This window comes from Nyctereutes procyonoides, unplaced genomic scaffold (genome assembly GCF_905146905.1).
Source record: "Nyctereutes procyonoides isolate TBG_1078 unplaced genomic scaffold, NYPRO_anot_genome, whole genome shotgun sequence".
NCBI lineage: Eukaryota > Metazoa > Chordata > Mammalia > Carnivora > Canidae > Nyctereutes > Nyctereutes procyonoides.
The window spans coordinates 4,011,543-4,082,054 of NW_026575024.1; the positions used below are offsets into that span (position 1 = coordinate 4,011,543).

At 48.3% G+C, this 70,512-nt stretch overlaps 2 protein-coding genes across 3 annotated transcripts; one reads left to right on the forward strand and one right to left on the reverse strand.

Annotated features, from left to right (window-relative positions):
* Window positions 1-5,565: 5,565 nt before the first annotated feature.
* CTSZ (cathepsin Z) lies at window positions 5,566-12,968 on the forward strand. Its single transcript, XM_055301862.1, has 6 exons — window positions 5,566-5,722; window positions 6,114-6,277; window positions 9,140-9,319; window positions 10,940-11,090; window positions 11,384-11,546; window positions 12,363-12,968. Exons 1-6 carry the CDS (start codon window positions 5,586-5,588, stop codon window positions 12,471-12,473), a joined length of 906 nt encoding a protein of 301 aa, XP_055157837.1. The 5' UTR covers window positions 5,566-5,585; the 3' UTR covers window positions 12,474-12,968.
* A 63-nt stretch (window positions 12,969-13,031) lies between these two features.
* NELFCD (negative elongation factor complex member C/D) lies at window positions 13,032-25,752 on the reverse strand. 2 transcript variants are annotated; one of them, XM_055301849.1, is made up of 15 exons: window positions 25,653-25,752; window positions 21,631-21,743; window positions 21,278-21,387; window positions 20,344-20,453; window positions 19,160-19,267; window positions 18,066-18,218; window positions 17,711-17,841; window positions 16,863-17,028; window positions 16,435-16,569; window positions 15,881-16,020; window positions 14,658-14,772; window positions 14,236-14,331; window positions 14,015-14,155; window positions 13,554-13,683; window positions 13,032-13,459 (listed from the first exon to the last, which is right to left on the reverse strand). In XM_055301849.1, the coding sequence occupies exons 1-15, from the start codon at window positions 25,737-25,739 to the stop codon at window positions 13,425-13,427; spliced, it is 1,770 nt and encodes a 589-aa protein (XP_055157824.1). In that variant the 5' UTR covers window positions 25,740-25,752; the 3' UTR covers window positions 13,032-13,424. The 2 variants fall into 2 exon arrangements, with proteins under 2 accessions (XP_055157824.1, XP_055157816.1); XM_055301841.1 differs by having other exon boundaries at window positions 21,631-21,746.
* Window positions 25,753-70,512: the final 44,760 nt, after the last annotated feature.

The following is a 70,512-nucleotide window of genomic DNA, read 5'->3' on the forward strand; positions in this document are numbered from 1 at the left end:
CCTCCTGGGCCCATAACCCCACGCATCCACTGTCACCGCTTCTCCGGGAGCATCCCTGCCCGGTCATCAGCAACTCTCCCATCCGGGACCACGGCAGCCCCTACCTGCCCCCTGCTCTTGCCTCCTTCCATTTCACCCTCCCAGTGGTCACAAGAGGGATCTTATGAAGCGAAAATCAGACGTCGTCCCCTACCTTCCGGGAAACAAGCTGCAAGCAGGGTACAGTCAACCCCTCGGCCCTCTTGCCACTGCTGATGTGTTGGGTTCAGATCTCTGATGGGAAGACACCTGTCAGGGCACAGAGGGGGTGAGGTGTAGGCCTCCCCTGGGGAGGGAGGGACGGGGAGGTGGGCAGAAAGGTCAGGCCGTGTGGGAGGTGTGGGCTGGACTGCAGTGCTCCAGGCCGTGGGCCCTGCAGCTGGGAGGTCAGGAAGGGGCGTTGAGGGTCCTGTTTGCTCCCGGGCGACTTCACCCCTGCCTACCTCCTGGCCAGCCATCCCTGCTGCCATGCTCCCCACCGGCTTCTTCCGGCTGGTCAGGCCTACCAATGTGTATGTATTCCTTTTTTTTTTTTAAGATTTTATTTAGTTATTCCTGAGAGACACAGAGAGACGCAGAGGGAGGAGCTCCCTAAGGGGAGCCCGATGCGGGACTCGATCCCTCAACTGGGATCACGCCCTGAGCCAAAGGCAGACGCTCTACCACTGAGCCACCCAGGCGTCCCCCCAAGGCCTTTGCACCCATTCTTCCTTCTGTTTTAAAAGTTCAGCACTTTCCATGGCTATGTCCTCATCATTCAATCCCAACCCCTTGGAAAGCTGTGAGGACCATCCTAGGCCTGGAGCTCTAGGCCCTGGAGGGCGCCCTGTCTCTCGCAGGCCCCGTGGGACTCATCACTGAGGTGTCCCCAGGGCCGGGACAGTGGTCTGGCACAAACCAGGTGCCCAACAAATACTTGCCGACCACCTGACTATAGAGACAGAGCAGATTCGATCAGGTGAGTGAGCAAGACCCCTCCGGTCACGGGCCAGCTCCTGAGCGGGCTCCATGTCACATGCCCAGCGGTGACCCACGTGTCCTGAAGGTGATGCTGGCGGGTCAGCCCCACAAATGTGACCCCAGGAAGCCATGTTTCCCCCCAGGCATTCACGCGCAGCCGAGAGAGGGGAGGATGGCGCTGGGGACAGCGGTGGGACAGCCTGTGTGCCCCCCTCTGTAGTCCGCCGGGCGTTCGCTGCAGAGGCGTCTGCGAAGTGACAGGCGCGTGGCCGGCAAGGCAGCCACTGCACCCTGCAAAGCCGGGCTTGCCCACGGAGTGCTGGTGGAGTCCCCCAAAACAAACGCCGTATCCAGGATGTGGCCAAACTCAGGAAGGCGGAACAAGAGGCAGAGTGTCCGCAGCTCGCGCGTGGGAGCCAGACACATGGCACGAGGAGAGAAAGGGTCTTGAGCAACCGCACAGTAAACCAAAGCTCGCCCCGTGTGCTCTTCGGGTAGCGAGCGGGCCGCGGCCCCACTGCAAAGCACGCGTGTCCGTGTCCCCACGAGGGGAGAAATCGCTCTTACCTTCAGGAATGAGTAGGCTTCTGTGTTGGGGCTGGGGCATGGGGGGGGCCCGTGAGCGCGCCCGGACACTTCACGGGCTGAACTGTGAGGGAGGGTGACACCTGCGCCCCCGGGCCTCCCGCCTGTTGACCCAAGGTCTCTCCACCTCCCTGCAGCCGGTCTCCCCACCTGTAAAGGGGGTGAGAGCACCTGACTCGGCCGCTCAGGCTTGTGCCCAGAACCAGATGAGAGAGCAGGCGCCTCCCGGAGTGGAGAGCCTTCTAGAACGCCATCACCTCTGCCTTGAAGCACCAGGGTGCAGGTATGACTCCGTTACATCCAGGAAGGGGGCCTCGGGCGCAAGGTCGGTCCCGGGGTCAGAACCCCGTGGTGGACTCTGGAGAGCCCCGAGCCCCCCGTTAGATGCGGCTCCAGACTCTGCCAGAGGCCGAGGAGCTGGGGGGCAGGGGCGGGCCCAGGCTGCGGTCTGGGGGCCCCAGAGTGGAGCCGCCCGAGCCCAGGCCACGCACAGAAACCAGTGCTTTTCCTCCAAACGTGGGGGCCAGGGATGGGGGGGGGAAAGGGATGGGAGGGTGGCCCCGCCCTGAGGGCGGCAGGTGCTGGGTGGGCTCCACGGGCACCGGGCTGGGCAGTTCCCTGGCGTGTCCTCCCACTGGGCCCTGGGGAACCTTCCAGGGCCGCTGGCGCTGGGCCCTCGGCGGAGCCCAGAGCCCCGAGGCCGACCTGCTCCACTCCAAGACCACGGCCCCGGCCCCGGCCGCAGGGAGGGAGAGCCCGGGCCCATGGGCGGGGGAACCTCACTTCCTCCTCGGTGCCTTGAAATGTATGGTGTTAAATGGGCGCCTGGGTGGCATGGCCGTTGAGCATCTGCCTTCGGCCCAGGGCGTGACCCCGGGGTCCCGGGATCGAGTCCCGCGTCAGGCTCCCAGTAGGGAGCCTGCTTCTCCCTCTGCCTGTGTCTCTGCCCCTCTCTCTGGGTCTCGCATGGATAAATAAATAAAAACCTTAAAAAAAAATAAATGTCCAACTCCCTCCCCTCCCCTGGCTGCGCTTTCCATCCTTGTCTGAGTGCGAGTTGCTTCCCAGTCAGGAGGATCCCGGTGAGCGCAGGGTCAGCTCTGTCACAGCCCGGGGGCCTGAACATCCCCGGCCCTCCCGGCACCTGCTTCTGACCTCTTGCGCGCAGTGCTGGGATTTATGGGAGAGACGCACTTGGTGGGGCCGATGAACGCAGTATCTGGTCTTCGTCTGCAGTTTCTGGCTCACAAGTCCCTAAACCTTTGGAATTTTGAAAGCGGTAAAGGGCGATAAAGGTGGGTATTTATTTATTTATTTATTTATTTATTTATTTATTTATATTTTTTAATGTTTTTATTTTTATTTTTTTTAAAAGAAGGCTCCAGGCCCAGGCTCTTCGCCAGTTCAAGGCGAAGCTTGAACTCGAGACCTCGAGATGGAGACCTGAGCTGAGATCAGACACTCAGCCGGCTGACACCCCCAGGCGCCCCTAGGTGTCTTGTTATGTTAATAGAGGCCACCGTGGACCCCACCCCAAGACAGGGGCTGGTAGCCCCCAGGTCCATCTTGTGACTAGTCGGTTGCAATTTCTAGTCCCTTCTCCCGACCTCCCCTTGGAGGGGGGGGAGGCGCCTGGAGAGAGAGCCTCAAACTCCACACCCTTCCACATTCCTTGCTCTATCTCTTCATCTGGCTGTTGATTCTTATCCTGTAATACGCTGGTAAATGTGTTTCCTGAGTTCTGTGCGACGCTCTGCAAACTAATTGAGGGTAAGGAAGGGGCCTTCAGAACCTCCCGTCTGGAGTCGATGGGTCAGAAGCACGAGTTACAGCCTGGAGCTCACGACTGGCCTCTGATGCGGGGGCAGCCTCGTAGGGCCGAGCCCTTACCTTGTGCCAGCTGCTGCCAGGCGATGTCAGGACTGAGTGCAATTCTCAGACCCCCGCTGGGTGCTTGGGGCGAGGGGATGGGACCCAAATCTCATGCTGGGAGTGGGTCAGGGGACCTTTAGAGACAACCCCTCTGTCTGACCCTGGCCCAGAGAGGCCTCATGATCAGTCAAGCCCCGCAAAGAATTTGCAGGGCTTGGAGTAAAATGAAAATGAAGGCCTCGTGCAGGTCCCCGTCCACACTGGCTTGGGGATCTGAGCACAGGGTCTACACCCAGGGTGTCTTCAGAGCAGCCCATTCTCCCAGTGGCTGTATGAGTGGTGTTGGGGAGCAAGGACTCCTGTCCCCCCTCAAAGACTGTCCCAGCTGGAGTGAGAATAGAATGACCTGACGCAGAGTAACAGCAGAGGAGCAAACTTAATTGCCTACAGACGGGGAATCCACACAGACAGAAATTCCCAAGACGGTCGGTGAAAATGAGGCGACTGGGACATCCCAAATGATGGGGACAGCGTCGGGGACGGGGTCTGGGCGCTGAGAGCGGAGGAACGCAGTTCACGGGGCGCCACGGAGAGCGGGCTCCGTAACTAGACGTCTGTCCCCCACGGAGGGGCCGCTCGGATCAAGTCTGTCTCTGCGAGTAACCCCCGTCCTGGGAAAGGCTCCCAGTTTAGGTGCTTGTGCGGAGGTGCGGGAGGGGCCGGAGTTTCTCTCGAGCCTGCAGCTCCGAATCACCTTCATGCCAAGTGGCCATCTCGGGGTGACCTGCCCTCGGCCCCTACAGTAGAAAAGCTTGTAAGTCAGCACATTTTCACCCAATATTAGGGATGAGGCCCCGGACCTCACAGCCCAGCCATTGAGGGGAAGCCTGAGTGAGCCCTCCTCGTCCCTTGTTGGGAAACCCGTGGTTGGCCTTTGCACCTTCTGGGCCCTGACAGTCTGTGGGTGCAGGAGGCCCCCCAACAGTATGTGTCACTCACAATGTTGTGACCTCTCTGGCTGTTCCCAAGCGATGATGAGCTCTTAGCTTTTTCCTTAGCGGGTACCAGAAGTCCACCTTTTAGGAAGACACCCCCCCACACACACACCCGGCGACGTGAGAGGGACAGTGCACCGGCTTTCTTCCCCATGTAGGTGACCTGAGTCACGTAGCTGACCTGAGGTGGAATGGGAAGTCTGGCCCAGGGGCCTCACACCCAGAGCGGGGCAGAGGGCTCTGAGGCAGGCCCCGGGCACCCGGTGGGGCAAAGCTGAAGGGCCCCCACCCCCGCTCCAGCGGGAGTGCTGCCCTGCAGGATCGGGCGGCGCCCAGCCCACCCCCACGATGAGCTGTCTGGGACTGAGGGTTACAGGAGCCGGCTGTTCGGGAAGACGAAAGACACATCGTGGGTAAAGCCCGGGTCTGCTCGTGGCCCTGGCCATGCTTCACGGGGCTCAGCTTCTGGACTGGTGAACAGGGCCCGGGCCCCGACGGCACCCCCGGGCAGGCCTCCTGGTGCGGCTGGGACCGCAGGGCCCCCCAGGGGGCTCGCGGGAATTGCAGGAAGCCCACGGGCGTCTTCCTTGGGGACTGCCAGCTGGGCGCGGGCCCGGGGGAGGCCCCGTTCCTCGGCAGGAGAGCGCGAGCGCGCGAGCTCCGGAGGCCCCTGGAGCACAGCCGGGCCTGGGCCTCCGAGGGCAGGAGGGCAGGAGGGCAGGAGGCCGCGGTGGCCTCTCAGGTGGCTGCCACTCACCAGGGGCAGGAGGGGGGACACACTTAAGTCAGTCCTAAACCCAGGCCGGGGGACCCACATCTGCTTGGGCTTCCCCTTTCTGCCCGAGCCGTCGGGGGGCCGCGGGAGCGCCTTCCCAGCGTCTGGGCGAGTCGCGCTGTAGTCAGGATCCGGAGCCCAGTGAAGTCCTCCCGGGCGGATGCTAGCCCGGCCCCTCCCGCTCGGCCGGCAGCCCCGGGCTGGGGGCGGCGGCAGGTGCTCGCCCGGGGCGGGCCGGGGCGGGCGGGGCGGGGCGGGGCGGGGCGGGGGTGCGGCCCGCCCCGGGGTGGGTCAGGGCGCGGCCACCTTAAGGCCCGGCGGGGCGGGGCGGGGCGGGGCGGGCGGGCGAGGCCGGAGCCATGGCGCCGTCCGGGCCGCTGCTGCGGCTGCTGCTGCTCGGGCTGCTGGCGGGGGCGCCGGCCGCGGCCTCCCTCCTGCGGGCCCAGGGCTGCCGGCGGCCCCTGCGGGCGGACCAGCTGGCGGGGCTGGGGCGCAGGTGGGCGCTCTCGGGGCTCGGCCACGGCGGGCCCAGGGCCGGGGCGGCCTCCCTGACCTCCCGGGGCAAAGCCCGCAATGCGCTTGGCCGGTTCCCGCGACCTGCCGCGGCCGGGCCTCGCCTGGGGCCTCGGGGGCGCTGCGGGGCGGCCTGGGGCCTGCTGCTTCCTGCGTCCCCTCATCCTGGGGGGTGGGCTCCCCTGCTGGCAGAGGGGTCCCTTGGTGACAGAGGGGCTCCCCTGGTGATGGACGGGTCCCCTGCTGACGGAGGGTCCCTGCTGACGGGGGCTCCCCTGGTGACCGAGGGGTCCCCTGCTGACGGAGGGGCTCACCACCCGCTCTCACCTGGGGGAGGGCAGTGGGCACTGACCCTGTCGGCCGGTCTCTTCCAGGACGTACCCCCGGCCTCATGAGTACCTGTCCCCGTCGGACCTGCCCAAGAGCTGGGACTGGCGCAACGTGAACGGAGTCAACTACGCCAGCGCCACCAGGAACCAGCACATCCCCCAGTACTGCGGCTCCTGCTGGGCCCACGGCAGCACCAGCGCCATGGCGGGTAGGCCACCTCCCACCGCCCACGGCCCCCCTGACGCGGCCCCCGAGGCCTGACCGACGGCCCCCAGGCGGTCCGTGACCCTGTGCCCGTGACCCTGTGCTCGGGCCCGGCGCACAGCGGGAGGCGTCTGGGCCTCGCCGGCGGGGGGCGACGGACGCGTGCCCCCTGCCGCTCCTCACCGCCCCGGGAGGGCCTGCCCAGGGCTGAAGCCTGTGGCCCCAGGCACTTGGGGTCAAACCAGAAGGGCCAACTCGCCCAACCGCCTGCCAGCGCTGGGGACAGGGAAGTGAAACTGCTTTTCAGCCGCAGTTAATATTTGAGCTGCAGGCCGGTCCTGGGCCTGGGATACCGAGACTGGCTGGTTTTCCCCTCTGGCCACAGCGAGGGGAGGGCTGAGGGGCGGGGGTGGGGAGATGTCGCCCTGCCTTGGCCTCCTGGCAGGGCGTGGGAGGGGCTCGGCCAGCCCCAGTGGCCGCCCAGGGGTCCAGCCGCCTGCAGGGCACCCGAATTCCACTGCAGACGGGACTCTCCGGGTGGGAGTCTGGCCCCGGGAGGGCAGAGGACCACCGCCCCCTCCCTGGTGGGTAGCTCCCGGGGCAGGCCTGGTATGGTGTGTGGCCTCACAGTAAGTGGATTAAGAGCAGGGTGGCTCCATTCAGGCCTCCGAGCTGCCCTGTGACTGTTCCCATTTTGCAGATGTGGGAACTGAGGTCCAGGGCAAGGAGGTCAGGAGACTCAGCCGCGGGGAGGGCCACCCAGGGGCTGGACCTGGGGCCGGGACCTCTGCTGGGCTGTCTCTAGGATGAGGGGTGAAGGGTGGGGCCTGGACGCCAGGGCTGGCAGCTGTAGCTGGGGCGTCTGCTGGGGCCTCCCTGGTGGCCCTGCCCTGGCTCGCTTTTGGGGATGGGCGAGGAGACCCTTAGGGGAAGAGGAGGGAAGGGGCAGATAGGCCGAGGCCCCGTGTTGAGGTGTGAGAGGAGAGCCCTTGGGGAGGCCCCGGCCGAGTGGGCCTCAAGGCCCAGGGTCAGGGCGGAGGCGAGGGCCCCTCGGAGCCCAAAGAGGGCCTCTGCGGGCCATGGGGTGGGGGAGGGACGCGTCCGTCCTTGGGCCCCGGCCGGGGTTCCATGGGCAGGTGGTCACCCCTGCACGCGTCCGGGGTGGCCCCTCTCCTGGGCAGACGACTGCGGCTCCTCTTCTCCTCCAACTGCTAACGTTCTCCCCGGCGGCAGAGCCAGGCTTCCTCTTTCACGGAGAAAGTAGAAGCGCCCAGGGGACTTCCGTGGCCCGGCGGCCACCAACCCGCGCTCCTGGCCCCCCTTCCTGTCCCTGGGCCCCGCCCCCGGGCAGGTGTGCGCTGGGCGAGCAGGGGCCCCGAACTGTGCCACCTCCAGCCGCCGCGAGAGCCCGTGCTCGCTGGGCCATCTGCCCTCAGGGGGCTGTCCCACCCCGACCCCCATGCTCCAGGCTGCCTGTGCCCGGGCCCCCCGCCATCTGCTTTCCAGCCCCTTGTCCCCCCAGCGCAGCCTCTGAGCATCGGGTCCCGGCTTCGCCTTCATCTGCCCCCCCGCCCCCCGCCGGCCCCGGGCCTCTGCCTGGAGGCTGCTCACGCCCGTGCGCGGGCTTCAGGCCTGGGGGGCAGCACCGGGTGGTGGCTGCCGGGGGGGGGGGCGCCCCGGGCCCAGGGCAGGAGGCGCCTCCACCGTGGAGCAGCCAGGCCGCCCGCTGACTCCACGGAGGGGCCGAGGCTGGGGAAGCAGGCGGCCGCGTTGGCAGCTTCGCCACGGGGGGCGGGAGGGCACGCGAGCGAGGCTGCGCTAGGCCGAAGGCATAAAGGGGCCACGGGGCTGGGAGCAGAACCGGGGGGCGTGGGGAGCCGCACTGCGCAGCCCACGCCGCCCTTCCGTGGGGGCCCGCGGCCCCGGCGCTCCTTGCTGCTGTTTCACGAAAGGCAGGTCCACGGGGCCTTGGGGAGGGGGCGGGGTCACGCCCCTATTGTCCCAGGAGGTGGGTTGGGGCTCAGAGAGATGAAGGAGCTGCCTTTGAGTTTTCCAGTGAAGTTTGGGAGTGGCAGGTGGGGCTGGGGCCCTGGTGACGGGGTCCCTGTGGGCCGGGAGCGAGCGGGCAGTGGGGCCTCGGGTCCCCGCGTCAGCAGGCATCTCCCTGGAGTGGGGATCCCCCTGCGCAGCGGCGGCACCTAAGGAAACCCGGACCCATGGAGGCGAAGCGTTGTAGGAAGCGTGAGGATGGAGAACCTGCGTCGGGGAGGTGACCTCCCGGGGCTCAGTGGCCAGGGCCAGGCTGCAGTTAGGGACGGCGGCCCATGCGCTCAGGCGGCTGATTGTGAGCACCTCCTGTGTGTCCCCCACGGTGTTTGGGCGCAGGGGCTACGGCCCGGGGAGCCCCGGGGAGTGGTGAGCAGGTGCCCTGGATTGTGTGGACAGGCCAGGGGCCCGAGGACAGGGCAGGGCAGGGCAGCCACCTGCAGCCAAGGGGCAGGAAGTGGCCAGGCTCCAGGGGACAATGAGGAAGGGGTGGCGGGCTGGGGGGGCCATTGCCCGTGATTGGCGGTGAGCTTCAGAAGGCCCAGGCTGGTCAGAGGAGCGCAAGTGGAGCAGCACGGAGCACACGGGCCTGGGTGATGACACCGGGGACAAGGGGGGGGCGCCCCGGGGGGCACGACTGTCCTGTTCCAGGCTTGGTCCTCGGGGCCGGCCCCAGTTCTTGTCCTGCCAGCCCTCCAGCAGGTGCTTCCGGAGCCCCCGCAGCCGGGCAGTGTGGACAGACGGTCCATGTCTGGAGGCGCCGGGCAGTGGGGGTGGGTGGGGGGTGCGTGCTGACCAGGTGTGGGTGCTGCCCTTGCAGACAGGATCAACATCAAGAGGAAGGGGGCCTGGCCCTCCACCCTGCTGTCCGTGCAGCACGTCCTCGACTGCGCCAACGCGGGCTCCTGCGAGGGCGGCAACGACCTGCCGGTGTGGAGCTACGCCCACGAGCACGGCATCCCGGACGAGACCTGCAACAACTACCAGGCTAAGGACCAGGGTAGGCCCCTGCCCACCCCCAGCGCCCTCCTCCCGGGGACGGAGCCACCCGGAGCCCGGGTGACCCCCTGCTTCTCCCGCTCTGAGGCAGGGGTGTACAGGGGGCATGGAGGTGGGAGCCCCCCACCCCTGAAGCTGGTGGGGCTCGGGGAGCAGGCAGGTGGTCGTGGGGAAGACCTACAGAAATGATGGGAGGCCGTCTCCAGCCTCGTGCCCCGGAGCCAGGACTGGCCTGGTTTGGGTTCTGGCCTGTTGGCCTTTGGGTGGTTTCCCGGGGCCTCTGGAAGGTGGGGCCTTGTCGAGGCAGGCCTAGATGTTCCCGAGTGGTGAGGGGAGCAGGCCGGCAGGTGGGTCACGGCCCTCAACGGACGCATGCGGGCCCGGCTGGAGCACGGCCTGCTCCCCCCGCCTGGACCTGTGCGTGTGGGCGCAGCCGGAGCGGAGGGGCCTGCGGCCACCAGCAGAGCCAGCCTGCCATCCGACCCGGGGGTTGGCACCGTCCCTCTGGGCTGCTCCCCTGAGGAACCAAAGGCATGGAAGTGCAAACCCCAAACCCGTAATTGGCAGCGTTAGGTCACCTGTTCGCGTCTGAGTCCCTCGTGGCCAGAGCGGAGAGCCGGGGCACCCCTGGGGCCATCGGAGACAGGCCGCAGGAGTGGGGAGCCACTGTGGCTGCTCTTCCGCCCACACCCTCTCCCTCATAAAGGGTGAGCTGCAGCAGCCCCTGTGCCCTCGGTGCCCGAGCATGCTCTGGGCGCCGTCGCACACCCACGGGGTGCCCCCGCCTGGCCTCCCGAGCCACGCTGCACAGCCAGAAAATTCCCCCAGACTGGTTGGGTGAGTCCTGTTGGGTAAACAAACACAGCGGGGGGCAGAGAACCAGGGAGAGGGCTGGCGAGGCTGAGAAGGCTCTGGAGATTGGGGTCGGTGGTCCCTGGGGCTGCGCCTCGCCCTGCACTGGTCGCCCTGGCCTCGGCCAGGTCCCCGAACCCCCCAAGGGCAGCAGGGCCCGGCACAGCTGAGCCAACCCGACTGTTTGCCCTACAGTCTTGTCTCCGAGGTAGCCAGTGTGGCCGAAGACCGTCCCTGTCCAGCTGTATTGGGCACGGGGCATTTGGCGTGTTGGGGACAAATGAAACCAGCCACTCGGTCCTCAAGGAATCTGATGTCCTGGGGGGGAATCTGGACAGATGGGAAGTTAGAACAAGTGGGTAACACGAGAGTGGTCAAGAGGCAGGACGGGAGATGGCCAGGGCCTGGGAAGGATGCAGGGGCCCGTGTGGTCTTACAGAGCTAAGAGCCTCCTCTTTTGTAGCCTAATTCTCGATACCTCCCTAAGCCAAAAAAGGAAAAAAAAAGAAAATGCTTATTTTTTTCCTAACCTGCCGACCTGTTCACTAGCAATACAATTATCTTACTGAAAGCTAGTAATTCAATGACACTCTTCCGCTACGGAGTTCTGTGAAAAGACCCTGTCCTCGGCCTCCGGAGGAAGAGAGGAGGCTAACCTCCGAGTGCCTGCGCATCGCCGCGCTGGCGGAGCGGACAGCGGGTGTGGACGGGCTGCTGTGTCCGCGGGTTAGGGAGGCGGCCTCACGCTGACCTTGCCCGCCGCCCCCAGAGTGCAACAAGTTCAACCAGTGCGGAACGTGTACCGAGTTCAAGGAGTGCCACGCCATCCAGAACTACACGCTCTGGAGAGTCGGCGACTACGGCTCCCTCTCCGGCAGGGAGAAGATGATGGCCGAGATCTACGCCAACGGCCCCATCAGGTGAGCAGGCCGGGGCCGCTGCCAGCCCGGGCCCTGTGGCCCCCGTCCCGGGCCGGCTTCACCGTCAGGGCTGCGCGAGCGTTGTCCTCCGTGGAGCTGGCACTCAGGACGCTAGCGAGGGCGAAGGGCGTGCGCATGCACACCACACGCACACGTGCACACACGCGCAGTGAAGGACGACAGAGGCTCCCGCAGAGCCCTCCCCGCACGGTCTGAGTCGGCTCCTCGGGCCCGTCGGGCCCGTGGTGAGTCCTTCCCGCCGAGGTGCTAATCCTTCCACGGCTTGCGCGCAGCTGCGGAATCATGGCGACGGAGAAGATGGTCAACTACACGGGAGGCATCCACGCGGAGTACCAGGAGCAGGCCTACATAAACCACGTCATCTCTGTGGTGGGCTGGGGTGTCAGCGACGGCACCGAGTACTGGATCGTCCGGAATTCATGGGGAGAACCGTGGGTAAGATGTTTGCACGTAGCCCCCTCGCCCCCAGGTCTGTCCTGGCTCCTGGCTGCCAACTGTGGCCCCGAGCAGGGGGGCTTCCGGCAGGGGTCGGGCCCTCCCAGCGGGGATGGCGGCTGTCACTGTCCCATACATTGTAGGGGGTTTAGTGGCATCGCCGGCCCCTCCCTGACCCCCCGTGCGGCCCTACCAGTGTCTCCAGACATTGCCAAGTGCCTCCTGGGGACCCCGGCCAGGTTGTGAAGCACTGTTCTGGAGCTTTCAGTACAGCTCCTCTGTTGCTTTACAACCATCTTGTCCTTTCTGCTGCCGTAGTTTCCACTCTTCTAAGTGATATTACGAGTTTTTTCAAAAATACTTTTGGGTCAAAAATCCAAGGGAGATAAATTAACTGCCAAAATTTCCATTTCTAAGACTCAGTATTAACCATTAACAGTGTAAGACACAGAAATTCATTACTCTGAAGTGCAGGAGAGTGATTAATGTTGAAGTGATGAAATGTCAATATTTTTGATGAAAGGACTAGAAACCTGGGATATTAATAAGTAGTTAAGTCATCGAGCCCGAAGAGTCAACATTCTAGTTGCATTCATTTGCTTTTGGCTCACAGGGCCACGCACCCCACTCGTTAAACATTAATCAAGTAGAAATATTTCACGGCAGGTATTTCTGAGGAGGGGTCCCACGCAAGGGCAGGGGCGGTGGAGCAGGCGTGGCGCCTGGACCGTGGCGAGGGGGCAGAGGGTGGCGTGCTCGCGGAGCTGTGGGTCTATGGGACCCACGGAGGCTAACGTGTGGTCCCCCTGCCCACAGGGTGAGCGCGGCTGGATGAGGATAGTGACCAGCACCTATAAAGACGGGAAGGGTGCCAGTTACAACCTTGCCGTCGAGGAGTACTGTACGTTTGGGGACCCCATCGTCTAAGGCCCAGGCCCCCAGAAGAACATTTTAGGAAATGATATCGTGAACCACAGTCAGAGGGGGTCCCATCGCTACGGGCACTGATTTGGTCCCACCACGGTCTGAAGGGACGAGGGGTTGGCATCCAGCTGGTCACGGCACCGCGCACCTGTCACCACGCAGACCGCTGTGGCGCCGGCTGGAAGGGCGCTCCTGAGGGAGAGTCTGAAATGGGATGGCTGAGACCCGGGTGCCAGCGGCTCCCCTGCCACCATGACTGCGGCAAACAATTTGCCTGGTGGAGGTGCGATCTGCAAGGCATTAATGATGTGACCTCCGGTCTCTTCGGTGCATGATTTGGTGTTTTCTATTTGGCAGGTGTGGTGTCTAATGTGGTAAAAAAGGGCAGACTTATCACCAGTTCCTCTGTCACCTTGGAATCAGTGGTGGGGGCGGAGGGAGAGGATGGCCATTTGAGATTTCCCAAGTGATGAATAAAACACGTGACTCCCCACAGGAGTAGAGCCTGGGTGTGCCTCATTTACACACGAGAAAACCACCACCAGCATCAACACCTGCCAATCCAGCAGAAAGGTTTTCAAATTTATTCTTGGAAAATTAAAACAATGACAATAAAGTATCACCAACCGGGCTCTTGTAAGAAAAGTCACCTTGGAAGGTGGTTCACCTACAAGTCTCAGGTTCTGAGCTCCCCGCCTCTGTGGGGCAGGGGGTGCCCAGATCCTGTGCTGGGGGATGGAGGTGGGGGGAGGACATGGCCACAGGGTGCAGGGCAGCCCTGACTCCGAGGAGATGGACACATGGTGGCTGCACTAGCGGCGCTACCCACAGCCCCTCCTCCCACCAGAGCCCAAGTCCCAGGACGCTGACGGGGCCTCTTCAAGCAGGAGCTTCTGGGAGGGCTTTCCCACAGCTGGTCTCTGGAATGTTCTGTGTCAGCTCTGACGGATGCTCTCAGTTCACCAGGATGAAGCTGGACTTGCAGTGAGCTTTTACAACAAGGAAAATCGGCCGCGGCTTAGAAACAGGAGGTGACTGATGACGCTTAAGGTTGTAGCAGAGGGGCATGTGCATCAATCCTACCTATAAATTCCGTCACAGGGTCATGTTCTCCTTCTGTTTTAATGGTGCCAGCGATGCTGTCATTTTCCAAGATGGGGAGGAAAAGCTGCACAAAATCAGACGTGTACGGAGGAGCAATGACATCTAGTACCTGGGGGAGAGAAGACCAGGTCACTCCCCGCACAGCCTGCGGGCGGCATCCCGCCAACATGTGACGAGATGGCAATCAGTTTGGAGAACCCTCCCTCCCCCTCCCCGTGACCACACGCGTCTCCAACACTACGACACCCAGGTGGTTATGTAGGTAAAACACAGAATATGGCTCCTGCAGCAGGGAGGTGCTTGGGAACTAATCACTGCCGTCACCGCAATTATCAGAAAGCACAGTTCTCAGGGTTAGGTACAAACTGAACTAAACTTAAGCCAAAAGGCACCACTAGTGTTAAGAGTATGAAACATGAAACAAATGGTGTATTGCTGACCTCGGTTACAAAATAGCGAATGAGTGAAATGTCAGTGTCCAGCTTCTCCAGACACTTTCGGATGTAACTGACAACAGGAAGTACATAACCTCGACTCAGCAGGTGAACCATCCTGTCCAACAGGGTCTTCTTCAACTCGAGCTGTGGGGGGGGAGGGGGGCAGACCTGTTACAGCGGGTCCTCCCCACCAGCCTCCACAACCCCATGGGCCACCTGCTCACCTGCTCCATCACGTCCAGCTGGGAGTGCTCAGTCTCAAAAAGCTTAACTAGCAGCTGCAGGACCTGGGGGTGCAGGAGCTGGTGGCAGGTGCTGATCTACAAACATGCCAGAGGGAGCCGCACTGAGCACGGCTGGATCTCTGGGCTCACCGCGGTGCGGAGGACCGTCATCACGGTCACAGGTCGCCGACGATGGCAGTCCTCAGCACTCAGCCCTTCAGCTTCTGTGCCATTCCTCAGCCTTTGAAAAACACTTGCTAAAAGTTGGAAGTCTATGGAGCCAACAAAACTAGTTCTTAAAAGGAACATCCTCACTGAGGATAGAAAGTAACCAGCCCTGTACTGAGCAGCTCCTGCCGCGGGTGACGGCTGTCCTGGCAGGACAGATGAGCAGCACCATCCGTGCCCCGAGGCCCTCCTACCTCATCCAGCAAGGCCAGGTGCATGGGGGTGTGGTCGGTCTGCAGCTGGAAGTACCTCGGCTCTGACACAGTCCAGTCCACCCACTTCAGCACACCCATTGCCACCACCGGAAACCTGCACATAAGAGCAAGGCGCGGTGCTTCCTTTACATGAAGCTAACAAAACACCGCACTAAACAGTTCGGAAGGTTTAAAAAGCCACCGCTGCTCCACCTATCCCAGCAAGTCACTCCCAACATGCTCTGCCAGGGAGATGCTTGCCTGTGAGACAGTCTGAGGAGGCCAGCATCCACTCCACGTGTCGTACAAGAACCCAGACTCCGTGGCTGGCCTACCTTAAACTACTTCGTTGGTTTAGAAGGACAAGATCAAGATGCAGAACACTCAGGAAGCCTAGACTGGCTGACGTCCTATTTAGCAAGCCCCTTCCTTGTCCTGAGTGCAAATTAACAGGGGAGAGACTGGAACGCCCAAGATCGCCTGCCTGTAAGCTTTCTTAACGGACGTGTGTGTTCATACCACAGCTATGGTCACAAGTCATTTCCATCTAAGCAATACCTTGTCGGCCTGACGTGTACTGGAAAGAGACCCTTTCCTTCAAAGCAGCTTTTGAAATTCTGGTTGCTCTTCCTTTTTCTTGGGCTTATTTATGAACAGATTTCTGGCAGGTAAGTGCCTGAAAATTACTCACGCTGCTGAAAGTTTAAAGTTCTCTACATACATTTTGGATGTGGGTGTTTTGTTTTGTTTACTCATGAGAGACACAGACAGAGAGAGGCAGAGACATGGGCAGAGGGAGAAGCAGGCTCCCTGCGGGGAGCCTGATGTGGGACTCGATCCCGGGATTGCAGGATATGCCCTGAACCCAGGGCAGACGCTCAACCACCCAGGCATCCCTCTATATACATTTTAGAAAGAAAACATAAACTCAGTATCTCTGAAGCTTTTGTTATGTATTTTTTTTACCTTTTTTTCCCTTAAACATTCTATTTATTTGAGAGCGAGCGAGAGCATAAGCATGGGCAAGGGGCAGAGGGAGAGGGAAAAGCAGACTCCCTGCTGAGCAGAGAGCCTCATGTGGGGCTGGTCCCAGACTCTGGGATCATGAGCTGAGCCGAAGGCAGACATCTAACCAACTGAGCCACCTAAGTGACCCTATTTTTTTTTTTTTTTGGTTTTTAATAAAATAACTCAGAAAGATTAAGTAGCTTTCTTTGGCTCACCTGATACACTGATAAAGTGTGCTCAGCTCTGCCACTAGTTCAGAGGCCCCTTTGTTCTCGTTACAGCACAAGTTGTGCACGGTCTCCACGGCTTTTGACGTTGACTTCAGTTCGTCCTTGTTGATGCCCACACGCTTGTTCTGAGCACATACATATACACACACGTCTGTGAATCCCGACAGCGTGTGCGGCCTTGCAGGGTGGGGGTGATCTGCTACCGGCCACCCCTCCCTGCAAACCCTCCCCATCCCTGGGACTCAGCTAGCACCACCCCCAGTCAGCCAGCTTGCAGAAACCAGCCAGTGAGACTGGGTCTGGTACTGAGCGAGACCTGTTTGGTTTCTCTAGCTGCACTTTCAATTCCAGTTTGAAGAAGTATACACAGACCCCCATGCACATTTCCTTGAGAGATTTAGCATGCATGGACACTAGAAAAGGTATTTTTGACACTAGTTGGGCTCATGACTTCTTGCAGCCAAAATTCCCAAATACTACCAGAAAGAGGAGGTTCCCTGTCTGCCTAAAAGCCCACAAATTCTCAGAACGGGGAGTACCTTCTTCCAGGTTTCAACCACGCTTGCTGCGTAGGCCAAAATATGAATGTATTTGTGCTTGTGGTCCTGGTTGATTCTGGCCCCCGGTTTAAAGAGTGACTGCATGAACAGGTCCAGGAAGGCGGGCACCCGGATCTGAGGAGACGCACAGCATCATGGGAAAGGAATGCACAGAAGGGATGTCAGGAAGGCCCACATACTCTTAGGGCAGGAGTGAGGGCATGCCCACTCATCCGCCCTCCAGCGCTCAGCCCAGCAGATGACCCAGTGTGTGTGAGGGCTGAGGACGGGATGAGAAAGAGAAGGCCAGAAACATTGCAACACAGATCTGTACTCAGTGACTTCAGAGAAACACAGTCTTTTGAAAATAACCCTTCTCATCAGCATGGAGGGTGTCTTGCCTTATTAGCAAAATGAAAGCAACTTACGAGTTCAACAGGAGGTGGGTCCATGCTTGTGAACATCTTGAACAGGACTGTGATGTCAGCCGGATTCAGGGCTCCTTTGGACAGCATAGCCCCAAGGGCCTGACTAGCCCTGGGGTAGGAGGCAGCGGTGCCCAGGGCTAATGTGATCTGACTGGCATCATGACCCCTTGATGAAAAAAAGCATATTTCCCATTGTTAAGAAGGTGGCACCCTGCCCTGTCCTCTCCTTCCTCCTCTGTCTCTCTCCTTCCTTTTTCAAACCTAACATTTGGGACTATCTGGGTCCCTTTGTTTTTCATATTACTGTCATTTGCTGGGACCCTGACAGATCCATGAAAACAGCATGTATAGCTAACTGGGAAAGAGTGACTGGATGTGGCTTGCAGACTTTCCAAAAGGAGCCACACACTTTTAATGTATTATTAAGATTCCATTAGTGGAGAAGAATGCTCACAAGCGCTCATTTTGTTCTGTATGATATGGACGATGACACAACAACTAGACTATGGGGTACTGTTTCAGAACTACTATTATTTGCTATTGACGAGTCCTAATACATGAAAATATAGGTTCACAAATACTTGAACAATAATCAATTATTTTACAAAACACTCATCAAAGCCAAACTTCAGAAAGCAAGCTCTCTAATTTAAAATTGCCCTGACTTTTTTCCCAGCTCTACTAGGTAAAAGGAAGTTATCTGTCAAAACGGGAGGACCTAGAGTCTCTGGTTGTGAAGAAAGGGCCAAGGAAGTGGGGAGAGAATTTCACAGAAAGAACCTCATTAGGACTAGGGCAAGTAAAAAAAAACAAAACAAAACAACAACAACAAAAAAACCGCCTCTCACTTCTCCTGGGCAAAGCGCTGCACTTCCTGAGCAATCCTGCACACGGCAGAGCCGCCTTGCTCTTCTTGGGCCAGCACAGACATCATGGCCTGGGCAAACAGGTACGTGTGCTCCCCGTGGCACACCATCTTCTGAAAAATTGCATGGGGAGAGAGTTTGGGGTTTCAAGATGGCAGCAATGACAAGCGTTGACAAAAAGAGCCAGACCCTTACTCTTTTTTGCATGCAAGTTATTATGCTGGAACAGGCCTTCTGACCTGGATATTATCTACATGGAAGAAACATTTCAAGTTTGAATATGCACAACCTAAAGCAGCTTCCTTCTAATCTGAGACATTCAAAATAAAGAACTTACAGCAAACTCAGGGAGATTTTTTTCCAGGTTTTCCTCTCCTCCATCCAAAATTGTAGCTAAAGAGGTACGGAGTACTCTAGAAAACACTTCCAACTGCTGGCAGGCTGTGGACACGCTGGTAATCTCCCCTTGGTACCCTGCATCAGAAATAAGCTACAATACAAACACAAGAAACCAGACAAAGTGTCAACAGGTGGTAACCACACATTTCATAGAAAGTTGGCTTGTCATCAGTGTTTGTGGTAAGGTGGGACAAGCAATCACTGGTCTCAGGTCTCAAACCTTTATTCTGACCCCTGCCTTGCCACTAACTAGGTCTGTGGCCCAGGCTAACCATCCCATCTTGGTTTCTTCATGTGTCACATGAAAGAGACAAACCAGACATTCTTTTTTTTTTTTAAGTAACCCTCTGTGCCCAATGTGGGGCTTGAACTCATGACCCCGAGATCAAGAGTCGCATGCTCCAACTGAGTCAGCCAGGCGCCCCAAACCAAGAATCTTAAAGATTCCTCTCAGCACACAACAAATTCTATAAATATGTTCTTGCCAAATTCTAAAACATAGTTCATGTTGATCCAAAAACACAGATATGGGGGCGCCTGACTGGCTCAATCAGTGGAGCATGTGACTCTTGATCTTAGGGTTTTAAGTTCGAGCCCCACACTGGGTGTGGAGATTACTTAAAAATAAAATCTTTTGAACTTTAAAAAAATGTTTTGACGATTTTGTTTATTTGACAGAGAAAGAGCATGAGCAAGGAGAACAGTAGGGAGAAAGAGAAGCAGGCTCCCCACTGAGCGGGGCGCCTGACATGGGGCTTGATCCGAGGACCCTGGGATCATGACCTGAGCCAAAGGCAGATGCTTCAGTGAATGGGCCACCCAGGCGCCCCTAAAATAAAATCATAAAAAAAAACCCCACAGATACATATTCTATGCTTTTCTTTCCTATTGTTCAGACTTAGTGAAGTGATGGAGACCTTTACCAAAAAGCAGATATGACCTTGCAGAAGAAAGACCACCTCTCAACCAACCCAAAATACCTCTTGCTCATCAATACTTTTATCTTTTCTGTGACTCTAGTACTCTTCCTACCTTAATAGTGAAGTTAAGCATCAAACAGTCTGGATGGGCTTCAGCCAGTTTATAAAAAAGATCTCTCCACGTGGTGTGTGCAATCATTTGTTCAAGCCAAGCTGGGGTCTGCCAATAAACAAACAGATGGCAAGATAAAAGGCCTAGCTCGAGCTTAAGTGAAGATGATATCGTATAAACAATCACTGGATATTCCAGCTGGAAGAGTCCCTGAGAGCATCTAACTCCAGCCCTGAGTCCCAGCAGAGGAAGCTGATCCGGAGTTGGTGGTGCCACACGGGTGGCTGAGTGGCAGTGCCGAAGCCCTGAAGGCCCACTCAGAGCTTCTGGAAGACTCAACCACACACAAGAGCATATTGGAAGGCGCTTCTGGGAGACACGCGAGAATCTAGGCAAGCACGTGGAGTGGGGCTGTGGCACACACACAAGTAATGCCCATTCCATCAGCTGCGTGCCCTCAGCAGGAGAAAAAGGCCATTGGACAGCACAGTGGTTTAGTCCATCACCATGGGGGGTGGCTCCCCTCCTGTTGACTGATAGACCCAAGGGCCGACTCTGAGTCTACCTCCCATTTGTGCCAAGGCCAGGCTTCCCACTGGATACTCCCAGCCACCAAATGAGGGCGGCAGGGCTCCTCAGGCAGGCCTGCCCCAGGAGACATGGGGCTCAGTGACAGGCAACTGTGGCTTGAAGATGCCCTGACTCTGCAGAAACTTTCTGAAAACTGCACTGTCACCTAGGGCTCTTCATCTCCAACCTTCCTTGCCTCCGTCCTGCCTTAGGGGCCACATGTGCATCACGACTCTGGGCCCTGCCGGTCTTCTCACAGGCATGTCCGCCATTCTCTCCCGCACAGAGAATCCCATCTTGGCATCTGCTTCCTAGGGCACCCAGACGACTAGAGCACTCCACTCACAGAGCCTGCGCTCCAGAGTCAGCAGGAAACGGGAGGTGTGAGTCTGCTATTCCTCTTCCCAGCTGTGCACCTCTCGGCACGCAAGAGCTGACTACACCACACGGAGCATTTAAAGGGCAGTTCTGACTTGATGCAACTCGTCCCACATCCTGATTTTAGGACCCAACTCTTTACATCACTCGCACAACACCCCACATTCCCACTATTCATGTGGAGGGAACAAAAGATCCTAGGACCCATTATTAGAGACAGAAGACAGACATCTCACCTCTCCTTCTTCAGTAAAAATAGAATCTGCTTTGCGAGGATCGAAATGTTTGATCAGTAAACTCTTCAAATGATTTTCCACAGTTTCCTGAACCTGTACTGGCTCAACACCTGAAAGAAAATGAAAACAGGCAGATGGGAACAAGCGAACCCTCAAGTTGTAGGAAATGCAGACAGGGCCAGAGTCCACATGTGAACCAGAGACCACAGAACTGCTTCTGACCGCTTGGAATTTGGGACTTCTCATAAAATACATTATTACCATTTATTACCATTTATATTCAGGGGTAAGACTCTAAATGGAGCTCAGGGCAAAACGCACAAGGATGTCTGCCTACTTGCAAAGGACAGTGGCATCTCAGAAGGCCCAGTTAGGACAAGGAGAAACTGCCACCATGAACAGGCAGGAAGATGGAAAAACATACTGACTGGGTGGAAGAGAGCAGATGCCAGTCACGAGAGGCACACTGTCTCTAAGTGCTGTGGTAGCAATGAACCTGCTGCCTTCTGGGCAGCGCCCGCTCCATCATGTCATCCATACCCAGCTCAGTGGACTTACAGGCTCTACTTTGATCATGTTAGCTAAAAGCCATAATCATGCCCAGTCCTAAATTATCCATCAATTACTTCTTGCTATAAGAGATCTCTTAAAAATGTCACATTGAACATATACTATATAATCCTATAATTCTACAACAGGGTAGGGCAAACAGCTCAATAAGAATCACGTTTGCAGGCTATCTGTAAACCTCAATTATTGAATCAAAGGTAAGAATCAAGCAGACGAAGATGGGTAAGAAGTTCAGTTCCTACTTACAGAAGTCCTAAAAACCAGGAAAACAAACAAGACCTTTCCAATTTATCAGAATTATAATGATCCAAAGGTCTATTAAAAAGTTGGGAGGAGGGGGAGTGACAAGCCACCCACACAGCACCTGTCTGAATGAGCCACTCAGCCAGCAGGTTGACAGTCTGGGCCACGGCAGTGTAGTTTTCAGATAAGAGCTGGATAACATTCTCCGGAGAACCACCTGCCTGAAAATACCTAGAAAAAGTAACAGAAAAGCTATGGCACGCAAATGAATATAGACAGGCATCCATCAATGGCTATCCATCAATGACAGGATAGCTAGGCTATTAAGGTTTTTAAAGGGAAGCGGGGCACTAGAAGCCTCCCATTCCAAAACCACATTATTCTCACTTTTGCAGACCATCCTCTGGATCCATTACAAACTATCTCTAAGTTACCCCCAGCCTCCTCCCAATACAAATGACTTTTCTCACACACCTCTTCAGAGTGTTAAAGATGGAGGGCTCCATTATATAATCCCGGGTAGAAAACTTATGTAGGCATTCTTGCTGGACCTCTGCGTCATCTTCTCCCTCTCCATAATCATCCTCCTGCTGGGGATAAAAAGAGCCGCGCTATTTTTTTCATTAATAGAAGTATCCTGTAATCTTACCTTAAATCTGTATGACCCTGTCCTTTCCCAAAGTGTACCCCACACATTGTTTCCTTGACTTTCGTAAGTCTCATGAAGTGGGCTGGGCAAGTGGCTAAGAAAATGGAATCCAGCACCATAGCAAGTGGGCTTGTATCGTGCCTCCACTGTGGCACACTAGGCTCTCGGCGTGGCCATTGCCTCCTCTAGTAAAGATAACAATAGCGACTGCTCCATCTGTCTGTTGTAAGGACTCTGTAATCTAATTTCTGGAAGAACCAAGCAGAGTACCTGTCAGTTAATACGAGTTCAATAGATACTAGTTATTATTGTTTTCATAACTACTATTTCATATGTGCCATTTAACGCTTTCCTCCAACATAGACTGATGCAGTGACTCCTGAAAGCATAAGCTATCAATATGCTGTTAACAAGTGACGATCACGGACTTGTCTTAAATCAGCACGCCTGGCTAGATACTAGTCCCTGTGCCGGGTGGAAACGACCTTGGGCAAGTCACTGAATCCAAGAACATAGCAAGATGATGATGTGATGACATTAACGTCTGTCCAGCGTGAATGCTGTCATCCCAGCTAACAAGCAGATGCTTTAGGTGCTTACTCTAACTGAGCCCTGTACTTGTCACCAGGAAACCTAGGGCATATGACAAGATAATGGCTTTTTCTGCCGAAGGACTTCACAAACTAGGAGACCAACCTCCACGCGACTAACATGATGGGGTAAGACCTGGACCAGGAACCCGCAAACCATGGCTCAGGGCCAAATACAGTCCTTCTGGTTTTGTAAATAAAGTTTTATTGGAGCCCAGCCATACCCATTAATTTTTATTTATTTATTTATTTATTTATTTATTTATTTATTTATTTAATTTTTTATTTATTTATGATAGTCACACACACACACACACACACAGAGAGAGAGAGAGAGAGAGAGAGAGGAGAGGGGGCAGAGGGAGAAGCAGGCTCCATGCACCGGGAGCCCGACGTGGGATTCGATCCCAGGTCTCCAGGATCGCGCCCTGGGCCAAAGGCAGGCGCTAAACCGCTGCGCCACCCAGGGATCCCCAATTTTTTTTTTTAATTGTACGTATGGTCTCTGGCTGCCTTCCCCCTGTAATGGGAGAGTGAAGCAGTTGTGACAGGGACCTGCAGGGCCTACCATGTTTACTATCTGGCCCTTTCCAGAAAAGCCTGCCCATTCCTGGTCTAGACTAACATTCTGCAGGCAGTGCTCTGGACACTGATTCCTTCTCTGGAGCCTGGGGCGTCCTTCTCTCAGACCTTACTTGTGTGGCGAGCCTTAAGCAAGGCTGTGAGGGAAGGCTGGCCTTTACCCTGAGACTCATCCTTGTGTCTGTATTCTCGGGCTTCTGCCCTGGGCCCTGTTCTCTTCTACATCTTCTCTTGGGTAATGCCACCTCCCTGTTCATAAATCTAGAATTTAGCCTGGATCTTTCTCTTGCGCTCCAGGCTCGGAGTGTCAGCAGTCTACTCTCATTTCCATCCGGATGTCCACTAGTTCTCCAAACTCATTAGGTCCAAAACTGACCTCTAAACAGATCTTCCTGCAACCTATATTTTAGTAAAGAATTCCATCATCTGGGACCCCTGGGTGGCGCAGCAGTTTGGCGCCTGCCTTTGGCCCGGGGCACGATCCTGGAGACGCGGGATCAAATCCCACGTCGGGCTCCCTGCATGGAGCCTGCTTCTCCCTCTGCCTGTGTCTCTGCCTCTTTGTCTCTCTCTGTGTGGCTATCATGAATAAATAAATAAAATCTTAAAAAAAAAAAAGAATTCCATCATCTACCTGTTACCCCAAACCCACAAAGCCAGGAGTCATCCTCAGGTGCTGCTCCCTCACCCCACCCCCACACCCCATCAGAAAGACCCACCAATTCTGTCTCCCACATAGACATCCAATCTGGCCCTTCTTTCCATCTTCACCATTCCTTATTTTGTGAATTGCCTGCAGTAGCAATACGTCCCTAACGACTCAGTTTCATTCCTTCCTTCAAGTGTCTTCCACAACGGATGCCACAATGGTCTTCGTAAACCACAAACCTGGTATCTCTCTCTTGCTTAAAGTTTCCAGTCTCCCTCAGAGATCTCCCACCTCCAGCACGACTCAACCTTTCACTCGTTCACCTGGCCAGTCTCCCCTCTTGCCAGTCCCCATTGACAAGCTGAAGCCAGACTAAACTACTTGCCTTTCAATGTGGCTCTTAGCTTCTACCATCTGGATTTAATATCACTGTAGCCTCTTTACACAACTTCCTGCCTCTCAAATCCAGTAACATGGCATCAAGTGAACAGAATGCGTCTCCCAAATTGCCCTGCCGCTGTCTTTCAAAATCCAGCTCACGTCGCCCCTTCAGTCACCTATCTTGACTTCCTCCTCTAAGAAGTGAACATCTGGTCCACCCTTCTCATCGCTGAGAACCTATCAGGGTCAGTGGGGGGTGAATTTCGATCATGATTAAAGTCGAGACTTTCATCTCCAGTCTCAACTCCGTAGCCCCCTGCCATTCCTCGCTGCATAAGACAGGGCCTTAAGCCGGACTGTCAGGTTATGAAACGAGGGCACTGCTCTCGATGGCCCTGCCATGTGCCTCAGTTGTAACACTCTGTGACTTGAAGGCTCAATGTGACCAGCACTAGGGCGTTGGGAGCAGGATGCTCGAAGCCGTCACAAGAAGCCGTCACAAAGCTCGTGTGGGGAACACGTCGGGCGTCCAGCATCTTGAGTGGAGACAAAACGACCTGGGCTGGAACACCTCATTCTTTCCTTGGCCAGTTCTGCAACCTTGAGCAGGTCACTGGCTCTTTTTGCCGCACTTTCCTCATTTACAAAATGAGCAGATTAACACCCAAAAGTCTCACGAGTGGAAGGAATTAATGGGGGGGGGGCACCAAGGCAGCACAGGCTCTCGGAGGCTCCAAACACCCAAGTCCCTGCCCCAAACTCTTCAACAAGTCAGGCTCGTCAGCAGCCATCACGGGCCCTTCGGAGCTTGTTCCCTCCAAGGCCTCACGGCGCTGCGCCCACCCAGCGGCCCGCCACACGGGGCTCCTTAGGGCGCCAGGAACACAGCCCCCATCGGAACGTGGGTTCTGCATTTCCTCCACCCGACAGGGGTGCTCGTTATCGGGCAAGCCCCCCTCCAGGCCAGCCGCTGGGGTCTGGGGGTGGGTGGGGGGGACCTGGGAAGCCGCATCCCGAACACCCGCTTCAGGTTGAGCTTCCAGGCCACAGCGGCGGGGCGGGGGTCCCCAGGTCTGCTCTTCCCGCCAGGGACGACCCTCCCCAGCCTCCACACCCGGCCCCTCAAGGCCACCGAGGGGAGCCCCAGGTTGGCCCGGGTCGGCCCCAAGCGCTGAAAAGTACGGTGTGCAAACATGCAGGAAAGCCCGAGTTCCGCTTTCCCCCTCAATGATGCTGCTGGCTTGGGACTTCTTAAGGACTTGGGTGGTTCAAAGTTGGGGCTCTGAGCTCGGTCCTCCTCCGCGTCTGCACCGTCCCCGCGTCAGGGCCCCGGAAGGGCCGGTGCGGGGCGCGGGGCGACCCCCGGGGAGTGGTCGGCGGGGCCGCTCGGGTCCCCAGGGCGGCCGGCACCTGCGCGGCCCAGACCCCAGGGAGGAGCCGCCCGGCCCGGCCCCCGCCCGGCTGGGGTGTGCAGGGGGGCCCCGGGGGCGCGGGGGGCGCGCTCCGGGGCGGGAGGGGGCGGGGCACGCTGTGCTTGGACACACGGCGACCGCGGGGCCGGGCGCGGCGGGGGCGGGGGCGGGGCCGGCCCGCCGGCGACGGAGACCAACAGTCCTCGTCGGGGGCGCCCGGCGCCCCCCCTCACCTGGCCACCGTCCGCCTCGTCGCCCCATTCGGCCGCGCTCCCGAAGTAGTCCTCGTCCATGATGGCGCCCGGCGCGGCCCCCGCCATCCTTTCCCGTGAGCGCGCGCGAGCAGGGCGCATGCGCACGGCGGGGGGGCGGGCGAGCGCACGCGCGGTCCCGCGGCCCCGCCCCCTCCGCGGCCGCGCGCCTGGAGCCGGGGAAGGGGCGGGGCACAGGTCAGTCGTGGCTCCAGGCGCCCGGGGCCCGGCGGGAACCGGCGGGGGCGGGGCCTGGGCGAGGGGCGGGGCCTGGGCGAGGGGCGGGGCCCCGCGGGGGCGGGGCTCAGAGGTAGCGGCGCGCTCCTGGCTCCCCGCCCCGGGGAGGACCCAACCCCCGCCTGGGCGGGGTCCCAGGGGTCTCAGCTTGGGATAAGTTTAAATTTGGGGGGATCCCTGGGTGGCTCAGCGGTTTAACCTTTAGCCCAGGGCGCAGTCCTGGAGTCCTGGGATCGAGTCCCACATTGGGCTCCCTGCATGGAGCCTGCTTCTCCCTCCTCCTGTGTCTCTGCCTCTCTCTCTCTGTCAATCATGAATAAATAAATAAAAATCTTAAAAAAAAAAGAGTTTAAACTCAGACTCCCTCTTTACCCGGGTTCGGGTCTCCGCCCCGCTCTTTCTTCCCCGTCGGAGCATCAGTTTTCTCAACTGACAACTAAGGGCTGACTTAGGGGAAAAGTGTCTAGGGCCGATGAAAATGTTTTCATTTCTTTATCAATCAGAATATCAATGAGTAGTATAATAATGACACCAGCCTGGGGTATATTTGTACAAATCTAATTGGTATAAACAACTGATGCTGTGTAATATATGATTTTAAATATCTCTTTATGGAAGAAGGGCCCACAAAGGCAAACGTGCTCTCCAGGGTCATCATGCAGCCCTGGAGAAGAGGGCCTACCTCGTGGGGGTAGCTGTTAAGGGTACCTGAGATGATGCTTTTTAAGCCTGCTGCATGGCTCCCTGCACGTAGTAGGAGATAGAAAAGTGATGGATTGATGATCCTCGGGGAAAATTTGAGCAGATCAGACCTGATTTAACACCATCAGACCTGGATGCTTGGAGAGAGCCGGTCACCGGGAAGGATAAACATTAGAGACACGAGCTCTAGGATATTGGTGATAGCAACCATTTCCAGAGTGTTGACCAGGAACTGTGATTTCATTCATTCCTTCTCTCAACCATGCATCTCCTGTTTATGGAGTGCCCCCCATCATGTGGCCCTGTGCTACTCCTGCAGCTCACTGGTGAGCAAATGGAACATGATCTTTGTCCTGGAGGAGCCTACATTCTACCGAGGGAGCTGACCAGGAAACAAAGAAAAGTCATGACAGAGGGGTGACAAGTGCTAGTGTTCTGTGATACTAGGAGGGATGCCAGCATTGGACCATCACACAAGGCTTCTTTGTGAAACTTATATTTGAGCTGAGAATCATATGACCAAAAGGAGTCAAGCAAACTTGGGCCAAGGAGAAAGCATTTTAACAGCCAGTGCTTGCCATGTGTCCTGGGAACACAAAGACCGTTGACACGGCACCTGGCAAAGCCAGGGAGAAGCCTGGATGAAGTGGGCAAGGCAGGGAGGGCCAGATGTTGGTGAGCTGTTTGGTTTGGGACTCAGTGGAAGGATTTTGTGCAGTAACGTGTGCAGAGCACGGAGCATGGAGCTCACACACAATTAGTCCTCAGTATTAGTTACTATGATGAGGATGAAATGTTTGGGGGTCTTTTGGTTTGCTTGCTTTGAGGCGGGATGACTGTATCTCGGTTTTCGAAGCTGAGTCCCATACCTAGGACTGGAGACTTCATGGAGAGGAGCATGGAGGTGGCAAAGCAAGTTAAGAGACCTCAGTGGGAGTTATCCCAGAGACTGAGAAGGGATCAGGGTGGCTGCTATGAAACTGTCCCCAGGATGTGGCAGCTTGACACTTTTGGGGGGCCGAGGAGCGGGCCCGGGGTGATGGTGCTGAGGCTACTAGCCTGTGCATATGGGGTGGCACACCGTGGAGATAGGGAGCCCAGGACGAGGACCATACTCATTGCACAATAAGTTCAAATTGGGATGTGCGGAACTGGAGGTGCCACCAGAACACCCATGAGGAGGTGTCTGTCAGGTGGCTGGAGGTGGAAGTGTGCAGCTCTGGATTCCATGAATCAAGCTGTAGCTTCTATTCACAAGATTAAAGTGTATTAAGTTAATGAGTGCCCCTGCTGTTGTCTTGTTTCAGGTTCATTTTCATTTGCTTTCTGAAAATGTTGCAAAGAATGGACGGCTGTTAAACTCCTGCTACCTCCCCTCTTGGATTTTTTTTTTTAAATAGTGCCTGACTTGAAAGCAGGCAAATTAATATATGTATAACTAATTACTCCTACAGAATCAGGGATTATTTAACTCACTTCTCGTTCAACCTCAATAGGTTACTCATTATTAAGTGGATTAACAAACAACCGTTAATGAAAGTATCATGTTCAGTCTATAAGTCGCAATGATTTAGAATAATTGAGTCTGTAGGTCCTGCCTCCCGAGATATTGTTGGCCTGTTGTTTTTTGAAAAGCCTTATCTAAAACGTCCAAATTAGCTTGCATTACTTAAAGTAAATAAAGTCATTGAAGATATTTTCCGGTGTAGGGATGCCTGGGTGGCTCAGCGGTTGAGCGTCTGCCTTTGGCTCAGGGTGTGATCCCAGAGTCTGGGGATCGAATCCCACATCGTGTTCCTTCGAGGAGCCTGCTTCTCCCTCTGCCTATGACTTTGCCTCTCAGTCCGTGTCTCTCATGAATAAATAAGTAAAATCTTAAAAAAAAAAGAGATATTTTATGATTTAAGAGAAATTCTGGTGGAGAATTTCCTTGGAAAGGAGAAGTTGGTTTTGCTTAATGCATTCAAGAAGTATTTAGTGAGGGCCTACTTGGTGTTCTGTGCTGCCACGTGGTTGTAAACCACAGACACAGCCTCTCCAGTGCTAATGGCAGGAAAAGAAGAGAAGAAAGAAAAGAAAAAAAGAAAAGAAAAGAAAAGAGAGGAAAAGAAAAGAAAAGAAGAGAAAAGAAGAGAAAAGAGAAGCCTCTTGGGATGATAGTGTGGAGGGGAGAGGGTTCAAGGAGAGGTCAAGGAAGGCCTTTCTGGGGAGGTTATGTTTAGGCCAAGACTTCAGGCTGGAACCCGAGGACAGAGACAGTGGGGGACAGTAGGAAACAGGACCGGAGGTCAGACATGCAAAGTGGGGGTCAGGGAGGCAGGGGCCAGCTGGCCTGGAAACTCACAAGCGGTGTGGACTGTATCCCCACGTGACGGGTGACCAGGGAGAGCTTTGAAACACGAGTGATGGGATCCGATGGAGGGTTTCCCGGGGGTCATTCTGGCTGCTGGGGAGGAAAGAAGGGAAGGAGCAAAGGAGAGGTCTGGACCGGAGCTGGGATGCTGGTGGCAGGGGCCGGACGGGACGGTGGCTGAGGACCCGGGAGGCAGGCCTGCGGACGAAGTGACACATGTGCCAGAGCTGGCGGCCGGCCAGTGGTTGCTGGTGCAAGAGTAACTGGTAAATAGCTCCAACCTTCTGGAAATACTAGCCTTTCCCTGCATCCAAGGCAGCACACCCGGTTGTCCCCCTGCCTCCTCAGCTCTTCCTTCTCAGACTTCTCCCCCGTCTCGTTCCTCTGCTTGCTCGCTAGATCCTGCAGGTCCTCAGGGCTGGGCTTGCATCCTCCTCTGCTTCTACCCTCGTCCTGGGGGAATCTCACTCATCCCGCATCTTTGAACCATCTATATGCTGAGGACTCTCAAATTTGCATCTCCAGCCCCGTGTCTTCTGTGACCGAACTGACCTTACTGTTCCTTGACCTTACCACTAGGTTTCCCTATGGGCATCTCCACATCTGCATGACCCCCCAAATGTGCTGTTTCTATAGTCTTCTCGCTGGAAGTGGGACCATCAGCTCCACAGTTAGCAGTAGCAAACACCTGGAAGTCATCCTTAATTCTGTGGTGCCCCCTCCCCGCCCACCACAATGCTAAGGCAAATTCTCTGTCAAGTCCACCCTAAAAGCATACATCAAATCTATACACTTCCGTCTACGCCAGCCCTCACTCAGACATCTGCAATAGCCTTGAACAAACCTGACTGCACCTGTCCTTACTCCATTACAGTTCATTCTCCAAACACCCATAAAGCTTTTTCTTTTTAAGTTTTGCTAAATCACTTTATGATAAAGAAAAAAAAATCCAAAGATTGCAAAGCTCGCTCTATTTTTTTTGCTATAGTTTGTGTCCTTATGATGCTAATAAAATGGACAAATACGCACCAAACTTCTGGATGCCAGGTTAAATGCCAAAGGTGGCCCAGGGGGAGTATGCCATAAAGATGCTTTAATGTGAGGGTGAAGGTGGCGTGCTGGGAGACAAGTGTTGATGAACTCTCAGAATTCAGAAGAGGAAGCTCTTATTATCTCTGGCTGGGATGGGACTGTTTCATGGTCCCATGGTACTTGAAGGATTTGGACATGCTGAGATCGGAGGCAAGAGCATTTTAGGGAGAAGGAATGAGAAGGAAAGGCATGGGGAAGAAGAATGGCTCCTGGTTGATCCATGGGAAAGCAAAAGGGGAATTTGGGAGGCACAGCTGGAAAGTAGCATGAGATCCTGGAATGCCTTGAATTATACACTACAGATTCTAGCCCTCCACCTAGAGGGTACAGGCAGTGGAAAACTATGAAGGTTTTTGAGCAGGAAAATCCCATGGACAAAACTTAATATGATGAGACTAATCTGGCAGCTGTGCCTGTAATGACTTAGAAGGTACAGTTTCCTCTCCTTAATTTCCTTCTGCTTCTCCCAAGTGACTCATTTGCCATCACAAAGTTTTCTAGTACTCCTCTCTTCAAGAAGTGGCACTTTTGTGTCCCCCTGAGTGTGGGCTGAACTTAGCTGTTCCCTTCTAATGAATTCAGTGGAGCAGGGGCACTGGGAGGCTTGGAGGGCCAGGTCATAGACACTGTGACTTCCATCTTGGTCACACTGTCTCTTGCATTATTTGCTTTGGAGGAAGACAGATGCCAGCTCAGGGGCAACCCTCCAGAGAGATCCAGATGGTGAGGAATGTAGACCTCCTACAACAGTCAAGGATGTGAACTTGGAAGTGGATCTTGACCCGCAGTCCCAGGTGACAACTTGACTGCAACCTCACAAGAGAACTTGAATCAGAAGCACGAAGCTATATCGCTTCTAAATTTCTGCCCTACAGAAACTATGAGATAATAAATATGTGCTGGGGGCACCTGGGTGGCTCAGTGGTTGAGCATCTGCCTTTGGTTCAGGTCGTGATCCCGGGCTCCTGGGATCGAGTCCTGCATCAGGCTCCCCACAGGAAGCCTACTTTTCCCTCTGCCTGAGTCTCTGCCTCTCTCTCTGTGCCTCATGAATAAATAAATACAATATTTAATAAATAAATAAATAAATAAATAAATAAATAAATAAATAAATAAGTGTTAAGCCAATAAATTTGGTGTAGTTTCTTATGAGCAATACTTAACTAATATAAGTACCCAGAGTGTTTTTTAAATATAAACTAGATTATATCCCTCCTCTGTGTGATACCTCTCAGTGGCTTCCTGTTTCACTTGAAAAAACAACAGCAATAACAACAAAAACATTCTCTCATACCTGGTGTGATGACAGAGTGAGGTCAACCAATTCTACTCTTAAAAAGCTAAGCAAAACTGTCAAAAATGCCATCATAATTAGAAATTGGTTTAGGCATACAACAAACTGAGAAGGCTTATTAATGAAAATCACTAAGCTTCAGTTAAGAACAGTGTGAAATCAGTGACATTTTTGCCTGTGGATGCCCTTCTTTTTTTTTTAAGGTTTTTATTTTTAAGTAATCTCTACATCCAATGTGAGGCTCAAATTCACAAGCCTGAGATCAAGAGTCGCATGCCCCACCGGCTGAGCCAGCCACGTGCCCCAGGATGCTCTTACTCTGGAAAGCAACGAGGGAAAGACCAAAAGTGACAACGACAAGAAAGGAACAGAGAAAATCTCCAGAAACGATGACAAAAGAAGTGATAAAAGAATACTAAATACATATCTATCAATAATTACTCTGAATGTAAATGGACTAAATGTTCCCATCAAAAGACTTAGGGTGTCAGAATGGATTAAAAAAAAAAAAGACAAGGGACGCCTGGGTGGCTCAGTGTTTGAGCATCTGTCTTTGGCTCAGGTGTGGTCCTGGGGTCCCGGGATCGAGTCCCACATCGGGCTCCCCACAGAAAGCCTGCTTCTCCCTCTGCCTATGTCTTTGCCTGTCTCTCTGTGTCTCTCATGAATAAATAAATAAAATCTTAAAAAAACACAAATCTATGTGCTGCCTACAAGAGATTAATTTTATTTTATTATTTTTTAAAAAAGATTTTACTTATTTATTCATGAGAGACAGAGAGAGAGGCAGAGGGAGAATCGGCTCCATGCAGGGAACCCGGTGCAGGACTCGATCCTGGGTCTCCAGGATCACACCCTGAGCTGAAGGCGGCGCTAAACCCCTGAGCCACCCGGGCTGCCCAAAAGACTCATTTTAAACCTAAAGACACCTGCAGATGGAAAGCAAGGGGATAGAGAAGCATTTACCATGCAATGGACATCAGAAGAAAGCAATGAGAGAAATACAATTGACGACTGACGTCTCATCAGAAATAATGGAGACCAAAAGCAGTAGAATAACATACCCCAAATGTTGAAATAAAACAGTCAAGCAATAATTCTATAGCAGCAAATACAAAAAAATAAAGGTGAAATAAATATATTTGCAGGTAAACAAAAACAGAGAATTTGTTGCTAGCGGACCTGCCTTCCAAGAAATACTAAAGGGAGTTCTTTTTTTTTTCTTTTTTTTTTCATTGAGTTCCTCATTTATTTATTTTTTTAATAAATTAATTTTTATTGGTGTTCAATTTACCAACATACAGAATAACACCCAGTGCTCATCCCGTCAAGTGTCCCCCTCAGTGCCCGTCACCCATTCACCCCCACCCCCCGCCCTCCTCCCCCTCCACCACCCCTAGTTCATTTCCCAGAGTTAGAAGTCTTTATGTTCTGTCTCCCTTTCTGATATTTCCCACACATTTCTTCTCCCTTCTCTTATATTAAAGGGAGTTCTTCAAGTCGAAATTAACACTAGACAATAACTTGAACTCATGAGAAGATATGAAGAATAACAGAAATGGTAAACAAAACATTCTATAAATAGATTTCATCTCTTCTCTTGCCTTTTAAAAAATATAAGATTGAGGGGATCCCTGGGTGGCACAGCGGTTTGGCGCCTGCCTTTGGCCCGGGGCGCGATCCTGGAGACCCAGGATCGAGTCCCACGTCGGGCTCCCGGTGCATGGAGCCTGCTTCTCCATCTGCCTATGTCTCTGCCTCTCTCTCTTTCTCTCTCTGTGACTATCATAAATAAATAAAAATTTAAAAAATTTAAAAAAAAAATATAAGATTGGGCAAAGCAATCATTCTAACACTGTGTCGTTGGGTTTATAATGGCACAAAGGATGAGAAGGAAAATGAGACATGCTTGGAGAAAGTTCCTGTATGTTACTGAAATTTAGTATTCTGAAGCAGATTGTGCTAAATTAAAATGCATGTTGTAATCCTTAGAGGAACCACTAATAGAATAACTCAAAAAATAGTAGAAAAAATTAACCGACATATCAAAATGATTCATGAAAATATCTTTAACATAAATAAGACAGCAAAGGAGAACAAAAGAGAGACATATGACAAATAGAAAACAAAGAGTAAAACGACAGGCATAAATCTAATCATATCAGCAATGTCCTTAAATGTGAATAGACTAAATAGTTTAAAAGACAGAGATTGCTGGAATGGTGGGGATGCTCGAGTGGCTCAGCGGGTTAGCTCCTGCCTTCCGCCCAGGGAGTCATCCTGGAGTCCTGGGATCGAGTCCCACATCAGGCTCCCTGCATGGAGCCTACCTCTCCCTCTGCCTCTGTCTCTGCCTCTCTCTCTGTATGTCTCTCATGAATGAATAAAAAAAAATCTTTTTAGGAAAATAGAATGGGTGAAAAAGCAAGACCTAACTGTAAGCTGTCTATACACCATAGATTCAAAGACACAAATGAATTGAAAGCAGAGGGATAGAAGAAAAAAAGATATACCAAGCAAACAGTAACCATAAGAAAGCTGGAGTTTCTATATTAGTATCGAACAAATAGGGGCACTTGGGTAGCTCAGTTGGTTAAGTATCTGCCTTTGATTCAGGTCCTGGGATCCAGCCCCACCCTGGCTCCCTGCTCAGTGGGGATCCTGCTTCTCCCTCTCCCTCTTCTTCTTCTCCCTCCCTCCCTCCCTGCCCCTCTCCCTTGCTTGTGCTCGCTCACTCTCTAAACAAAATCTTTAAAGATGATCAGACAAATAGACTTTAAGACGATCATAATGATAATCAGTCAATATATGAGTTAGATGTCACAGTTATAAATGTATGTGGACATTATCAACCTCTCTTGATTAACCCAAAGAAGAGAATGAAAGGTTGACTTAACTGAAAGGAAAAATAGACAATCCAATACTAATAGTTGAAGACTTCAATACCTCACTCTTGATCATTAATAAACAATGGAACAAAAAAATCAGCTAGGGTAAGATTATAAAATGGTACGACAGCTATGGAAAACAATATGGCAGTCCCTTGAAAAATTAAAAATAGTATTACCACGTGACCCAACAATTCCATTTCTTTTTTTTAAAGAAATTATTTATTTATTTGAGAGAGAGGGAGAGAGAGCAAGAGAGCACACAAGCAGGGGGAGCAGGAGAAGCAGACTCCCCACCAGTAGGGAGCCTGACATGGGACTTGATCCGAAGGCTCTGGGATCATGATCTGAGCCAAAGGCAGATGCTTAACCCACTGAGCCACCCAGGTGCCCCCCAGAAATTCTATTTCTCTTTTTTAATTTTTTAAAAGTTTTCATTTATTTATACATGAAAGAGAGAGAGAGAGAGGCAGAGACACAGGCAGAGGGAGAAGCAGGCTCCATGCAGGGAGCCTGACGTGGGACTCGATCCCGGGACCCCAGGATCACGCCCTGGGCTGAAGGCGGCGCTAAACCGCTGAGCCAGCCAGGCTGTCCAAGAAACTCTATTTCTGAGTATATTTCCAAAAGAACTGAAAGCAGGGTCTCAAAGAGATATTTGCATGCTCAGCTCACAGCAGCATTATTCACAATCCAAGAGGTGGAAATAACCCAAATGTCCACTGGAGGATGACCGAATAAACAAAATGTGGTATACACATACACTGGAATAGTATTCAGTCGTTAACGGGAAGGAAATGCCATCACATGCTACGACCATGAACCTGTGGACATTAAGTTAAATGAAATGAGCCGTTTGTAGATACTGTATGAGTCCACTTATATGAGGTATCTAGAATAACCAAATTCATAGAAACAAGAAGTAAAATGGTGGTTACGAAGGGCTAAGAGGAGTTGTTTTTAGTGAGTATGGTTTCAGTTTCACAAAGTTGATAAAGTTCTGGAGATCTGTATCTCAACAATACAGACCGAATGAATAATTATTAAACTGCACACTCAAAAATGGTTAAGATGGCAAATTTTATGTTATGTGCTGTTATCACAATTTTAAGAAGTCAACAGAGATATGGACGACTTGAAAAACACTATCAACCAACTTGACGTGACATTTATAGAAAACATCCAAAGGCTTAAGAATGCATTCTTGGGGTGCCTGGGTGGCTCAGTCGATTGAGTGTCTGGCTCTTGGTTTTAAAGGCTCAGCTGGTGGTCTCATGGGTCATGGGATCAAGCCCCAAGTGAGCCTCTGCACTCATGGGGAGTCTCTCTCTCTCTCTCTCTCTCTCTCCCTCTGCCCTTCCTCCAGCACACACAGTCTCTCTCTCTCTTTCTCAAGTAAATAAATATATCTTTAAAAAAAATATTCTTTTCAAGAGCACATGGAATGTTCTCCAGGATAGACCATCAGCTGGACCACAAAACAAGACTCAAATTTTTAAAGATTAAAATCTTATGAAGTGACTTCTCTGGTCACTGGAGACCCACAACTGAAAGATACCTAGGAAAACCTAAAATTTTTCAAAGTTAAACTTTTTTTTAAAGATTTTATTTATTTATTTATTCATGAGAGACACATAGAGAGGCAGAGACATAGGCAGAGGGAGAAGCAGGCTCCCTGCAGGTTCCTTGATGTAAGACTCCATCCCAGGACCCTGGGGTCACGACCTGAGCCAAAGGCAGATGCTCAACCACTGAGCCACCCGGGTGTCCCTAAGCAACATTTCTAAATAACTTATGGATCAAAGAAGAAATCACAGGAGAAGTAAAAAAAGAAAATGAACTCTGAGGAGAATGAAAAGAAAAACACAACATAAAAAAAAAAAAAAAACCACACACAACCTAAGAAAGGGCACGGGCTGGAACTGAAGCAGTATTGATGGTGAAATTTATAGCTGTGAATGCCCATCTTGGAAAAGAGGAAAGGTCTCAAATCACTAACCTAGTCTCTCCTTCTTCAAGAAATTAGAAAAAGAACAAACTAAACCAAATCCAGCAGCATGTGAAAAGGACTGTAGACTACGAGAGAGTGGGATTTATTCCAGGGATGCAGGGTTGCTTTAATGTCTAAAGATGAATTAATTCATCTATCCTGGTGAATGGTCCCACCACTTCTGGCCAAGTACGAAACCTAAAAGTCATGCCTGCTACTTGTCCCTTTTACCCCATTTTCAACACATCACCTAATACCTCTGACCTTGAATCGTTTTACTCTTCGCTGTCTTCAATGCCACCAACTGGCCAGTCTTCTCACACCTTGATTACAGGCCACAGCCTCCTACGTGTCTCCTCTTGCTGTCTTTTATTCCCCTGCCATGAGAGTTTTGTTCTTTTTCTTTTCTTCCCCCCCCCTAAGGTTTTATTTATTTATTCATGAGAGACACAGAGAGAGAGGCAGAGACATAGGCCTAATGTTACATATGCCCTGGGATCCGATCTGAGCCGAAGGCAGATGCTCAACCACTGACCCAGGTACCCCTGGGAATTTTGTTCTTGAGGCTACTTTCTCTGTCTTAGTTCTCTTACTGTCCCTGGTCTGCTAAGATATCTCAGTGGCTTCACAGGCTTCACAGGCTTTGCATTCACCTGTGTTCTCTCAATTTGGCTTGAGATTCCATCTTTTCCTTGGTCTAGGTGACTTTTCCTCATCCTTCAGACCTCAACTCATCCATCGTTTCCCCAAGGCAGCCTTCCTGACTCCCCAGAAGAGGGCAGGGTCCCCCACTGTATTTTGCTATAGACCAGTCGGTTCACTACCGGGTGGGGGGTGCCGGTACTTTCGCCCCCCAGGGGACATTTGGGGCAGTGTCTGGAGACCATTTTAGTTGTCACGACAGAAGGGTAGGGTGGGGTTTGATACTGGCATCTAGTGGATCAGGGCCGAGTGTGCTACTGGACATCCTCCAATGCACAGGACAGACCCTGCAATGAGAGAAAATTATCCATCCTCGTGCCCACAGTGCTGAGACTGAAACACCCTGTGGTTGCCCTATGTTCCTCTCCCCCCCTGGAGTGCGTGTCTCCGTCTGTTACTGCACATTCATGGATGCTTCTTTGGTGTCTGTCTCAGCTTGGCTGTGAGCTTCATGAGAGCCGCAATCGTGATGGTGCTTGTTCATACAGGGTCCTCCAAGCCTGGCACTTCCCTGCATTCATTCAAGGTCTAGATCCGAGGTTACTGGCAGTATCTTTTCCTCTCCTTTTTTTGTAAGAGCATCTTGATTTTCCTGTGGGCAACAAATTCTTCAGCATTTCACCTGTTTTTGGTGGGCCCATCTATTGCAGCGCCTCACCTCTACCCTAACCCCCATGAGGTGGGCAGATGACCACAGGACACTAACTAGACCCCTCCTGTTTTTTAGAGCAAAGATGGAAAATTTCATGAAGAAACAGGGAATAAATATTGGAAGTGAGCCATGCTCATTCCTTTACATCTGTCTGTGGCCGCTTTGATGTACAACAGCAGAGTGGTTGCAACAGAGACTGTATGTCCTGCAAAGCTGAAAATATTTACAGTCTGGTCGTTTACAGAAAATATTTGCCAAACCTTGATCTAAAGCAATAATTCATGACTTCTCGCTGCTGAGGCTGCCCTGGACCTTTGTAAGGCCAGCTGGTTCACTTTTCCTTCAATTTCGTCACCTTTCCAGTAATAACCAGTAACCACCATTTACCCCCACCCCCACCTTTTTGTCTTGGGTTAGCCAGAGTAGGTTTCGAATGTCACCTAAAGAGGCTTAACCAATGCAGCAACCCAGTAGATGTGTGGTAAGTAGCTTAACATCAGAGCAGGTTGAAGGGTGGTCCCCCAAGAGATATGTCCATGTCCTAATCCCCAGAATCTGTGAATGTGACCTTATTTGGAGAAGGGGTCTTTGCAATTATAACTAAGTTAAGGATCTCAAAATGAGATCATCCTGGATTATCTGGGTGAGCCCTAAATCCAATGATAAGTGTCTTTATAAGAGACACAGAGGAGAAGGCCCTGTGGGGATAGAGGCAGATATTAGACTGATTCTTTGGTGGACACAGCCAAGGAATATCGGAGCCAGGTGAACACGGAAGAGGCAAAAAACAAAAAAACCCTAAAAACAAAAAGAAAGGAGGATTCCTTTAAAGTCTTCAAAGGAGGTGTGCCTGGGTGACTCAGTGAAGCATCTGCCTTCAGCCCAGGTCATGATCCCAGGGTCCTGGGATTGAGCCCTGCATCAGGGTCTGTGCTCAGAGGGAAGCCTGCTTCTCTTTCTCCCTCTGCCTACTGCTCCCTCTGCTTGTGCTCTTTCTCTCCACATGTCAAATAAAATAAAATAAAATAAAATAAAATAAAATAAAATAAAATAAAATAAAATAAAATAAAATAAAATAAAAAAGTCTTCAAGAGAACCATGCAACCTCCAGCACCATTATTTTGAACTTTTGGCCTCCAGAACCATAAGAGGATAAATTCCTCTTGTTTTAAATCCCCAATTTGTGATCATTTGTTACGAAGCCATAGGAAACTAACAAAACAGCCATCCCATCCCTAATGCTCTTGGGATAAAATCCAGTCTCCTTAACTGTTTACAAGGCTTTTCATCGCCTGGTCACTAGCTTTTTCTTTCCTTTTTTTTTTTTAAAGATTTTATTTATTTATTCATGAGAAACAGAGAGACAGAGAAGTAGAGACACAGGCAGAGGGAGAAGCAGGCTCCATGCAGGGAGCCTGATGTGCCCTCTTTCTTTCTTTTAACCATTTTCTCTTGTTTTTAAATAAATTAATTATTTCGGTTCCCAGGAAAATTGAATGGGAGGTACAGAGATTCTTCATATACCTCCTGCCTCTATTCATGCACAGAGCCCCTGAATACAACAGCCCCCAGTAAAGTGGTGCATTTATTAAAATTCATGATCCTATACTGACACATCACCCAAAGTCCATAGTTTACCTTAGGGTTGACTCTTGGTGTTATATATTTTATGCCTCTGAACAAATTTAAAATTACATATCCATCTTTACAGTATCATCCAAGTATCATCAGAATGGTGTTACTGCCCAGAACATCATCCCTGCTCTGCTTCTCTGTTTATCAACCTAACTCTTGGCAACCACTGCTCTTTTTACTGTGTTCATAGTTTTGCTTTTCCCACAATGTCATATATTTGGAATCACACAATATGTAGCTTCTTATACTTAGTAATATGCATGTGGTCTCTTCTTTTTCTTTCTTTCTTTCTTTCTTTCTTTCTTTCTTTCTTTCTTTCTTCTTTCTTCTTTTTTAGCCTATTGATACAATGGATCACATTAATTGATTTTTCTTTTAAAGACTTTATTTGGGCAGCACAGGTGGCTCAGTGGCTTAGCACCTGCCTTCAGCCCAGGGCGTGATCCTGGAGACCCCAGATCGAGTCCCATGTCGGGCTCCCTTCGAGCCCTTTTTATTCATTCATGAGAGACCCAGAGAGAGAGGCAGAGACACAGGCAGAGGGAGAAACAGGGGAGCCCGATGGCAACTGGATCCCAGGACCCTGGGATCACGCCCTGAGCCAAAGGCAGACGCTCAACCACTAAGCCACCCAGGTGCCCCTCATTCATTTAATTGATTTCTGAATGTTGAACCAGCTTCGCATACCTGGGATAAATCTCACTTAGTCATGATGTATAATTCTCTTCATACTATTAAATTTAATGTGCTAATATATATAATATTAATATAATAATATATGTTGCATATGTATTTGCATTTATGTTCATGGGGGATGTAGGTCTGTACACTTCTTTTCTTGTAATGTCTTTGCCTAGTTTTGGTATTAGGGTAATAATCCTGGCCTCATAAGCATGAGTGCAGAAGCATGCCCTCTGCTTCTCTTCTCTGAAAGAGATGATAAAGAACTGGTATAACATCTTCCTTAAAAGTTTAGTAGAATTCATCAGTTAACCAACCTGAGCCTGTTGCTTTCTGTTTTGGAAGTTTATTAATTATCGATTCAATTTCTTTAATAGATTTAGGCCCATTTAGTTGTCTGTTTCTTCGTGGTGAGTTTTGACTGATTTTGTCTTTTTTTTTTTCAAAGATTTTATTTATTTATTCATAAGAGACACGGGGCGGGGGGGGGTGGGAGGGCGGCAGAGACACAGGCAGAGGGAGAAGCAGGCTCCAAGCAGGGAGCCCGATGTGGGACTTGATCCCAGGACTCCAGGATGATGCCCTGGGTTGAAGGCTGCACTAAACCGCTGAGCCACACAGGGGTCCCTGATTTTGTCTTTCAAGGAAGTGATCCATCCATTTCTTCTAGGTTACCAAATTTGTGGGCATGCTGTTGATAAGATTCCCTGATTATATTTTATTTTTTATTTATTTATGTACTTACTTAAAGATTTTATTTATTTATTTTTTTAGATTGTTATTTATTTATTCATGCAAAACACACAGGGGGAGAGAGAGAGAGAGAGAGAGAGAGAGAGGCGGAGGGAGAAGCAGGCTCCATGCAGAGAGCCCAACGAGGGACTCAATCCTGGGTTTCCAGGGTCACGCGCTGGGCGAAAGGCAGATGCTTAAACCACTGAGCCATCCAGGGATCCCCTAAAGATTTTATTTTTAAGTGATCCTTACATCCAATGTGGGGCTTGAACCCATGACCCCGAGATCAAGAGTCTCATGCTCTGAGCCAGCCAGGTGCCCCCTGATTATAATTTCAATATCCATGGGATTTGTAGTGATGTCCTCCCTTTGTTTTCTGATATTAGTAGTAAGTTGTGTCTTCCCTTTTTTTCTTAGCTAGCCTATAAGCTAGAGGCTTCTTGATTTTACTGTCTTTGCAAAGAATCAACTTTTGGTTTTGTTGATGTTCTCCATTGATTCCCTGATTTCAATTCCATTGATTTTTGTGCCAATTTTTATTCTATTTCTTCTTCTTACTTTGAATTTAACTTGCTCTTTTTTTTTTCCTAGTTCCTAAAGTGGAAGCTTGGATGATTGAGTTTAGGTTTTTCTTCTCTTCAAATATATGTATCCAGGGCTATGAATTTCCCTGTAAGCTCTGCTTTCATTGCATAGCACAAATTTTGAAAAGTTGTATTTTATTTTAAAAAAAGATTTTATTTACTAATTTGTGTGTGTGAGAGAGAGAGAGCACAAGCAGGGGCGAGGGGCAGAGGGAGAGGGAGAAGCAGACTCTCTGCTGGACCCCAAGATCATGACCTGAGCTGAAGTTAGAAACTTAACTGCTGAGCCACCCAGGTGCCCCAAAAGTTGTATTTTCATGCAGTTCAAATTATTTTAAAATTTCTCTTGTGATTTCTTCTTTGACCCACATGTTATTTTTAAGTGTGTTATTTAATCTCCACGTACCTCGAGTTTTCCGGCTGTCTTTCTGTTAATGATTTCTGCTTTTTTTTTTAAGATTTTTATTTATTTATTCATGAGAGACAGAGAGAGAGAGAGAGAGAGAGAGAGAGAGAGAGGCAGAGGGAGAAGCAGGCTCCACGCAGGGAACCCAACGTGGGACTCGATCCCAGGTCTCCAGGCTCACGCCCTGGGCCGAAGGTGGCACTAAACCGCTGAGCCACCCAGGCTGCCCCTGATTTCTGCTTTAATTCCATTGTGGTTTGACAGAAGACATTGTAAGATTTTATCTTTTATATTCTGCTTTATGGCCCAGAATGTGGTGTAATTTGGAAAATGTTCCATGTGAGCTTGAGAAGAGTCTGTGCTTGTTGAATGAAGTATTCTATGGATGTCAGTTATGTCCAGTTGATCGATGGTATTGTTTTGTTTGGTTTGGTTTTGGTATTGTTAATCTGACTGTATCCTTACTGATTTTCTGTCTGCTGAATCTATCCATTAGTGAGAAAGGGGTTGTGAGGCCCCCAGCGTTCATCGGTTTCTTCTCGCTGTTCCACCCGTGTTCGTCTCAAGCACTTACCCTGTTGTTAGGTGCTTACCCATTAAGGATTGTTAGGGCTTCGTGGAGAACTGACCCCTCTCTCATTATGTGAGTTTTATCCCTGATAATTTTCTTTGCTCTCAAGTCTGCTCTATCTGAAATCGATAGAGCTATTCTCATTTTTAAAATCTAGTGTTAGTATTGTTTATCTTCCTCTATCCATTTACTTTTAATCTATATGTGTCTTTAAGTTTAAAATGGGTTTCTTGTAGACAACATATGGATGAGTCTTTTTTTTTATCCACAGTGACAATTTCTGTCTTTTAATTGGTGCACTTAGACCAGTTCTATTTAAAGTGATCTTTGATATTACTGGATTAATATCTATCATATTTGTTTTTGTTTTCTATTTGATGCCTTTATTCTTTGTTCCTATTTTTCGTCTTCCATTCTTTCTGGCCTTTGTCAATCGAATTGAGCTTTTTATATGAATCCATCTTCTCTCCTGTCTTAGTATGTATATATATATATTTTTTTTTCTTTTTTGGGGGGAGTTACCCTAGAGTTTGCCATACATTTACCACTAATCCAAGTCCACTTTCAAATAACACTATACTGGCTTATGAGTATAGTTTTGGTTTTTACAATAAGAAGCTATAACTCATCCCTCCCTCCTGTCTCTTGTGTCATTGCTGTCATTTTACTATATATAAGGACACATAAGATACATACATGTATCAATACATAATTGAATCCATTGTTGATTCTATTTTGAACAAACTCATATCTGTTAGATCAGTTAAGAATAAGGAAAATAAAAAAATAAAAAAATAAATTAAAAAAAAGAATAAGGAAAATAAGTTTGGGATTTTACCTTCGCTTTATGTATTCTCCAGTGCTCTTCCTTTCTATACGCAGATTTGAGTTTCTGACCTGTATTATTTTCCTTCTCTCTGAAGAACGATTTTTAAATTTTTAAGTAATCTCTACACCCAGCATGGGGCTCAAAATCACAACCCTGAGATTAAGAGTCACATGCTCCATCAACTGAGCCAGCCAGGTGCACCCTCTCTAAAGAACTTCTTTTAACATTTCTTGTAAGGCAGGTCCACTGGCAACAAATTCCCTTTTCTTTTTTTTGAGAAAGTCTTCATTTCTTTTTCACTTTTAAAGGATAATTGCTCAGAATACAGAATTCTGGATTGGTGGGGCATTTTCTTTAAACACTATTTCATCCCACTCTGTTCTTGCATGGTTACTTAGGAGAAGCTGGATAGAAATATGAACTTTGCTCTTCTGTGGGTAAGGTGATTTCTTTCCTCTGGTTTCTTTCAACATTTTTTCTTTATCTTTGATTTTCTTAAGTTTGAATATCATATGCCTGGGTGGTTTTTTCATTTGATTTTGGTTTTTGTTTTGGCATTTATCCTATGTGGTGTTCTGTGAGCTTCCTGGACCTGCGGTTCGGTGTCTTTCTCACTTTAGTTTGGGGAAATTCTCCATCATTACTGTTCAGAAATTTCTTCTCCTTTCTCCCTTGTCCTTCTGCTCTTCCCATTATGGGCATGTGACACTTTTGTGGTTGTCCCACTGTTCATGAATATTCTGTTCCATTTTCTTCCCAGTTTTTTTTTTCCTCTTTGCATTTTTAGTTTTGGAAGTTTCTATTGCCTATCTCCAAGTTCAGAGCATCATTTATCAGCTGCATCCAGTGTGCTAATAAGTCCATCAAAGGCTTTCTTCTTTTCTATATAGTTTTTGATGTCCAGCATTTCTCTTGTATTTTTTCCCTAGAATTCTCCTCTTTCTGCTTACATTATTCTTGTGTTCTTGCATGCTACTTTCCCCATTAATACCCTTAACCTATGGGGGCACCTGGCTGGCTTAGTATATAGAGCAGGTGACTCTTGATCTCAGGTTCCTGAATCCCAGCCCCACCTTGGGTGTGGAGCCCACTTAAAAATGAAACAAATCGCTTACCATAGCAATCTTCATTTTTAAGATCTCCCGGTCTCATCATTCTAGCCTCCCTGCCATCTCTGAGTCTGGTTCTGATGTTTGGTCTGTCTCCTTAAATTGTATTTTTCTGCCTTTGATGAGGCCTTTACATTTTTTGTGGAGGTGTGGGCATGACGCCAGCCATAAAAGGCTCTGCAGGGAACAGGCCCTTAGCAAAGCTGCAGTCAGGTGTGGGAAGGGATACGCACTGCAGCCCCCAGGGGTCTCCAGGGCAGGTGTCACTGCGCCCAGGGGCCTGCGTTTCTGGTGCCCCTGACTCCTCGTCCTGTGAGGGGGCTGGGAAGGCTGGAGTGGCCACAGGTGGGCCTTTCCCTTCCCCCAGGTGCGTTCTGCTCTCTCACCGCCTGGTGAGGCCCTTGCCCTGAGAGCAGCGCCCTGGAGAGAGGACCGCAGGGCCCCGGGGTGCATCGCGTGGCTCCCCAGGGCATCGGGTCTCCACCCCGGGTCGGGCGCCGCGTCCAGTGCTGTGAGGAGGGAAGGAGTGGGTGCAGGGTCAGCGCCATCCGGTCCTGCCAGTCTTCCTGGTGGGGTCCCCGCATTCCTGCAGGACCCCACTCCAGGGCCTGGGGAGTCCCCCCTCAGGGAACTCGGGGGGCCGTGCTCAGCTCTGCTCTTTCTGCATCTCCCTTCTCTGTAGGATCTGAGGTGTTGACTTAGTTCAGCTTTCCAGGCCGTCTTTTGCTTTAGTTCCTTATTGGGGTGGAGTAGTGATTCCTAATGTCCTTACCTGCCAGGCCACAAAGTGAGAGGCCCATTTGTTTTTTCTTTTAAAAATTATTTTGGCACGTATACTGCCTTTGGCTTTACCTGTACGTTTTGCAGTCTGCTTGTCTATTTCTGCAAAAATCTAGGATGTTGATGAGTGTTGTACTGAGCTTCTAGATTGACTTTTTTTTTTAAAGATTTTATTTATTCACAAGAGACACAGAGAGGCAGAGACACAGGCAGAGAGAGAAGCAGGCTCCATGCAGGGAGCCCGACGTGGGACTCTATCCAGGGACTCCAGGATCACACCCCGGGCCAAAGGCAAGTGCTCAACCGCTGAGCCACCGGGGCTGCCCTAGATTGAATTTTGATGTAATTTACACCTTAATAATAAGTCTTCCAACTCATGATTACAACATATCTCTGCAGTTGCCTAGGCCTTACTAGATTTCTTTCATCAGTTTATGGTATTTTTCAGCATGCAGATCTTGCACATATTTTGTTAGATTTTAGCCTAATTTTTAGTACTCTTGTAAATGGCACTTCAGAATCTTTCATTTTCTAATTGTTCATGGCTAGTGTATACAAATGTAATCGATTGAACTGACCTTGCATACTGTGACCTTGCTGAATGTGTTTACTAGTTCAAGAAGTTTGGTTTTTTTTTTTTCTTTTTTTAAGTAGGCTGCAGGCCCAGTATGGAGCCCAAGGCAGGGCTTGAACTCACTACCCCGAGATCAACACCTGAGCTGAGATCGAAAGTCCCACCCTTAACCAACTGAGCCACCCAGGTGCCCCCTAGTTGTAGAAGCTTTTAAAAAATAGAATGTTGTATATTCTACATAGACAATCATGTCATCCATGAATTGTTTTATTCTTGATCACCAATCTATGTGACTTTTGTTTCTTACTCCCTTATTCCACTGGCTACGGCCTCAAGTACATGGTGAATAGTAGTGGTGAGAGTGGTGAATAGTAGTGAACATTGTTGCATCGTTCCTGCTTTTAAGAGAAAGCCTTCAGGTTTTCACAGTTAAGTACAATGTTAGCTGTAGGTATTTTGTAATTGCACTTTATCAGGGTGAGGAAATTTCTTGTATTCCTGGTTTGTGGAAAGTTTTCATCATGCACTGATGTTTTGTCCAAATGCTTTTTTAGTTTTTCTTCTCTTTCTTTCTTTTATTAAGATGTTCATGTGGCTTTTCTCCTTTGGTCTATTGATTACATTAATTGATTTTTGAATACTGAACCACTTTTGCATTTCCAGGATTACCTCCTCTCCTTTCTCGTGATGCGTTTTTTCTTTTATGTGTTGCTAGATTCACCTTGTTAATATTTTGTTGACAACTTTTGTATTGATGTTCATGAGGGATAATGACCTGAAGGTTATTTTTTCTTATAATATTTATTTCAAGTATGGATATCAGATAGTGGCCTACAAAAATGAGTTAGGAAGTGATTTCTTTTCTTCCATTTTCTGGAAGATTCTGTGAGAATTTGTATTATTTCTTCCTTATATGTTTGGTGAAATTCACCTCTGAAGCCATCTAGCCCTGGAGTTTTGTTTTGAAGATTTTAAACTATAAATACAATTTCCCTATTATCTATAGGAATATCGGGATCATCTAATTCCTTTTTGGTGAGTTTAGGAAGTTTGTCTTTCAAAGAATTTGTCCATTTCATCAAATTTGCCATTGATAGGTATAATGGTGTTTAAATATTACCTGATGCTTTTAATGTCTAAGATCTATAGTGTAAGATCTTTCATTCATTCTTGATATTGGCAATCTATGCCTTCTCTCTCTCTTTTTTTCCTCCCCTTAATAAGGCTAGAGGTTTATAAGTTTTATTGATATTTTTGAGGAATCAGTTTTTGGTTTGACTGGTTTTTATCTATAAGTTTTTTGTTTTCATTCATTGATTTCTACTTTTATTTTAGTTATTGCTTCTTTCTGCTTTGGGTTTAAGTTATTCTTCCAGTTTCTCAAGGTAGTAGCTCAGATCACACTAATTTGATACCTTCTTTTCTAATATAAGTATTTAATGTTATCATTTTTTTCTCTAAGTAGTGCTTTAGCTTCCTCCTACAGTTTTTGTACTCATTTCAGTTAATTCAAAATATTTTTAATTGCTCTTGTGACTTTTCCTTGACCCATGGGTTATTTAGAAGTGTGTTAATTTCCAAACAGTTGAGAAAATTTCAGATGTCTTTTGTTCTTGGTTTCTAGTTTAATTGCTTTGTGGTCAGAAAATATACTTTGTATGATCCTAATTCTTTTATATTTGTTGAGGTTTGTTTTATTTCCCAGAATATGGTCTAGCTTAATCCATGTCCCATGTGTTCTTAAAAAAAAAAAAAAAACCCAGTGCATTCCTGTGTGTGGTGTTCTATCAATGCATTTGGGTGTTCTTCATTCAGAAGCCATTTTATTTTTATTTTTATTTTTTTATTTTTTATTTTTTTAAAGATTTATTTATTCATGAGAGATACAGAGAGAGAGAGAGGCAGAGACAAGCAGAGGGAGAAGCAGGCTCTTCGCAGGAGCCCCATGTGGGACTCGATCCCGAATCCCGGGATCACGACCTGAGCCGAAGGCAGATGCTCAACCGCGGAGCCACCCAGGTGTCCCTTATTTTTATTTTTAAAAAATATTTAATTTATTTATTTGAGAGAGAGAGAGAGTGAGTGAGCGAGCACGAGCAGGGTGAGGGGCAGAGGGAGAAGCAGACTCCCTGCTGAGCAGGGAGCCCCATGTGGGGCTCTATCCAGGACCCTGGCATCATGATCTGAGTGAAAGGCATATGCTTATCCAACTGAGCCACCTAGGCCCCCCTCAAAAGCCATTTTAATTGAGATTTCTGTGTGTTGCCATTTGAAATGTTCCCACCACTAAGGAATTATGATTGGCGTGGGTCATTTGCCCAATGACGTGACCACAGGAGCAAGGTTCTGTGTGGCACCCTCTTCAGTACCACATGACTGGAGTTAGGGGTCGTTGTTCCCCAAAGGCATTGGGGGTGCTGGCCTGGCAAAAGCCATAGATGCTGGGCGCCGTCCACCCTGTGACTGTCACATGTGCGTGCACAGGCACCTGCTTCTAGGGCCAGTCTGTACAGTGTTAAATATCCCCCCCCCCGCCCGTGTGCATCTCCCGCATAACTCAAACATCTCACTTTTCTCTCCAAATGGGGAAAATGCGAAGTCACGTCCACTTAAAACAGAGCTCCCAGCACAGTTCTCTGGTGGGATCCATATGCCTTTGGATAATGTCTGAATACCACTCCTGCTTCAGTAACCGGTGTGCGAGATGATGAATGAACACACTTCTAGGCCTCCAGGGATCCCTTGGTGCAGAAGAGCCATAAAGAAGAAATGCGTGGTGCAGCTGTGACTCCTTGCCTCCCCGGGCCACCAGTGAGCTGTCGTGGGAGGTGTCCGACGGGATCAATTTGCGTCCCAGCGTGAGAGGACTTTGAGGAAGGAAGGAAAGAACATCTGGTACGTGTGCTGAGTCGGAGTGTGCACGAGTTCCCAGCCCCGTGTTGGTTCTCTCCAGCAAGGAGGCATGGGAGTTTCTCTGTCTTTGGAGAAACCACCTGAGGAGCTTCGTGCCCACTCGCTGACATTCTGGCTGGACGGTGGGCTCAGTGGGGTGTCCTAGGACTCACCGGGGCCACCCCTCGCAACTGTTCAGTGGTTACGAGAGTCTGTATTTTCCCCAGAGAGACAATACTGCTTTGGATTGTGATTTTGGAGGCAAAGGGAAGGTTCACTGGTTTCCTCTTGGCCTGCCGACCACAGTGAGATTTAGTCCGTGCCTGCCCTAGGAGGCCAGTGAGGGGATTCCGGTGCTGAGGAGATCCCTGCTAGCTGCTTCCATGGGACCAGAGAAGAGCCTTAGGATGTGCTTGCCGTAGGTGGACCTGACCACAACCCCACCGATACCTGGAGCACATAACCTTCACTGCGAATGGCAGATACTTGTGATGTTCAGGGTTCTTAGGATCCCGATGATTAGCACTAACTTAGAATAAATATCTGGTAGACCAAAGATTTGGTCTGTCTATTCTCCGAGGGCACATTTCTCTTTGGGGGAAATGTGAGGAAGAAGACTTACATTTTGCCTTGGTGCTTACATAGATCTCAAGGCTACTTGATGTCTACTTATCCTGGCCCAGAGACTCTGAATCCATGAACTGGCCCAGCATTTGGAATTAGATAAAAGGCCTCGACTTTCTCATGTCTTGATTTTGTTGGTGTTCCGAAGTTAGGCCTGCTGTCCTTAGACCTGGACTTATTTCCCTTTATGAAGAAAGAAAGGGCCATCTGTCACTTTAATTCCTGCGAACCCTATACTTAATTAACCGCAGCTGAAGATCTCTAGCATCACACTATTTGTAAAATGGCATAACTATGCCTGCCTTGTTGCCTGTTAGGGTAACTAGAACCAGTGTGCTTCTGGCAGGTAACAGCAGCCACCTGGACTGGGCTGCCTTTGGCTCTCCCCATCTCCGCCACAACTGATGAGTAACCAGTTGCACCAGCATTTCCAGGCTAGCAAAAGAGTCGATAAAAGCCCAGTTTAAAAGGCTGACATCTCTTCCAATCCATTCCTCAAGGCAAAGGTAAATGTAGTCTTTCCGGGCCTGCATGGGAGACAAGACTGCAGGCCGGGGGGTGGGGTGGGGGGGGTCCTGGTGAGTGGGAAGCATTGGCTAGTTCCAATTCAACATTCCTGTCTCCTGAAGTCCTTGAATTCTTTCCTCTATCTTATGCCAAAGTGTTTCTGGCCTTTCCATTTCATTTTGCACAGAGCGGCGTTCAGAACATTAGTCAAAGCAGCAAACTGCTAAAGCAGCTGTCTGTGCCTTCTAAAAGAATGCCCTCGACTCAACAACTTCATCCCGATGGAAAAGTGAGCCGCACCCCCGCACCTTCTAGGCCCGCGTACCCACAAGTCCATCCTCCCAAAACCACCCAAGGGGTGCGCCTGTCCGTGTTGGCAAATTCTCGCTGCTCTTTCAGCCGTAACTCTTCCTACCCTGGTTCTGCATTTCGCTCCAAGAGCACATTGGGGTTGGATGCTGGTTACCCGCCAAGCAAGCCTTGAGGTGGGAGGGCAGGAGAGAAGTGGTTCTCTTTCCCAGAAGGAACAGGATCTTTCCTTAGGGAGGGGAAGCACCACAGGGGCGTTTTGGGATGGTGGGGCCTGGGGAACCTCAGGCCGTCCCTGGGTGTCTGTATTCACTTGCCAGCCTCTCCGCTCTCCTTTCCTTCCCCCTCATTCCTGTGACTTTGAGTAGAAAGTACTAGAGATGGCAAATTCGACTGTGCTAGCTCAGCACGTGGTAGGAGCAGCCTCACAGGGGCTTGGTTTTCGGGTGTCTTGGGCCTTGGGCCTACTGCTAGCTGGTTGGAGTGGCTTTGCAAAGCGCTCTCTTCGGAAGGCGCCCCATTCTGTTCCCTTCTTGAGTCGAGCCCTTTGAGATTTAACCTGCTGGGAGAATGGTTTTCAGTTAGCGGACAGGGCCAAGGGCAACCACTCGTGTCAGTGTTTCCGCATTCCCGCCTCCTCTAAATTGGCTCCCTGATAACATTAAGGGGAAAAGGTGAGGTGTGTGCACAGTACGCTACCTTTGCTTTTTGAGAGATGCTCCTCACACTGTATCATTGATCTTTTTAAAGCATGTAATTCAGTGGTTTTTAATATATTCACAAGATTGTACTCTCATCACGACGATTTAGTTTCGGAGCATTCTCATCACCCCCAGAAGGAACCCTGTTCCCAAGAGCAGCCGCTCCCCATTCCCTCCCGCCAGCCTCTGACAAACACTAATTTACTTTCCATCTCTATGGATTTACCTATTCTGGGCACTTCGTCTAAATGTAATCGCACAATATGTTGCCTTTTGTGGCTGATTTTTTTTTTTTTCATTTAGCCTTCGCTGCGAATGTGTTTGAGGTTCGGGCTTGTAGCATAGATCACCACTGCGTTCTTTTTTGTGGTTAAATAATATTCTGTTCCATGGATAGAGCACATCCGTGGATGGACATTTGAGTGGGCCCCACTGTTTGGCCACGATAAGCAGTGCCGTTGTGAACATTTGTGTACAAATCTCTGGATGAACATGTTTTTACTTCTCTTGGGTATATACTGGGAGGAGAATTATTGGGGCGTGTAGTAACTTTAACTCTTCGAGGAACTGCCGGACTATTTTCTTACGTGGCTGCACCATTTTACATTCCCACTAGCGATGGGTGAAGGTCTTGGGTTCTCCACATCCTTGCCAATCCTTGTCGCCACCCGTTTTTTTATTATAGCTATTTTAGTGGGTATGAAGTGGACTATGTTACTTTTTTTGTCAACACGAAGAGGAAAGAAGAGGATATCTGTATGTAATTGCTTATTATTTTTACAGAAGAGCTCTGGGATGTTATATGAGAAACTAGCAGTGCTGGTTGCCTCCAGGGAGTTCTGGGAATTGGGAGCTGGTGGCTGGGGTGGAGGGAGATTTTCTACTATCCACCCTTCTCTCTAAGTCATTACATGTTAGATACGTGGAGGTGTTATCTATATAACTAACTAAATTTCAACTTTATTTAAAAATTTTTTTAAGATTTTATTTATTTATTAGAGAGAGTGCATGAGCAGGTGGGAGGGGGCAGAGAGAGAGGGAGAAGCAGACTCCCCACTGAGCAGGGGGCTGATACAGGGCTTGATCCCAGGACCCTGAGATCATGACCTGAGCCAAAGGCAGACTTTTCACCAACGGAGCCCCCCAGGTGCCCCTAATTTGAACTTTAAAAGTATTAGAGCACTTACTGACTTATGGCAGGGGTTGACAGCTTTCACCTATGGACTGAATCCAACCTGCCACCTATTTTTATATGCCCGTGAGCTAATTAGGTTTTACATTTTTAAAATGGTTGAAAACAATAAAAGGAGACTCTTTTGTAGCACATGAAAATTATTTGAAATTCAAATGTCAATGTCCATAAATAAGCTCTTATTGGAACACAGCCGTGCTCGTTTGTGTACATATTTTCTGTGGGTGTTTTCCTGCTACCATGGGGGGGACCGCGTGTGGTGCTGTCACCACTCTCCCCTGCTGCTCAGAACACGCACAGTGCAGTTACACAGCTATAACCCAACGGTACTTGGGGTGTCACATGGACTACATACTGTGACTTCTTTATTTTTTCTTTCTTTTTTAAGTCAGCTCTCCACCCAACGTGGGGCTTGAACTCACAACCCTGAGACCAAGAGTTGCACGATCCACCGACTGGGCCAGCCAGATGCCCCTCCTGTGACTTCTTAAAAAAAAAATTACCAATGCATATCCTTTATGTCAAAATGAGAAAAGAGGACAAAAGTGAATGATGAATATCATGCTTGTAAGGCATAATGGAGTGTGGATTATGTTGCTTTCAAATTACAGAGCAAGACATTGTGTCTGTGGCACGATGGCACCACAGCTGTGCTACAAGGGTACGCTCTGCATCGCCGTTGCCAGACCAAGTGTTCCTCAAAGTAGTCCCAACTCACAGGGAGGTGATAGGCAGAAAAAACTAGAAAATGTAAAACTCGATCTCGTTTATGGTAGAATTTCTTCACACACACAAAAGATAAAAAGGGATCTGCTACCAAAATAAGTTATAAAGTGGCTCATTTGTTAGCCAAGAAAAATAGTTCTTTATAACTGGTAGGTTCATTAAATGGTGTTTGATTGCAACAGCTGAATAAGTGTCCAGGAAAAAAAAAGAACAAACAAACTTGTTTAAGAAAATTAGCCTTGCAGGAGAATAGTTGCTTGCAGAATTAGGACATTGAGAGCAATGGTGGTTTAAAAACAGGGCAGAGGTTGCCTCCCAGTCATTGTTGATTCGAGGACTTGATGCAAAGCGAGAAAATAACCAAAGAATTAGTCTCTATGAATAGTCTATACTGAATAGACCTTATAGGATACCTATAAGGACGATAAAAAGAGGAGTGCGCAGGTGGCTTAGTTAAGCATCTGACTTTAAAAAAAAATTTTTTTTAAGCATCTGACTCTTGATCTCAACTCAAGTCATGATCCCAGGGTCATGAGTTCAAGCCCCATGTTGGGCTCCATGCCAGGTGTGGAGCCTACTTTAAGAAAAAAAAAAAAGGATGATAAAATGAAATAAGGGGCGCCTGGCGGGGGGAGGGCTCAGTCGATGAAGCATCTGCCTTTGGCTCAGATCATGATCCTGGGGTCCTGGGATCAAGCCTTATGTTGGGCTCCCTGTTCAGCTGGGAACCTGTTCTCCCTCTTCCTCTTCTTCCCCTGCTTATGCTCTTTCTCTCTCTCTTTCTCTCCATCTCACTCACTCTGTCTCTCAAATGAATAAATAAAGTCCTTTAAGAAATTGATAAAACAAAAAAAAGAAATTGATAAAACACGAATTCAGCACGACTAGGTTGTGTTACACTGGACGGTGGCATGGGTGGAGCAGCAGTTGGCTGAGCTGGACAAGCGTGAGAGGCTCGTGGACGTGTCAGATGCTGATGCCTGTGTTAATGCACAGATGTGTTGATTATCAGGTATTTGGGGGAAAATATTGGGATCTGGCCTGTTTTATTGAACTAGTAGTGTCAATCGTGAACTTCGTTTGCCCTTGTGGACACAACCATCAGACCAATGAAATTCTGTCAGAAATATAGGAAGAATATCCTGATGTGATCCAGATGTTTTGAGATCAGGGCCATGATGGAAGTTTTTCCCAGCTGAAAGAGCCTCCGTCAACTACTGTAACACACTGAATGACTGTGGAGATAGCATTTGGCTATGGACTTGGAAATGTTTTTTAATAACTTCAGACTAACATTAACAGATGATGCAGGACTTCTATGCACAGCTTCTATTGTGGTAAAGTCATTCCAACTCTGCTAATGCTGTTTGAGTCCCAGGTAACATCAAGCAGCTTTATAAACTTCCCATGCTGTCAAACACTGAAATAGAAGGAAGATCCCATTCCCATACAAACTTGCAGTGCATTTATTGTTTGAGTTCACACTACATTTCAGGCAGTGTTTTTATTTATTTTATTTTATTTTATTTTATTTTATTTTATTTTATTTTATTAAGATTTTATTTATTTATTAATGAGAGACACACACAGAGAGGCAGAGACACAGGCAGAGGGAGAAGCGGGCTCCATGCAGGGACCCTAATGTGGGACTCCATCCTGGGTCTCCAGGATCATACCCTGGGCTGAAGGCGGTGCTAAACCGCTGAGCCACCAGGGCTGCCCAGGCAGTGTTTTTTAGAACTTGATGCAAGCCCAGCGGAAACCTATATATTTGAAAAATCCATTTAACTGTGCAACAGAGCAGCTTCCACATAGCTGTCAATTGGAAGTGATTAATCTGTAAAGGAATGACATGCTAAAAGACAAATATCGAGAGAAGAACCTGATAGAATTCTGTAATTGCCTTGTATGTGATGAATTTGTTTAATTAAAATCACAGGCTTGTGGACTGATACCAGTTTGGGCTGTACCTATCTGCAGAAAGAGGCATTTTCAGAGATGACACACATCAAATCTCATTACAGATTAGCATTAATAGATGAATTTTTGTGATTGGTTTTGATTACAGGGGACACTCACTTTGCTCACCAATTAAGTGGATGTTAGTCCAAGTGTTTAGCTAACCAGTGTTAGTGAAGAGTATTCTGTTCTTCTCGAGAGTAGATCTATATACCAAAAATTATTATACTTTAAACTTCATCAGTTAAAATTTTGTAAAGTTTGTTTCCTCTCTTAGTATAAAAGTGCACATTACTGAGTTCCCCCCTTCATTCACAGAGCCTAAAATATTTACTCTCAGATGTTTTCTCTAAAAGCTTACATGTGTCTCACATTTAGGTCTTTCAACCACTTTGAGTCTATCTTTGTGTGTGGTGTGAGGAAATGGTCCAGTTTCATTCTTCTGCACGTGTCTGTCCAATTTTCCCAATGCCGTTTGTGGAAGAGACTGTCTTTTTTCCTTTGGATATTCTTTCCTGCTTTGTCGAAAATTAGTTGACCATAGAGCTGAGGGTCCATTTCTGGGCTCTCTATTCTGTTCCATTGATTTCTGTGTCTGTTTTTGTGTCAGGACCACACTGTCTTGATAATAATGGCTTTGTAGTAGAGCTTGAGGTCTGCATTGTGACACCTCCAGTTTTGGTTTTCTTTTTCGACATTCTTTTGGCTATTTGGGGTCTTTTCTGGTTCCATACAGATTTAAGGATTATTTGTTCCAGCTCTGTGAAATAAGTTGATGGTACTTTGATAGGGATTGCATTGAATGTATAGATTGCTGTAGGTAGCATAGACATTTTAACAATATTTGCTCTTCCAATCCATGAGCATGGAATGTTTTTCCATTTCTTTGTTTCTTCCTCAATTTCTTTCATGAGTGTTCTATAGTTTTCTGAGTACAGATCTCTTGCCTCTTTGGCTAGGTTTATTCCTAGGTATCTCATAGTTCTGGGTGCAATCGTAAATAGGATCGACTCCTTCATTTCTCTTTCTTCTGTCTCATTGTTAGTGTATAGAAATGCCACTGCATTGATTTCATATCCTGCCACTTTGCTGAATTCCTGTATGAGTTCTAGCAATTTTGGGGTCGAGTCTTTTGGGTTTTCCATATACAGTATCATGTCAGCTGCAAAGAGTGAGAGTTTGACTTCTTTGCAAATTCGGATGCCTTTTATTTCCTTTTGTTGCCTGACTGATGAGGCGAGGACTTCCAGTACTATGTTGAACAGCAGTGGTGAGAGTGGACATCCCTGTCGTGTCCCTGACCTTAGTGGAAAAGCTTTCAGTTTTTCCCCATTGAGAATGATATTTACTGTGGGCTTTTAGTATATGGCTTTTATGATATTGAGGTATATTCCCTCTATCCCTACACTGTGAAGAGTTTTAATTAAGAAAGGATGCTATACTTTGTCAAATACTTTTTCTGCATCTATTGAGAGGATCATAATGGTTCTCATCCTTTCTTTTATTAATGTAGTGTATCACATTGATTTGTGGATGTTGAACCACCCTTGCAGCCCAGGAATCCATCAAAATCCTAGAGAAGAACACAGGTAGCAAGCTCTTTGAGCTTGGCCACAGCAACTTCTTGCTAGACATGTATCTAAAGGCAAGGGAAACAAAGGCAAAAATGAACTGTTAGAACTTCATCAAGATAAAATCTTTTGCACAGCAAAAGAAACAGTAAAAAAAAAAAAAACCCAAAAGACAACCGACAGAATGGGAGAAGCTTTTTGCAAATGACACATCAGATAAAGGGCTAGTATCTAAAATCTGTAAAGAACTTATCAAACTTAGGGGATCCCTGGGTGGCTCAGCAGTGTAGCGTCTACCTTCAGCCCAGGGTGTGATCCTGGAGTCCCGGGATCGAGTTGCATCTGGCTCCCTGCATGGAGCCTGCTTCTCCCTCTGCCTGTGTCTCTGCCTCTCTCTCTTTCTCTGTGTCTCTCATAAATAAATAAATAAAATCATTAAAAACCTTATCAAACTCAAGAACAAAAAATCCAGTCAAGAAATGGGCAGAAGACACAAACAGACATTTCTCCAAAGAAGACATATAAATGGCCAACAGACATGTGAAAAAATGCTCCACATCACTCGGTATCAGGGAAATACAAATCAAAAACCACAATGAGATATCACCTCATACCAGTAAGAATTGCTAAAATGAACAAGTAAGGAAATGACAGATGTTTGGGAGGATGCAGAGAAGGGGGAACTGTCTTGCACTGTTGGTGGGAATGCAAGTTGGTGCAGCCACTCTGGAAAACATTATGGAGGTTCCACAAGAAGTTGAAAACAGAGCTATCATATGACCCACAATTGCACTAGTGGGCATTTATCCCAGAGATGCAAATGTAGTGATCCAAAGGGGCACCTGCACCCCAATGTTTATAGCAGCAATGTTCTCAATAGCCAAACTGTGGAAGGAGTCCAGATGTCCATGGACAGACGAATGGATAAAGAAGATGTGGTCTATATAACAATAGAATACTACTCAACCATCAAAAAAAATGAAATCTGGGGCACCTGGGTGGCCCAGTGGTTGAGTGTCTACCTTTGGCTCAGGTCGTGATCCCAGGGTCCTGGGATAGAGTCCCACATCAGGCTCCCTATAGGGAGCCTGCTTCTCCCTCTGCCTATGTCTCTGCCTCTCTCTCTGTGTCTCTCATGAATGAATAAATAAAATCTTTATAAAAAAGAAACGAAATTTTTCCATTTGCAACAATGTGGGATGGAACTAGAGGGTATTATGCTGAGCGAAATAAGCTAATCAGAGAAAAATAATTATCATATGATCTCACTCATGTGGAATATAAGAAACAAAACAGAAGATCATAGGGGAAGGGAGGAAAAAGTAAAACAAGATGAAATCAGAGAGGAGACAAACCATTAGAGACTCTTAATCATAGGAAACAAACTGAGGGTTGCTAGAGGGGAGGGGAGGTGGGAGGACGGGGTACCAGGGTGATGGGCATTAAGAAGGGCACATGATGTAATGAGCACTGGGTGTTATATAAGACTGATGAATCACTGACCTCTACCCCTGAAACTAATAATACATTATATGTTAATTGAATTTAAATAAAATTAAAAAAAAGAAATAACCTTTGATTAAAAAAAAAACTTTGGTTGAGTTTTGCTGGTAAAATTAAGGGAAAGTATCCATAATTGTCTGAAAAGGCTTTTAAAGTATTCCTCCCTTTTTCAACTACAAAAAAAAAAAAAGAAAACAAAAAACTTGCATATTAGGGATGCCTGGGTGTCTCAGTTACTTGAGTGTCCAACTCTTGATTTTGGCTCAGGTCATGACCTCAGGATCATGAGATTGAGCCCTGTGTTGGGCTCCACAGTGGACATGGAGTCTGCTTAGTAGTCTTTCTCTACCTCTGTCTACACCACCCCCCCCAAAAAAAGCTTACATGTTAGACCAAATGGATTTAAGAAATATATAAAGACACTATACCCAACAACAACTGCACACACATTCTTCTCAAGTGCGTGTAGGACATCTTCCATGATAGACCACATATTAGGCCACAAATAAAGTCTCAAAAGATTTAAAAAGATAGATATACAGAATATCTTCTCCAATCACAATGGGATGAAATTAGAAATCAGTAACAGAAAGAAAACTGGAAAATTCACAAATTTGTGCAAATTAAACAACACTTCACCAGTGGATGAAAGAAGAAATCATATAGGAAATTTAAAATATTTAGAGATAAATGAAACACAACAGACCCAAACTTATGGGGTGTAGTGAAAGCAGTACTAATGAGGAAATTTATAGCTATAAACACAGTAAAAAAACAAGAAAGATCTCAAATCAGCAATCTAAATTTACAACTTGAGGAACTAAAAGGGAGAGAACACTAAACCCAAAGCTGGCAGAAAGAAGGAAATAAAGATTAGCACAGAGGCATCTGGGTGGCTACGGTCCTGGGATTGAGCATCACATTGGTTGACTGCTCAGCAGGGAGCCTGCTTCTCCCTCTCCTTCTGCCCCTCCCCCAGCTTGTGCTCTTACTGTCAAATAAGTAAATAAAATTTTTAAATAAATAAAAATGTGGGTACCTGGGTGGCTCAGTCAGTTGGGCATCTGCTTTTGGCTCAGGTCATAATCCCAGGGTCCTGGGATCAAGCCCCACATTGGGCTTCTCAGTGGGGAGCCTGTTTCTCCCTCTGCTGCTCCCCCTGCTTGTGCTCTCTCTCACTCTTAAATAAAATATTAAAAATCAATTATTTAAATAAAAATTTAAAAAACTAGAGCAGAGATAAATGAAATAGAGATGAGAAAAGCAGTAGAGAATGAATAAAACCAAAAGTTGATTCTTTGAAAAGATCACCAAAACTGACATGCCTTTAGCTACATGGACTAAGAACAGAGAAGATCCAAATTACTAAAATCAGAAATGAAAGTGGGGCCGTTACTACCAATTCTACAGATATAAAAGGATTAAAAGAGATTACTGTGAAAAACTGTATGCCAACAAATTGGATAACCTAGATGAAATGGACAAATTCCTAGAAAGATCAAACCTAACAAGACTAAATCATAAAGTAGAAAATCCAAATAGACTTATAACTAGTAAAGAGGCTGAATCAGTACTCCAATCTCCTGAGAAAGAACGGCCCTGGACCTGTTGGCTTCATTGCTGAATTCTACCCAATATTAATAGGAGAATCCTTTTCAAATGTTTCCAAAAGATGGAAGAGAGTAAACACTTCCTCACTCATGTTCTTTTTTTCTGTGCAAAAAGTTGTTTTTTATTTTTTATTTTTAAAAAGATGTATTTAAAAAATAAAATAAATAAATAATAAATAAATAAATAAATAAATAAATAAATAAAAAGATGTATTTATTTTAAAGAGAGTGGGAGCAATAGGGAGACGGACAGCAGCGAACTCCCTGCTGAGTGCAGGGCTCAAACCCACGGTTCTGCAATCATAGCCTGAGCGAAAATCAAGAGTTGGACACTCAACTGACTGAGCCATGCAGGCACCCAAAAAAAAGGTATTTTTCTTAAAGCCCAGGGACAGGACAGAAACAACCGCACTATGATTGTGAGGAATGATTGATTTTTATGGGGTTACCATTACTCTGATACCAAAGCCAGATAAAGATACTACAATAAAAGAAAACTGCACACCAATGTACTATACTATAATAACAATGATTATTGCAACTGATGCAGAAAAAGCATTTGACAAAATTTAACACCCTTTCATGATAAAAACATTCAACAAAAAAGAAAAAAAAACCAACAAACTAGGAACAGAGGGAAATGATCTCCACATAAAAGCCACCTTTGAAAACCCTCAGTGAACATCATAGTCACTGATTGAAAATTGAAAAATTTCAATTTTTCAATGAAAAATTGAAAAAGTGATTTCCTCTAAGATCAGGAAGAAAGAAGGATGTCCACTCTCACCACTGCTATTCAACATTGTGCTGCAAATTCTATCTAGATAGAGCAATCAAGAAAGGCAAGTAGGAGGTGTCCCAAATGGGAAGGGAAAAAGTATAATTGTGTCTGTCCCCAGCTGATATGATCCCCTGTATAGAAAACCCTGTATAGATCTCACACACACAACCATTAGAACTATTAAATGAATTAGGCGAAGCAGCAGGACACAAAGTCAACATACAAAAGTGAGCTACATGTATATACGAGGACAATGGGTAACTTGAAAAGGAAATTACAAAACCAATTTCATTTATAGTGGCATCAAAAAGAAGAAAAAATCTAGAAGTTAATCAGGGAGGTGAACGATGTACAATGAAAACTACAGAACATTGCTGAAAGAAATGAAAGAAAACATCAGTAAATGGCAACAAATCCCGCTGTCATAGACAAGAAGACATAATATTGCTAAGATGTGCACACTGCCCGAAGCCGTCAACAGATCCAGTGTAATCCCTACCAAAATCACATTTAAAAAATTCTGGGTTCTACAGAGTAGAAAAGCCCCATCCTAAAATTCACATGGAATCCCAAGGAACTCTGAATAACCAAAACCATTTTGAAAAAGAAGAGCTGGAGGACTTACATGTCTTAATTTCAAAACATTCTACAAACTACAGTAATCAAAATACTGTTGTACCAATGTGAAGACAGCTAGACAAATGGAACAGAATAGGCCTGAAATAAGCCCTCACATGTATATTCAAATGATTTTTGACAAGAGGGGCTGAGACCAGTCAATTGGGACAGGGTAGTTTTTTCAATACATGATGCTAGGAAAACTGTGTAGCCACATCCAAAAGAATGAAGTTAGACCCTTACCTAACACCATATACAAAAATTAACTCAAAATGGATGAAAGATCTACATGTAACACTTAAAACTGAAAAACCCTAGAAGAAAACAGGGCAAAAACTTCACAACATTGAATTTGGCAGTGATTTTTTTGGATATGACCCCAAAGGCACAGGAAACAACAACAAAAAAACCCCAGAAAAATTAGGGTCCCTGAAAATTTAACAATTTTGTTAATCAAGACAGTATCAACAGAGTAAAAAGTTAACCTCCAGAATGGAAGAAAATATTTGAAAATCAAAAAAAGGAATGAATATCTGGAATATTTAGAGAACTCCTAAAAATGACAAAAATCAAACAACCTGATTTTAAAAATGGACAAAAGACCTTAGTAGACATTTCTCCAGAAAAGATACACAAATGGCCAATAAGCACAGGAAGGTTGCTCAGCATCACTAATCATTAGGGAAATGCAAATTAAAACTACAATGAGACACCACTTCACACCCATTAGGATGGCAACTATTAAAAAAAAAAAACTAGTGTTGTCAAAGATGTAGAGAACTTGGAAACCTCATGCACTGCTGGTGGGAATGCAAACTGGCGTAGCCACTGTGGAAACAGTATGGCAGTTCCTCAAAAAATTAAAAATAAAACTACCATATGATCCATAATTCCATCTCTGTATATACCCAAAGAATTAAAAGCAGGATCTTGAAGAGATATTTGTACGTGTACGCCCCATTTATAGCAACATTGTTCACAGCAGCTAAAATGTGGAGGCAACCGAAGTGTCCCTGAGTAGGAATGGGTAAACAAAATGTAGTTTGTACATACAGTGGAATATTATTCAGCTTGAAAAAGGAAATTCTGACACATGCCACAACGTGGAGGAGCCTGGAGGATATTATGTGAAATAAGCCAGTTGCAAAAAGACAAATACTATGACTTCATTTATATGAGTTAGTGTAGACAAAATCACAGAGTTGGACAGCGGAGTGGTGAATGCCCAGGCTAGGAAGGAAGGGAAGTGGAGAGATATTGTTTAATGGGCATAGAGGTGGATTTTTTTTTTTTAGATTTTATTTACTTATTTGGGAGAGAAGAGAGAGAACATGAGTCGGGGGAGAGGCCGACTCTCTGCTGATCACAGAGCCCGACACAGGGCTCAGTTCCTGGACTCTGAGATCATGACCTGAGCCAAAGGCAGACGCTGAGCCACCCAGGCGCCCCTTGTTTTGTTTTTTTAAGTAGGCTCCACGCCCCTTGTGGAGTCCAGTACAGGGCTTGAACTCATGACCCTGACCGAGATCAAGACCCTGAGATCAGGACCTGAGCTAAGATCAAGAGTCGGTTGCTTAACTGAGTCACCCAGGCGCCCTTAGAGTTTTGGTTTTAAAAGATAAAGAGTTATGGGGATGGATGGTGGTAATGGTTGCACAACATTATGAGTGTGTTTAATACCCCCGAGCAGCACACTTAAAACCGGTTAAGATAGTGGAAGAAGAGGAGGAGGAGGTGGAGAAAGATCTTGCTCCGTGGTCCTAAAAGCTACTTGCTGTGTTTTCTATGGACGAGTGCAGGCCTCTGCTCTTAAGACACCACAGAGGTCTGTTCTACTTTCCCTGGGCTTGTCTGATACTTGGAAATACAGTTGACTCCAGAACAACATGGCTTTGAACTCTGCAGATCCCCCATACGTGGATTTTTCCCCCAATAAATGCAATAAGTGTCTTTTAGCATTCTTACAATTTTCTCAATAGCATTTTCTTTTCTCTAGCTTACTTTGTTGTAAGGATATAGTATATGATACATGTAACCTACAGAGTATGTGTTAATGGACTGTTTATGTCACCAGTAAGGCTTCCACTCAATAGTAGGCTCTTAGTAGTTTAGCTTTGGGGGAGTCAAAAGTTATAGGCAGAGTTTTGACCATGTTGTTTGAGGGTCAACTGTAATCACCCCGAGTCTTTATTCTTTCAGAATAAAGTCTTTAATTCCCTTGAAAAAGATGTTAATATGATACTAAATGGACTAGAATTCATGCTGATATTATTAATAGTCATAGAAACCTAACTGGCTACAGATGGAAGATGTTGGAGAATGAACAAACTATTTTGAATACTAGTAAGTAAAGACAGAGAATGAAGCATTTACCTGTCTATCCTATACATACTATATATTTGGTAACCAAATAGTAGATTAGGGGAAGTTTCTTTTCAAAGAAGCGTTCCAGCTAATACATGAGAAAGGAAGGCGACTGTTAGTTTTTGACCATATTACAGGCACTGATGAATTGGAATTGGACAAACATATAATGACATGTATCCGTAATTATGTTATCAGAGTAGTTTCTCTGCCTTAAAAATCCTTTGTACTCCACTTATTGATCCCTCCCTCAACAATGCCTGGCAACCACTGATTTTTTTTTTAACCGATCTTTTACTGTCTCCATAGTTTTGCCTTTTCCAGAATGCCATATAGTTGGAATCACACAATATGTAGCTTTTGACTTAGTAATATGCATTTACATTTCCTCCGTGTCTTTTCATGGCTTGATAGCTCATTTCTTTTTAGCACTGAATAATATCCCATTGTCTGGATGGACCACAGTTTATTTACACATTTCTCTACCGAAGAATATCTTGGTTGCTTCCAACATTTGTTAATTATGTGTAAAGCTGCTATAAATATTTGTGTACAGATTTTTGTGTGGATATAAGTTTTCAGCTCCTTTTGGTAAATACTACGGAGTGTGACTGGTGCATTGTATAGTAAGAGTATGTTTCATTTTGGAAGAAAAAGCCAAACTGTCTTGCAGAGTAGCTGCGCCATTTTACGTTCCCACCAGCAATGCATGAGCGCTCCTGCTGCCCCCCACCCCCACCAGCACGTATGTGTGAGTGGATTCCATTATTTCACTTTGCATTTCCCTGATGACATATGATGTGGAACATCTTTTCATGTGCTTATTTGCCATCTGTAAACCTTCTTTGCTGAGTTGTCCATTAAGATCTTTTTAGTTGGTTTTTTCCTCAATGTTGACTTTTAAGGGTTCTTTGTATATTCTGGATAACAGTCCATTATCAGATGTCTTTTGAAGATATTTTCTCCTGTTCCGTGTCTTGTCTCCTCATTCTATTGCCACTGTCTTTTGCAGAACAGAAATTTTTAATTTGAATCAAGTCCAGCTTATCTGTTCTTTCGTGGATCATGTCTCTGGTGTTTCATCTGAAAATGCATCCCCATATCCAAGGTCATCTTGGTTTTCTCCTCTGTTGTCTCCTAGGGGTTTTACAGTTTTGTGTTTTACATTGAGATCTGTGATCTATTTTGAGTTAGTTTTGTGACGGGTGTGAGGTCTGTGTCTAGATTCATTTTTCAGCATGTGGCCTTCCAGTAGTTCTAGCCCCATTTGTTGAATACGCTGTCTTGACTCCTTCGTATTGCTTTTGCAATCAAAGATTAGTTGACTATATTTATGTGGGTCTATTTCTGAGCTGTTTGTCTATATTTTTGCCACTATTACCCCATCTCGCTTACTGTAGCTTTACAGGAAATCTTAAAGTCTTGGAGCACTGGCCCTCCAACTTTGCTTTTCTCCTTTATTACTGGGTTGGCTCTTCTGGGTCTTTCACCTCTCCACGTGAATTGTGGAATTTTTTGGTTGATACCCACAAAACAACTGCTGAGCCTTTGACTAGGACTTCAGTGAATCTATAGACTAAGTGGGGAGAAACTGGCAATCTGACAGTATTGCGTCTTCTTATTCATGAACACAGAGATCTCTGCATTTATTTAGTTCCTCTTTGATCATCAGACTTTTAAACTTCTGATCATCAGAGTTTTATGGTTTTCCTCATGTAGATCTTGTACATATTTTGTTAGATTTATACCTAAGTATTTCATTTTGGAGTGCTGATGCAAATGGTATTGCATGTGTGCATGTGCATGTGTGTGCGTGTGTGTGTGTATGATATTCCACTTATTCACTGCTGGCACATAGGAAAAGCAATTTACTTTCATATTTTAAAATTGTATCCTGCAAACTTGCCAGGATCGCTTATTACCTCTCGGAGTCCCGCCACCCCCATTCTTTGGATTTCCTACATGCATGATCGTGTCATCTGCAAAGACAATTGTAGATCTTCCTTCCCAATCCATATACCTTTTATTTCCTTTTCTCATCTCTTATTGCACTAACTAGAAATCCCAGTACAGCGTCGAAAAGCAGTGGTGAGAGGGGACATCCCTCCCTTGTACCTGATTTTAGTGGAAAAGCTTTGAGTTTCTTGCCATTCAGTGTGAGGTCAGCCATGGGAGGAGGGGGTGCTGCGGATATTCTTTATTTTTTTTATTTTTATTTTTTTTGCAGATATTCTTTATAAAGTTGAAAATGTTCTCCATTTCTAGCTCACTAAGAGTGTTTATCATGAATAGGTGTTGGGTTTTGACAAATGCCTCTTCTTCATCTATTAATATAATCATGTGGTTTTTCTTTTTTAGCCTATTGATGTGATGCATCACACATTAATAGATTTTCCAATGATGAGCCAACCTTCTTGCACCCCTGGGATAAATCCCCCAGGGTCATAGCATATAATTCTTTTAATACATCGTTGGATTCATATGCTATTTTTAATAGTTGACCTAGAGTTTGCAGCATGCAGTTACAATTAATCCCAAACTTCTTTCAAATAACACTATATCATTATACCATGTCACAGGTGGTGTAAGAACCTTATAATAAGAAATGATTCCTTATTTTTTTCCTCCCATATTAGTATTGCTGGTGCCATTCCTTTCACCTATACATAATCCTACATAAGTACTTGCAGGTACATTGGCACACAAAATTGAATACTGCTGTTACTATTTTGGACAAAGTATTACTGGTTAGGGGATCCCTGGGTGGCTCAGTGGTTTAGCACCTGCCTTTGGCCCAGGGTGTGATCCTGGAGTCCTGGGATCGAGTCCCACATCAGGCTCCCTGCATAGAGCCTGCTTCTCCCTCTGCCTCTCTCTCTGTGTCTCTCATGAATAAATAAATAAAAATATTTTTAAAAAAAGTATTACCAGTGAGATCTATTAAGAATATGAAAAAATTAAAGTTTTTATTTTATCTTCACCATTCATACTCTGATGCTTTACCTTCCTTTAGGCAGATCTGAGTTTTTGACTACATTACTTTTCTTTTCTGTAAAGAGCTTTTAACATTTCTTGCAAGGCAGGTCTACTGGCAACAAATTCCCTCAATATTCATTTGTCTGAGAAGATCTTTATTTCTCCTTCAAGAGGTACAGAATTGTAGACTGGTGGGGACTTTTTCCTCTCGACACTTTGTAAACATTCTTTTTTAAAAAGTATTTTATTTATTTATTCATGAAAGACACAGAGAGGGATCCCTGGGTGGCACAGCGGTTTAGCGCCTGCCTTTGGCCCAGGGCGCGATCCTGGAGACCCGGGATCGAATCCCACGTCGGGCTCCCGGTGCATGGAGCCTGCTTCTCCCTCTGCCTGTGTCTCTGCCTCTGTCTCTCTCTGACTATCATAAATAAATAAAAATTTAAAAAAAAGAAAGAAAGACACAGAGAGAGGCAGAGACACAGGCAGAGGGAGAAGCAGGCTCCCTGCGGGGAGCCGGACGTGGGACTCGATCCCAGGACTCTGGGATCATGACCTGAGCCAAAGGCAGATGCTCAACCACTGAGCCACCCGGGTGCCCCTAAAATTTCATTTTAGTGTCTTCTTGCTTGCATGGTTTCTGAGAAGTCAAAAATAATCCTTACCTTTATAGTCTATAGGTCAGGTGGGTTATTTTCCCCCTCTAGCTCTTGTAAGGATTTTTTTCTCTATTCATCTTTGATTTTCTGTAGTTTGAAAATGATATGCCTAAGTGTAGTTTTGTTTTGTTTTGTTTGTTTGACATTTATCCTGCGTGGTGTTCTCTGAGCTTCCCAAATGTGTGGTTTGCTGCCTGACATTAATTTGGCAAACTCCGCAGTCATTATTGTTTCAAGTATTTTTTTCTGATTCTTTCTCTCTTTCTCCGTCTGGAATTCCCATCACACATATGTTACACTTTCAGTTCTCTTTGCTTTTCCATTTTTGAGGATTCTGTTGAGATGTCCTCTGGCTCAGAGACTCAGTCACGCGCGGTCAACAAGTAAGCCCATCAAAGGCATTCTTCGTTTCTGTTCCCGTGTTTGTTTGATCTCTGGCATCTCTTTTGGTTCTTCCTTAGGATTTCCATCTCTGTCGCCCTGCGCCTCTGTTCTTGCACGCTGCCTGCCTCATCCATTAGTGCCCATGGCATGGGCGGATGTTGGAAGCACTGTGGGTCTGGTCCCAGGCCACCTCGACAAGGCCAATATTGCAGAAACGCGAGTGAAATGAATGTTTGGGTTTCCCAGCACGTACAAAAGTTATGTTCATCCTGTGTTGTATTCTATTAAGTGTGCAATAGCATTATGTCTAAAAACAATGTACATACCTTAATTTAAAAGACTTCATGCTGGGACACCTTCAGCTCGGGGCGTGATCCCGGGGTCCTGAGATCAAGTCCCACATCGGGCTCCCTGCATGGAGCCTGCTTCTCCCTCTGCCTGTGTCTCTGCCTCTCTCTCTGTGTCTCTCATGAATAAATAAATCTTTAAAAAAATAAAAAACAAAATAAAATAAAATACTTCATGCTGAAAAATGCTAACCGTAATTTGAGCTTCCAGAGAGTTGTGACCACTGATCGTAGATGACCGCAACAAGTATAATAATAATGAAAAAGCTCAAAATATTGCAAGAGTTACCAACATGTGACACAGAGACATGAAGTGAGCAAATACTGTTGGAAAAATGGTGCTGACAGACTTGCTGGCTGTAGGGTCGCCTTAAACCTTCCATTTGTGTAAAAAAAAAAAAAAGAAAAAGGCGGTATCTGCAAAGTGCAATAAAATGAAGTATGTCTGTGTGTTTTCATAGTGTTTTAAATTTCCAGTCTGATAATTCCAACATCCCTGCCACATCTGGCGCTGATGCTCTCTGTCTCCTCCAATTGTTTTGCTTCAGTTTATTTCTCTTGAGAGCGAAACATGATGTACTGGGTAAAGGAACTGCTGTAAATAGGCCCTGGTAATGTGGTGGTGAGGGTCAGAGCTGGTGGGGGAGCATCCTGCAGCCTGTTGTTGCCCGTGATGGGTCTTTTCAGGAGCTTATGGCTCTGGACTTGACTCACCCATGTTTCTCACACGGAGGTGGGGCAGAAAGGCTGTAGCGGGCTGCCCTGGGGTGTTCACCTTCCCCGGGCCAGTTGGCTCCGGTGGGCAGGCCTGGCCAAGGACAGGTCACACTGGGGTATTTAGAAATGAGGGGATTTTTCTCAGATACTTATTGTGGGATCTGTTGAGCTCCCACTGTTAAATCTCACAGCATTGGGGGGACCTCTCCAGGAGGGGTCTTTACCTGGGGGGCGTTGTCAGTTTGGCTCCCCCTGGGGTGGTCCTCCCTGGGCCCACCTGCCCTGTATGTAGCAGCAGGTCCCTGCATTCGCTTTCCAGCCTAGAGGCAGCGCTTTGCCCTGTGTCCTCTCTCTCATGGATCCTATGTCAAGAAGCGCTCTTGACTTTTCACTCTGTTCAGCTTTTTACTGGGTCTTAGGATGGAGCAGCAACCTCCACGCTCCTCACGTATGGACCGGGAAACTGGAAGTGGGCCCCACAATGCTCTTTTGCAGATAAATTCCTAGAAGTGGATAGGCTGACTCAACACTCGTGTGACCCACGAAGACCTCCCTCCTTCCCCAGCTTAGCCTTCGGAGTCCAGCATGGAACCATCTCCTTACCGAGGCCCTAATTCCACGGCCCGTCATCCTTTTACCACATACACCCCCAAGCCTGGGAGACACTCCCGTGTGTCATGCCTACAGCCGGGTGGCTAAGGCTTACAGAGAAACAAAAGCACACAACAGGGCAACCTGTTTCCTGGAAATTCCTAATCACCAACATCAACCAAATGGTTTATCTTTACATCCTGCTTCTCCCTTCTGGTCAACACCTTCTCCCTCTCTCTGCAAAGATGTTTCAGACTTTCTGTTTCCCTCCCCGAACCTCTGACATCACCAGGCTCCAGCCAGGAGGCCTCTGCTACAGAGAGATCATCACGGAGGCCATCGCCTCGGTGCCCCGCCAGTGAAGGCAGATCCTCGTCCCCACCGGTGCTCACGACCCTCCCCACCCTGCCTCTTGGAAGCTTCATGCTATGGATCTGTCCTCCTCTGTCCCCAGATTCAGTGTTTCCTTTCCAAAATAATATATATATTTTTTCCCTTCAACATGTAAACCTATTCAGGTAGCTTCCATCCTAAAAAGCAAAGCAAAACAAAGACCATCTTTCCTTGACCTCACCTCCTTTGGTCAGCACCCCATTTTTCTTCTCTGCTTGACAGACCGCGTGTCCCAGTTACTCCTCTAACCTGAGTGGCATTTATTATTCTAGTGGTTTCTTTGGGTCAGGAAGCAGAGCCCAGGGGGGATGACTAACTTCTGCTCTATAGCCTCTGAGCTTCAGCTGTTGTCCCCAGACTTGGGCTGGCCTTCCCTGCAGGCTTGCTCACTCACTCGGAGGTGGCTGGGGGCTCTCTGCCGGGGACCTCGGGCCTCTGCACGCACCACTTGGGGCTCCTCCGTGGCGTGGCAGCTGGATTCCAAGGAGGCAAACACTACGAAAGAGAACCAGGGTCAGTCAAGGTCCTGGAGTCAGAAAGTAGATGGGGGTGCCAAGGGCTGGGCAGAGAGGGAAGGGGGGCTCGTGTTTCACGGGGGTCGCAGCTTCCCTTTTGTGGGTTGACGAGTTCTGGAGATGGGTTGCATGACGGTGTGAATGTGCTTTACTTTACACTAACGAAGTGTACATTGGAACGCGGTCAGAAGGGTAAGTTTTATATGTTTATTTTCCTTGAGAGAGAGGACACGAGAGAAGCTGCGTCGTTTTTATGGCCCAGCCTCACAAAGCCCACAGCACCACCTCCTCCGTCCTCCGCTGGTCAGAGAAGTCACAGGTGCGCCCAGATCCAGGGCTGTGGGGACGGACTCCCCCTCCCGATGAGGAGAGGAAGGTTCTGGAAGAAGAACGTGCGGAACGGAAGACAGTGCTGTGGTGTTTGTGCAAACACAGGCTGCCACACACGCCGGGCCCTCAGCTCCCACAAATCCCTCTTCCCTCCAGGCTGGTTTTTGCTGTGTAGCTGCTCACGGGAACGTCACAGATGATTTCCATGTGGATAAATCAGCTGGGTTGTCTTTATTTTCTTTTGTTGTGATGTATAGAAACGTTCCAGCATCTTCAAAAGGGGAGCGAATAGCATAAAGAGCCGCCCAGCATCACCCAACTTCCCAAGTACCAGTATCTGCAAACCCCGTTGCTTTGATTCCTGCCACCCCCATTCAGAGACTTTGTAGACAAGCTCATCTCTCTCTCTTTAAAAGATTTTATTTATTTATTCGTGAGAGACACAGAGAGAGAGAGACAGTGACACGAGCAGAGGGAGAAGCAGGCTCCCTGCGGGGACCCCGATGGGACTCGATCCCGGGACCCCGGGATCACAACCTGAGCTGAAGGCAGACGCTCCACTGCGGAGCCCCCCAGGCCTCCCAAGCTCATCTCTCTTGACCCCCCCCCCAGCAGCACTGGACAGAGGTGGCCTCTCCCTCTGCCTTGAGACACTGGCTTCCTTTGGCTTCCAGGGCACAGATATCCTCCAGTGCCCCTGTCCTTCTAGGCCTTTCTTTCTCAGTCCATTTCTTTATCATCGCCTCTCTGAAAGCACTC

What these genes read in the sequence shown, in the direction of transcription:
- NELFCD (XM_055301841.1), bottom strand. Translation starts at nt 25,739, where the DNA reads ATGGCGGGGGCCGCGCCGGGCGCCATCATGGACGAGGACTACTTCGGG. An exon ending in TGCTTAACTTCACTATTAAG is followed by an intron (nt 18,219 to 19,159) that starts GTAGGAAGAGTA and finishes TTTGTATTGTAG; the next exon opens with CTTATTTCTGATGCAGGGTA. An exon ending in TTCGCTATTTTGTAACCGAG is followed by an intron (nt 13,684 to 14,014) that starts GTCAGCAATACA and finishes TCTCTCCCCCAG; the next exon opens with GTACTAGATGTCATTGCTCC.
- CTSZ (XM_055301862.1), top strand. Translation starts at nt 5,586, where the DNA reads ATGGCGCCGTCCGGGCCGCTGCTGCGGCTGCTGCTGCTCGGGCTGCTG. An exon ending in CAGCACCAGCGCCATGGCGG is followed by an intron (nt 6,278 to 9,139) that starts GTAGGCCACCTC and finishes CTGCCCTTGCAG; the next exon opens with ACAGGATCAACATCAAGAGG. An exon ending in TACGCCAACGGCCCCATCAG is followed by an intron (nt 11,091 to 11,383) that starts GTGAGCAGGCCG and finishes GCTTGCGCGCAG; the next exon opens with CTGCGGAATCATGGCGACGG.